The sequence below is a fragment of the Achroia grisella genome, unplaced genomic scaffold (genome assembly GCF_030625045.1).
Source record: "Achroia grisella isolate CSIRO2021 unplaced genomic scaffold, CSIRO_AGI_Agris_v1 utg1295, whole genome shotgun sequence".
Lineage (NCBI taxonomy): Eukaryota > Metazoa > Arthropoda > Insecta > Lepidoptera > Pyralidae > Achroia > Achroia grisella.
Genome location: NW_026712613.1, coordinates 991,430 through 1,052,377, shown reverse-complemented (window position 1 = coordinate 1,052,377; position 60,948 = coordinate 991,430). Strand labels below are relative to the sequence as shown.

The window sequence follows — 60,948 nt, the reverse complement described above, 5'->3', positions numbered from 1 at the left end:
TACAACGGTTGTTTCTTGTCAGTGATATTAGTGACATCGCAAAGGAACACTTACAAAGTATTCCCCGCCGCGTTTAAGATTTGCTATCTCTTTGCATATTTTATTCCAATATATAACCACATTGTACATACTGTGGAAAAAAAATGAATTATTACTGAAATCGTAAAATTGTACTGTCTATTCATATAACAGTTTATTTCTTATGTTTTGTATTCAATCGTGTTATGTTAATAAAGTTTTAAAAAAAATCGGGTTATGCTACTTACTTGGGCAATGAGCCAAAAGAAGAGAAAAAAAGTTGGTCTAAAAAGGACTTGTATCCAGAACCCTAAAATATATTAATAAAAAAAAAATCTTGTTCTTTTGCTCTCTAAATTTTCTTTTTCTCAATTGTCAATAGTTCAATTTTCCATTAATATTATGAAAATATTTTTCTTAAATTTTGTCAATAAATAGTTTATTATGGCTATTATTGAATTAGATATTTGGCGAGGAGAATGGGGTCTCGCCTCCGTTGATTTGGAATGTTTAAAAGTTTTGGTTGGTATTATAATATAACCTCAACTACATAAAACAAAATACGCCGGCAATTATTAATGTTTCCTGGTCTATTCACAGACCTATATGAAATTTATCGGTGTACCAGTTCGAGTTCGGGAAGCTAACAATCCATATTTCACACCAAAAGGAAGACTGCCAGTTATGAGAGATGGACGGAACGTTCTCACAAATTTCGAGGAAGTTGTTGACTATTTGAAGTCCTTGGTAATCATTATATGATAATACATAATATTATAAATCGTTTTAGCTCTTGATTTACTATGTTATCTTATACACCCCAAAGGTAAAAAATCCTATAAAACATCAAAAAATGTATATCAGAACCTAATTAATTTGAGACACTGCTGTGTGTTTTTTTCTACCTCGAAGGAGTTACATGTAGTTAAATACATTGTAACTCATTGCACATGTGATATCTTGCTTTAACAGCAGTGTAGACAGGTGACAATACCTCTGACTACTCTATAAGATGTAACCGTATTGATATGATTGTTATTTTACTATTAAAGAAGATTATATTTATTAATAACAATTATTATATCATGTGTCTGTAATATTGAAATGTTTGAGAAATATCTGTAGTTTTAGATTTTACCTAATGCTCACTTTAGTTAATATTATTGAAATGTGTAATAGTAGTAACAATATAATCTTGTAACCCAAAAGCATGCTGTGGTTGCATAAATATGCAACCACAGCATGCATATCATGCATAAATATGAGAACAGTTAGTATAAGACCATTAGAATTATATAGAAACAACATATTTTTATTGCTGTATCTTATATTGGTCCTTAAAATCTTTAAAATAAATGAATAAATAAAATCCCGTCAAAAGTTACAAATTGGCTGTCCCTTAATAATGTGTACAGTTACTATGAATATTAGACATTAATAAATACTTTCATATAATTTGCGTGCCCGTTAATAAAAATTAGATTAAATTAGTAAATATTGCTCATCAATATTTTTTTTAAGTTACAACTTATCTACTATTCCAATATTTCTAAAATTTATGAAAATATCATCTATGCCAGAAGGAATATAGACAGTTTCAAAAGAGTTAGTGATTGCACTAATAAAAGCTTACTTAACAATAACAAACTGATTTTACCTAAATGTCGTTTGGCTAAAGTTAGTAATTCGTTTTATGGCAATTGCGTAAGGTTTTACAATAAAATACCAGAGTATGTTATAAATCTGCCAGAAAAAAGATTTAAATGTCAAATAAAACAGTTCCTTTGCAAAAAAGCTTACTATAAAATTGAAGAATTTGTTAACGATAATAATATTTTTATAGAAAAACTTTAAATCCATAGCACTGACAATATTATCTGATTACATTAATAATGAGTGCGTAGCGACTTCTATGTTGATTATCGCATGCCTCTTACTTGTTATACTGTAATTATTTATATAAAAAAAAAACATCTATTAAAAAGAGCAACACACAAGTTTCTTGTTCATTCTTCTTGTGATGAATCTGCATTCCGAATGAGTGGTAGAATCAAAATATGACTATTCAAAAGTGCTTGTAATGAGTTTATTTGAATAAAGATTATTTCTATTTCTATTTCTATTTCTATTTCTAAAATAAACACTTTTGTTTCATTAAATTTCACTTTCTGATTGTTTCACTCTTATGTTTGATTAGCATTATAGTACAGATGTGCATTTGAACACAATACAAGCTGCAGAAGCCAGTGCCTTCACACAATACCTCCGAGACAAGTTGTACCCTGCTTACCAGTATGCCTGGTGGGTGGATGAGAAGAACTACAGTGATCTGACACGACCTGCATATGCTAAAGCCTTACGGATCCCCTTCAACTTCTTCTACCCTTCTCGATATCAGAATGCTGCCAAGGAAATGATTGATGCATTATATGGTGAACATACAGATCTACAAGAGATTGAAAAGACTGTAAGTAATATCTGTATGGACAAATTTTACAACTAGTTGTACTTGCGTCTTTGTCTGCGTGGAATTTGACTTTATTTTTCTGAAATAAAAGAATTTTTCTAAAATATAAGTAGCCTAAGTTACTACTTATTTCATCGGCTACCTGCCAGAAAAAGTTCTATCAAAATGGGTCCAGCAATTTCAGATTATATATATATAACAAACAGACAGACAGACAAACAAAAATTTTAAAACATGTTATTTTGGTGTCATTTTCATATGCATGTAGTATCAATATTACAAATAGACTCTCCAATTTTATTTGTATGTATAGATTTATGGGTGTTTTCTATATATATTGTGCATGTATTTACAAAAAAATATGTATCAAAGTATTTATATTAGTTCTGTAGTACTCATAACACTCTGCTTACTTGGGAGTAGATAGCTCGCTGTGAATAGTCCAGGGCTCTTATTATGATTTAATTATCCACATTCTTAGTTTTTTCATCACCATTATAGCACTGTAAATATGTATAAGGGGCGTAGAATTATTGGAAATGAGACTAGATATACTGTTAGCAATGTTAGGCAGATTGCTATGTAAGAATATACTTAGTAAGTAAAAAATATATTATATGGATTCAATCTACAAATCTACTGGAAACAATCTACACTCAATTGTCATACCTATTATTTGCCTAACAAGCTTATACCTAAGAAAGCGTATGTAAGTCATACCATATATATATATATATATGCTGGAGCGTTACGGGATAATAATATGATGTTGCTGGTTGAGACGATGTATATTAAAGACTAGCTGTACCCGCGACTTCGTCCGGGAAAATAGTGACCTTGACCAAATAATGAAAAAATTTTTAATAACCTAACCCAATAAAAGCCAAATCAAAAAGTTTCATCGTTTCATCTTCAAAAATGACAACACTTCCATACATAACCTTTTCAACTCCTTACAACCCTTTTTAATGCGAAAAAGGGTCTAGACTAGCTGTGTACCAAATTTAATTTAAATCGGTTTAGTAGTTTTGGCGTGAAATCGAGACAGATAGACAGACAGAGTTACTTTTCCATTTATAATATTAGTAAGGATGAAAATAGACTGACAATATGTACATAAAAATATTGATCTTATACACTAAATGACAATAGGAAAATGTAAGGTGGGGTGACACAGTTTAGACACGGTAGAGCTTAGTAGATAATATTGGATTTGTCTTACTAGGCTTTATTAAATGCCATTATTATTTTGATGTATTTAGGTAACTGTGTCCCATATGGTTTATTCTTTATTAATTCACCATGATAGATTAACAGACCTTACTTCATCTGATACAAGACCTGTAGTAGAAGATGATATATTATCATTCTACACTGATGCTCTTACACCATTCAATATTCATCCCAAAAAAATACTTTCATGTATTTTTAATTTATTGTCAAATTGTTACCTTTCAGATATACAGTGAAGCGGAAAAGTGCCTTAAAACTCTATCAGACAGACTGGGAGAGAGTGAATACTTCTTTGGGAATCGACCATCATCATTTGATGCAACCGTATTTGCATACTTAGCACCATTAGTTAAAGCACCATTCCCTAATGCCCAACTGTCAAACCAAGTGAAGGGTATAGCCAATTTATCAAGGTTTGTGGCCAGGATTAACCAGAAGAATTTCAGACATGTTACAGATGGTAATTATCTATTTTGTTTCTATAATAGACAGGGGAGACTATTTCATCATTGTCTTTATCCTATTATTAGGCGTTAGTGTATTTCTTACTGCATATGGTATTATGTATGTTGGACTCTTAAGTCCGCATTTAGCCTTTTGTTTGGTTCTTTGTACATGTAGAACCCAACCTACTAGAGTAGCCAAGTTCCTCCCAGCGGTATAGAAGCCTCTGAACAGAAGAACTGATAACTCCATTGTTAGCAATGTGCTATGTCAGGTTGACCTCCACACGGTTCCAATTTTCTTTTACAGAATACAATAGGCAGAACGCAAAAAAACATTCAACAGGGACACAATCAGACAGAGAAGCAGCCAACTTTCCAAATCAAACCCGTAATAAAATACTAGCGGCCTTGTTTGCAGCTATCGCAATGACTGGCTACGCATTTGCCAATGGAATGTTCCAAGTGAGTAACAAATCATATTAATTTGACTATTATTTTAAAACTCTCAATCAAGCAGGCACAACCACATTGTGGAATCACTGTCCAATACAATACAGTACAATTTTCGAAACATTACCGTATTGTTTCGGAAATTGTTTATGATCGGACATTTAAGAAAAGAGCTTATTTAAAACGCTGTAAAGCACTTGCAATTCCCCTGGCATGCCGGGTGCTCATGACGGCGGTAATCGCTTACCATCAGGTAAGCCGCAAGCTCGTTTGTGCTATAAAAAAAGAAGGTTTCCAATTGAACTATTTACCTCAGACCTTTTTGCTATATGAGCACGGATATTTTATTAAATTGCGTTAAAGGACACACAAACAAGTTACAGTAATATAAAGTAAATACACACAACTACACTGATCAGTTAACAATATACAATATAGTTACAAAAGACGTGTGAAAATCTCTTAAAGTCCTATATACAACATAGGATATTTCATGTCAAATATGAAGACTCCCTGTCAGATAAAGTGGCGAAGCTACCTAGGTGCCCCGGGGCCCTCAAGCTCAGGGGGCCCTCGAACCCTTACCAGAAAATCTCAATCGAACTGAACTTTTCAAAATTTTTCTCATTTTCAAAATGAATATGACAACCCTACTTTAATCATGACTCAGTTGAGAGAAATTCGAAAGTTATACGTTCGGTTGGCAGTGTTGTCAATTTGACGGATAGCGATATTTGCGTTTTAATAAAACTGTAATAAAAAATGGGGCCCCACTGTTCAGCAGAATTAATATGAAATTATAATAAAGCTATTCAAGACATGAAAAGCTTTATTATAATTTCATGTTATTGACAACAATCTTCTTTTCTTTCTTTCTTATCTATCTAAAAGAAAAAGAAAGAAATTCACTACGTTTTGGATTTCATACAGCCAAATTCACGAAGGGAACACTTAGAATGTGAATTTGGGAGCCCTGGATTGTGCCTCTATATGATCATTGCTTGTTTTCTCATAGTACAAAAGCGCCTACCAGTACTGTCAAAAACTACTATGTCTTAAATGACATAGGATATTAAACTTAGTCATATTGTTCAATGACGGTCCCGGTGGTTAAGTTGTTTAGCACACTGCCTTACTTCCGATTCTCACGGGTTCGATTTCTCGCACGGTACAAATATTTGTATTCATAAGTATTGTTTGTATCGCTCTGTGTGTTTTCTACATATATTGTGTATATATTTAACAATAAAATGTATCTATGTATTTATATCAGCATCCGCCCCGCTTAGCTTTAAACCAGATAGTGCTGTGTTGTTAAAAATATAATTATGAAGTCATAGTTCATGTCTGTCTTTAAAAGTACAATAGCTTCGTACAAGTATCTAAATATATTAGAATCATCAAAATTTGATAATGTAATACGCCTCAAACTAGCCATCTTGTAATCTTATTCATTCTCAGAACATAACGTTTTGTGTTCAGGAGCTGAAAGATTTCGAACAGTCGCGAGATTACAACGACATGTTTGAGAATGAGGAAGAGGACAATTGACGCTGACGCTGACGTTCGCGCTGACGCTCGCGCTGACGTTCGTGCTGACGCTCGAGCTGACGCCGCTGACTTAGTTGCACCAGTCGAAGCAAAGCTGTTAAACGTTGCATTTGTTTAATCCTAATGATTTGTATAAACAGGCTGCTCATACGTAATTTTAATTGTTTATTTACATTCCGTTTTTGCATTAATACATCATCTGAGACCAGATTTTTCAATGAGTTCCTTTTTAATTCTCTGATATAAAAAATATGCTCTTACTTAAAAATTTATAATACATACATACATACATAAATTATAAGTTCTCTTCAACCAAAAGACAATGACAACTAATGGAATTCTGAACCCTGTTACTGCTCAATGAAGATTTTAATTATCATAATTAATTAATTTTTTATTTTGTACATTAACTCATTTATAAATATATAATAATTCATGGTACTGATTTAATGTAGAAATAACTTGAGTATGTATGATGTAAATGGGAGATATATATTTTTTTATGGATTTATAATATTTAGTTTTATTCTGCTACCATTAGCATGTTGCAATATGGGTGTAGACTTAATGGTAACGCTTCCAGTAGCGGTGGTCAGCTTTCCGCACTAAATATTTGTAGTCTCACACATGCTAATTGAAGCGGAATTAAACAAAATAATATATGTAAATACATTCAAGTAATGATATGAGCTTCGGCAAAATAACACCTACCTACTTCGAAAAACAAATGCATATAAAAAGTCACAAGCTGTGCCATATTATAGAAGGTTAAGGTTATTTATTTGAGAAATCGCAGGATATTTGCTGAGGTAATGGATTGTTAGATTACTCTATCTGGATTAACATTTTTGAATGTTTATTGTCTTAAAGTTCAAGCAATTATAACATCTAGGTAATCTTTAGGTGCAAATTTCGAATAGGCGAGCTATATGCTCTTATATGTTTTTGTATACATGTACAGCATACTTTTTATTATTGAATACATTATGTACAAATCAAAATATCTCATACATCCATTCAATTAATTTAACGTATTCAATATTGTCAGTCACAAATTTTAAATTTTATTATTTCAGATATGTTTATGGGAATTTTTTTAGAATAAAAACTATGATTAAATGTGTCCTAAAATATAGAATTCATTTTGCTATTTATTTATATATTATTAATTATGATTTTTTATATATTCATATTGAAAATACTTAATTTTATTATTTCAAAATATGTTTATGAGGTATTTATTAGTGTCATATTTGTTGGTAATAATTGGTGAACTATAATTAATTGTGGCACAACATATGTTTAATTTTGCAAGTGTAACAGCCTTGCTTTCGACTGATGTATATATTGCAGTTTCATGCGAACTCAGAGGAAAATAATTGGGTCGTAATAATTTAGAGAGGAATTTAGTAGACATTGTGTTCTCGATATTATTAACACTTCTTGGATGAGTGTTAAACTCTTTTTATTTATATTTAATCATTTCCTGGCCTCGTATATACATAAATTAATGATTTATTGTACATAATGTGTCAGTCGATGTCGTGGGTAGGTTTTATCTTTTCAGCCAGTTGCTTTGTAAGATTGGTGCGGTAAAAATAATTTTAATCTCAATAAAACAGTGAAGTTACAGATTACATTATTACACATTAGAAGCATGACATCTTAGTCATCTGGAATGGGAACGCATGAGTGCCATCACATGATAAAGTGAGCCAATAGGAGTTCATTAGCTACCTTTACGCGACACACTGTGACGACCTCGTTGGTCTAGCGGTCTAGCACATCGCTTTACGTCCGATGGTCGCGGGTTCGATTCCTCGCACGGCACAAACATTTGTATTCATGAGTATGATTGTTTGTATCGGTCTGGGTGTTCTCTATGTATAATATGTATGTATTTACGAAAAAAAAACCTATGTACTTGTATCAGTTATCTAGTCTCCGTAACACAAGCTTTAGATAGCATAACGTGGGACTAGATGGCGCTGTGTGAATTGTTGAGATTATTATTATTATTACTTTACGATCTCCGCGCGAGCACGGATCGCGCACGCTTTAGCGCGGGGAAGCCAGCGCGCGCAATCACGAGTGATTGCAATGAACTATTTTTTGTTTTTACTCTATCACGCGTGATTGCGTCTATGTTTCATGTCATTTCACTTTTTTTTTAATTTTATTTTTATACCACAAATTTCCAAATACTCGTGGTAAAATTATAAATTATTAATAACTTAACAATTAATTATCCGCCATTTTGAATCGAATAAAGAACGCGGAAATGTGCAGGCAACATGCGTGCAGTCTTCCTCGTTCTCTTCGTCTATATTCGTCCCTACGCAGGGGCGGATCTATCTAAGGGCTTTTTGGGCTGCTGCCCAGGGCCCCGAGGATACAAAGCGCCCCCAGTCCCCACTGAAACGATATATTTATATATAGAATATAAAATAATATCTAAAATGTTCAATCAACCCATGCAAGTCCGCGTCTATCGAAAGGAAAAGGACATTTCTAGTCCCTTGTTTTTGGTGTTTAATTTTTAGTTGAGTAATATAATTAGGTACGGTAGGTAGGCCCCTAAGTAGATTTAGCCCAGGGCCCCACAATATCACGATCCGCCCCTGTTCCTACGTACGTGTAAAGGCAGCTATTGTATAGGCGACGGTAATCATTTACCATTAGGGGTACCGTCATTTTGTTTTTCCATTCAAATTACATAAAAACGACTGATTTCAACTCAATATTCCTCTGAGCTCGAACATAGATTATAGATATTGTTAAATAATGAATAACTATTACATTGTCATTGTCTATTTATTGTTTCGTTGTATTATTAAATGGTACAACGTCATCGCTCAAAGATAAATGGCGCTTACTATTGTAGTTTAGTTAGTTAGTTTATTGTTGTGAATTTGTGACTTGAAATGCACGTGCCGTGTAGTTCACGTAAACATGGAGAATGGACTCAGGTATACTCTCTTGAAAGTGTCACCACAGAACTTTTTTATCATCGCGTATAAATTTGTTTAAAGATCTAATTAGTAATTTTTGGTGTGCTGTTTAGCGTAACTTGAAATAAGTCAAGAGTAAACTCAACCTGATTTTTAAGTAAATAAATAAAAAATGTTTCTTCATAGTTGGTTATGAAACGCTCAGTCCATCCTCAATGTATATGAGAGAATACTTTTTAAAATGATGCTAGTGAAATATAATGTATTTTTTTTTATTTTATAAGTAAATAAGTCTTAAACGATTAAACATTTTCCCTGACTTTAGTTTCCCCAACTCTTTTTTTAAATAACTTATTCGGAAAGCAGACTCATCACAAAAAGAACGAGCAAGAGACTTGCGTGTTGCTTTTTTAAAATAAAAGTTCTAAGTAATTACACATTAACAAGGATTAGGCATGCGACCTAACCGCTAACCACTCAATTGTTAATGAGGCAGCTATGTGTTTCATATCAGTAGAACATAGCCCTAAAATTATATGTATACATATATACTAGCACCATATTTAAAAGTATAACGAACTTAGGTACAGCATTTGTAGCATTTATGTAATTTTACTATTGTTTTCGAGCATAGTAGTGTTGTAAAAATATTATTTATATTATGTTCCTATTATGCCAAATATACGTGATGTAATAAACATGACATGTGATGTCTCATTGATGAATTGTTTTTAATTACTCCACTTAACAATGGATTCCAATTTGTCTGAAATAGAAATTTTATTTGTATACAGAGTTAGTCATAATGGAGCAAGCAGAAAACCAGCACATTTTCACAAAATTGAATATCTGAGTAAACTGAAATTTGAAAGTAATTTTTATTGTAAACAAGTTCAGTATTTATTTTTAGTTTTATCTTTGTTTCTTGGTGATAGTAGTTCAGTATCATGGACTTATTGGCTTTTGGCAAGTCAAAAGTCAACAAGTGCACCTTTTATGACTAACACTCTGCACTATATAGGTTCGAACGTTCATATAGACTTCCAGTAATGTTATTACCAATTGTTAGTAACGCTGTTACTAATAAATTTCTAAAAGATTATAATTTAAAATATTGCAATTACGCGTTCAACAGTTGAAATAACAAACCCTACAATATAGCTTGCTAATAATGGTTCATAGGCAATCGCAAATCCATCTATTATACACCAGATCCCTTATGATCTCTATCTGTAGATTTTCATCTGTTACAATGGAGAATTGTTAGTAACAGCATTGCAATTGCGTTACATAATTATAGAAATTGGTTTATTAGTATAATACTAATTGATATTTAACTTTAACTTTTACCTTTTATTTAATCATCATCTATGAATTATTCGACAGTTTCAATTACTAGTAGTACAACTCAGTTAATTGTCTATGATGCTTGTGTACATTTAGGAGACCAACCACTGCCCGATATTGCCAACGAATTCTTAAAAAATAGAGTGGTCAGGTCTCTATTTTTTAAGAATTCATTGGCAATATCGGCAGTGGTTGGTCCAAATGTACATAAATATTGAGGGAATTTAGAAAGTGGAATTTAATTTTTAATTTTAACGCATTAGACCTTTATTGCGTTAACTAGATATTTGTTTGTAGATTTGGTTTTATATATGAGAATTTTTGTTTTAATTTATTCAGAGATGCATGAATAAAGTAATGTTATGACACGTTATTGCTTTTATTTATTCTATTAAGTTTTAATCTTGCTCACTTTTGAAATGAGTTTATTTATTCTTTGCAATATTGTTATGACAAAATGTATATAGGCGATAGCTTGTTTTCCTTTATACTTAAAATAACCGTGAATGTATTTGTTTGATATGCTTTTACCAGCTTTATGCCTTAATTTATGAGAAATTTGTATCATTTGATTTAATTATAGTCAGTAGATTTATTTCTCTATCTACTTTGCAAGAGACAATTTTTTACCTTACCTTTGTAGTCACCGGCTGCGCCTTATGTAGATTTTATTAATTAATATTTGAGTGACAATATGAACAAATTCTTCCACAAATGTCAGCATCTCGTCACATGTATCAAGAAGCGAGGTCGAGACGCCACTAAAACGAAATAACTATAACATAACTTGTAAGAAAATTAGTAAAGGTTTTTTGCCCAGACATGGCTAACTACAACCGATTCCGTACCTACTATGGGAAGGGAGATTTTGATACATTTTTACCAAATATGGCTTACACTAATAAATTTATACCTACTATGAGAAAACACAATGAACACCTGGTGTTACAGACATAACTAGTATCTAAAAGTGGAGGACGATTATTAATAATGGGGATTATGGCTAATGATCTCCACGCGGCCCTGTTTGAACCATTATAGTTAATTCTTGGTGAACTAGCCATAATGGGGTAACTGAGTTGATTTTATATTCATAATGTGAATAATCTTCCACTGTGATGCAACATTCCATTATCATCCATTTAGAAAAATATATTTTAGGTTTGTGTTATTTATTCAATTTAAAAGGCATTTAAATTAAATTAATAACCCAAACCCGGCCAATTCCCAGTCTTAACATCGTAATATTTGCAGACAAATTGCTCCTCGTCGCACAGTCTTTAAAAGCAAGAGTGATTTAATTTCAGCGTTGGTCGAAGTGGAGTTGGCGCCATACAATGCTACTAAACAGGTTCCGTATAGCGAAGAAACATTTCAATATTACAAAGAAACTGAATGCTGGAACATCTGCACAGAGTAATTCAGAACAACCGAAGTAGCTATGATGTCTGTATACTTAATGACCATATTATATATCCCGATTTAGGGCAAAAATTGAGGTCATAACGAGCAGAGGAAGGTCGGAAAAGAGATGGATGGACCGTGTGAAAGATGATATGGTAAGAAAGGAAGTAAATAACGAGATGACTGCCAACAGGGATGAATGGAAGAGGAAAACATATTACGCGACCCCAAATAAATTGGATAAGGAAGAAGCAGATGATGATGATATGACGAATAATTGCTAACTGGTAACTACCACGATGGGTTTCGTCCTCCACTAGTATCCCATCGGTACCGTTAGCGCAGACTTTTGCAACATTCTACAAACTACGATAGAAAAAAAACAAAATGGAGACTAATAGAGACCGGAGTATTAGTCAAGGAGAAATAAATATTTTGTGCTAAAACGCGAAAATAAACATATATTTGTAGTAGTTGAATAGAAGCTAGTGAATTATTGTAGACTTTGTACACAATTGTGTGTTCTATATCATCTATTACCAAGCAGCTCAATCTTCTTGTGACGACTCTGCTTTCCGAATGAGTAGTAGGATCTAAAATATATAACTAGTCACAAGTGCTTATATTAAGTTTATTTGAATACACATTATTTGTATTAGATAAGATTGCTTTGTAAGCCATTTTGATTAAAGGATGGAATATACCAGTGGAATTACAGGATACGGAATGTCAATATGTTAGTACTCTGGAACAGAATGGCATAACGGGTACGACAGTCGTCACATGACTACGATAACCATTTACCATTAGATGGGCCGTATGCTTGATTGCCACCATTGTAATATGAAAAAAAAACATGACTTGTGACTGAGGTGCAGTTATGTATATAGGGTTACCAGTTACCATCAGGTGAACCGTTGCAGATAAAAACAGTAAGATATTAACATGTTTAGAAACATATAGGACAAATAAAGAAAAATAAATGCAGATTTATTCCACAATATTTTTTATTTCTTGCTTTTGAACATTGCATTTCACGTTGTCAGGTACCTACTTATTAACAACAGAATTTGGTACATAGAATACTTCAATAATCTCTACACTGGGATAAAATATAATTCTACATATCTATTGCATAGTTTAAGCGCACATAAAACAGAAGTAGCATTTCAAATCGATGGCACAAAAATACCATGGCTATTAGTGTGATATAGACAATAAATACTTATGTTACAAAAGCATAATTTCTGTATGGGATTTATATTAATTTTCTTTACAATATAACATTCGTAAAATTATTAATTACATCAATATAATGTTATGTCCAACTTATATTACAATATACACACTAAGGTCACCTTATTTGACGGTACATTATCTCGTGTAGACTTGTCCTTTATGAAAAACTAAATCTAAGCCTCATACAGTACGTAAGTAAAACTTAAAATAGATTATTTTAAGTTTTCATATAAGTGTTTTCTCTTTCTTACACATTAAGAAAATAGCTTGAAAGAGAAACAAAACGGGGATGAAAGAAAGAGACAATTATATGTTGGAATTTACACTCTACAAAAACTACAATTTATTATATTCACTGGCAAATGTTGCAGTTTTAACTTTATGGGTTTGCTTGAACATTTCAGCTTTAAATAAGTGGCGTATTCGACACGCAAGTCTCTAAATCGTTCTTGTGATGAGTCTACTTTCCGAGTGGAAGAATAAAAGATACTACTACTCAAATATTAAGTTTATGAATTAAGATTATTTCCATAGGCTACGGTAACCGTTTGCCATCATATGCCATTCTCTACCATATAGTAATATAAAAAAATGTAATGCGCTCCTACTGTCTATAAAAAATAAATTGAATGTACATATGGAATTGAGATAGTTCTTCTTGTATTGCCTCAATTCCATCCATTGAGAAATGTGTATAAATAATAAACAACTAACATTAATTTACAAAATATTAAATAAAAATTTAAAAACTTTATACAACATGTTCTTTTTGCTATAATAAAAATATACCTTATAAAATACGTTTCTAAATTGATTGTTCCCTAGTTCGGTAAAATGCTAAGTGCTACGTGATTTGTATACCGAAACAAAAGTACAATAAGTTCTCTAACAAACTGCAACGATGATGTACCGACAAATTAGATAACACCTAATTCTTATTTAACAAGTCAACAATGTTACATTTGCTCATACAGTTTTAATACACTATCGACTAATTACAGCAACTGGTTTGATATAAAATGAATAAATAAAAAATTAAAAGTTATTAAGATTATTCTCATATCGAGTAAGTGTTTATATACTCGATTATAGATATAGGATGCTACCAAATAATTTACATTCTTTTTATTATTGTAATAATATAAATAAGGAACACTATGCCCTACAACAGAGAATACAATTTGATATCACGTTAGGGGCGATTGATTACGTCGCAACAATTTTAGTACCCCCTCCCCCAGTGTCACAGTTGGTCACATGTGAACAGTTAAAATTAGTGTATTAATACTAAAATTGAAATGTAATGTCACAAAATTTAATACCTCTCCTAGGAGGGTGGGACATAAGTTTTATAGAGCGGACGAATATAGAAGAAAATCCGGCGGAAGGACTTATGGAGCGGCTGAAGGACAACTCCTGCTTGACGCATATGACTTTAGTCTGAGGTCACCGTTAAGGCTTCGAACCTCGATTCATGCCGTCGTAATTTCGATCCCTGTTCTGTATTTGATGGGAGATCGATCGGAGGGGGATCGGACAGCTCGTGTACATGCGACTGTTATCACTTTCCAACAGATGGGTCGTTAGTTTGTTTATCATTACAATTATTAAAAAAACCTCAATATATGTATAATTGGTACGTATTACCGTCGTAGAATTGATCATACCAGAAAGTAATGAACCAATTCTTGAAAATTTACTGCATTTTATGAAATCACTATCGAAAAGCCACGGTTATGTCTGCATACTCACAATTTTGTGAGTTTTGCACATGTAGCCAATGTCATTGTGAGATGTATCTTTCAAATAGCGAAAGAATTTCTTAATTCCGTGCACTGGTTTATGCAGTAGCCGGAGATTGCTTTGAAATTAGAACTGAAAAAAAAAATTCCCAACAAGAGGAACTCTTTGAAGGGATTATTTAATTTTCTATAGCCTATATGTTGAAATTTTCCCAGCATACTTCCTTAAATCTTTAAGAACGTATTCTGTAAAATTTTCATCGTAATTGTTCTAGCCGTTCGTCATTATCATCAAATACAACTATTTCACAAAACGGTCGATTACCATATGAAATGATCAATTCTACAATACGTTTTTGTAGCAACATACATTATATAAAAATTGTACCAAAAATTTTTTAAACTTTATACACCTAACCTAAAAGTTCTATGACATTTTTCAAACATATATTTGTAATTTTAATAATACAATTTGAATAATACAATTAGATTTTCAATTATACAATTTAAACGCCAAATTTCTTCATCACACCTACTAATTATAATCACACAATTTTAATAATCATAATTTCCTAATTGCTGTTTATTTCCCGCGAAATAAAGAAATTTAAACAGGGTGGTGGTGGAAAGGGTCCCAAGACCTACTGTTTAAAAAAATATATATGTCTATACACATCTACAATCGCCTTCCAGGTGCAAATCATAAAAAAATACAAATCTGTATATGGTGTGGTATGGCATATAAAACTCAGTATATGTTCAAAGTTTGAACAAACATTTACAGTTTATTTGTCTTCCTGTAACGCTCAAGCAAAAGCATGCTCCATTTCTGAGAAGGCACATATTTGCAAAACATGCGTGGGACCTGGGTGTCCCTTGGAAACCATCTGCTAATTTTTTAAAGTTAAGATACGTAGGTTCATGGGAGTGCAGTATATATCTCACTACATATTAGACATTACTATGTAGCGTAGTTTAGAAGATATATGTTATCTTAAGCTTTCACGATCTTTTATAATTGTACACATTATATCGGGAACTATTATATTATCACATCGGTAAATATCCCGATAACATATGTACAATATGTGTTATTGGGAGCATTTGAACTTCATATCACGGTAAATATCCCGATTATATGTACAATATATGTTATGTTTGGGAGTACTTAAGTGGGAGCGCTTCATTAGGAGGGCTAATTTATTATGGTTACTTATTTAGCTTTGACGGTTTAGTTAGTATGACTACTATAGTAAGTCAGTTCGCCTGACACTCTCCCAGTATATGCTGATAACAAAAGTAAAAAAAATATACCAGGAAAAACATTATCCTTCTCACGAGTAGTAGGGTAAAAAGAAAGGTTTGATATCTACATAACACTGACGTTTAAGACGTTTTAAAAATGCAGAGTTAGACAAAAACTTAAAGACAAATTATAATATAACTTTAGCTGCCTTATTTACAACAACTTAGGCTTAAAAATTAAATATTAGTCTTTGTACATAAGTCATACCATAAATAATAAAATGGTAACAGGGTGAAGTAGGTAGCGAGTTAGATATACGACTTGTTACTAAAATGTAAGTTATAATAAACCTTCTTTTAAATTTCGTCATCATATACAGCAGTTCAATCAATATATTAAAATATTCACCAATATGTATACATATTGTATATAATACACATAAATGTCATATGTTTAAAGTTGATAGGGTTGCCATACCGAAATTATAAATTACAGTATATAATAATAAAAGTCTACGATTGTACTCATAAATAACACGTTTATGATAAAGGCATCGCGGAAACGATTATGTCCGTAGTCAAATAAACACATGTCAGGCTACAGCATGCTTATAGTTTACATTTTTTACAAAAATATAATCTTGACAAACTAAATAGCAACGACGTCCGAACTGAAACTTGATATTGTGTACAATATCAGACAGATGGAGACCTAAGTATTCATAACTCAAGCAAGATGTTATAAATAAGTATACTCACATTCTTTCTAATACTCAAACTTGTATATTCATATATCATATTTTATACATGTATAATAAAAATAAATTTTATGCGCGTCTACTATAATACGATTTCAATTTCAATGGAATGGCCTAATACAAAATAGATAATTTATGTTTTCACGTTTAGTACACATTATTAACCCTTCGAACGTTTTCACATAGATCTGTGCAGCCTCTTCAACCATATTACAGTCTTGTCACAGATCTGTGCCCGCAAAATTCTTTTTAACAAATTTAGTCCTTATTTAAAACGAAGTAGGATTGAAAATCATTTGAAAAAATACAGCTGGCGCGCACATATCGCCTCTTCGTTTTCGATCGCTGCGACAGATGACAGACACTCGAAAGGTTAATATAGTTATTCGGGACTTAACACGAATAATTGTATAGTTAATAAAGGTATTTATTCAGTGACTGCAGTGGTGTTTGCACGTGATCAGGACTCGTGCAACCTACTCGAAACGTAGTTATAAATAAATAAATAACCCTGGACAATCGTACTCATGAATACAAAATGGTTGCACCGTGCGAGGAATCGAACCCGTGATCATCGGAAGTAAAGCGGTGTGCTTAACCGTTTGACCACCAAGACCATCATAAGTACAATGTGTACAATTTTTTATTAATATAATGTACAGGTACGGCTTGTTTACGATTTTATTGCATACGTTTCATATGACAACATTATATTATCATTCCATGTATGTCATTTCATATGTAAACATAATTCGCGTTAAATCCCAATAAACTATATTAATAATAATACAATATACTTTTCTATACAATAAAATCACGTTCATTATTATAAGGCGTCAATACTGTCAATCATTTACGATTGGCAATTGAAATTTCTTTACCAATTAAAATATACTATTTGCATACATAAAAATATAGTTTAAAAATTCGTTTCGCGCATCAATACCCTTGATTTATATATAACTACATATTGGTGTTGTTAAATATTAATTTTTTTTATAAAAAATTCCTACTTTGTTCTAGAGTATATATTTAGAGGTGTATCAAATATATATTTGATACACCTCTTATTTTACACGTAAGTCTGGTAACACTGAGTCGTGGAAACGGTATTAAGAAAACCGCATCTGACTAACTTTCGTTATATACATCTCAGTGTGTATCATAGCTAACGGTTTACAATGCAAATAAAGGGCATGGTGATTTATTATCCACATATTTATATACACAATTACATAGTTACTCTTAAAGAGTACAGCCAAGTGAGAAACCAGATAGAATTCCTGTGATACTGAACGAATGATACTAGAGTATAAATAAGTAATAGAGTAGAAAAATATTAAATGTTTACTTCCAAAGTAAAATCACTTCTTCGAACCATTCTAATGCTGTTGACGGTAGCTGGCCTTTATAGCATTGTCGTACAAAAATGATGCCAAATGCAGAAGGTACTCTAAAACCGTGGAATGACTTATGGAGCGGCTGAAGGCTAACTCCTGTCTGATGGATACGACTTTAATCTAAGTTCTAGAGAGTGCCCGGTGCCCTTAGAGTCTATGGGCACCGGGGCACCGCTAGGGATTTATCCAACAACTAAAATACACCAATATCATTGTCACCAGTAAAGTAACAAAGTAATGTTGATTTATAATAAAAAAATGTTTAAAAATATTGCACTAACGGACATAAAATCTGAATTTAATTGTAATGAAAGCTTAATAAAATAAAAAAAAAAACAAGTTGTTAGCAATCCATCATGAAATATTATACATATTATGCCCAACATATGACATTTCGTACCAATAATGTCGACTATAAATATCTTGTTATAATTGTGTTCAGTGATTGGAATGACGTCATAAACTGACGCCATGACACCGCTGTTCGAAATTTGAAATACAAATTTTGCTATTAAACTTATTTCAAGCTATTATTTTTGGCAATAAGAGACCCGTAAGTACAATATAGCTTCAAAATAAACCACCTTGCCGATTATTGCATCTGCTTCCCAAACTCCACCAAATATTAGAACACGAAACTCGTATTAATTAATACAAACATATAAACATATTATATATTAATAGAATATACATTACTTACTTTACACGTGGAATTTCTGGGATTTTCAACATATACAGCGTCCATTGTTGAAATTGACTATATCGAGAAATCACCACTACATATGATAAGTTAACATTATGTATGTACGTAGGGTCGGAATTTTGCATTTTCCGTGCAGGTGCTGTTGTTAGTCGGGCGCGTTGAGTAGCGACTGTGAGTCGAGTAGTTGGCTGGCGTCGATGAGACTAACCTGTAAATAAAGTTTTTTAAATATTGTAATGTGTTTGAAAACATTATGAACATTAAAAGTTACTACTATTATAATGTAAAGGGTTTAGCATTCCCTACCTTTAAAATATTAATAACTAGCTGTACACGCGACTTTGTCCGCGAGGAATTTAACTTTATTTTTCTACAATAAAATTAGCCAAGTTACTCCTTATTACATCAGCTACCTGCCAAAAAAATCTCGTCAAAATCGGTCCAGCCATTTCAGAGATTAGCCGGAACAAACAGACAAAATTAAAAAAAAAATTATATGGTGTATGTACCGTATTTATATTCATATGCATGTAGTAAAAAACGGTTATTTCAATATTACAAACAGACACTCCAATTTTATTTATATGTATGTATATATGAGAGGAGGGGCGTATTCCTTGGGTTACGGTGTGGATAAATTAGCAGAGGAATTGGTAAAGAAGGAATCGATTTTCTTTACAGTATTTCTTACGATATTTATATAGAATATTTATTTCGAAATATTCTTTATCTGATGTACAATTGTGTCATTTTTGAGTCTAGAAATATCGTCGACGTACATACAATCGTAACGTATACAAATCCTCGATTCAGATCGGGTGACATCGTTCTGTGTAATCAGGGAACATATTAGACATTCTACTTTTGAGAGGCACCTTGGTTTTGAATAACGACCGAAATGCAAATTTATATACATAGACCCAGAGTTCTCTTTACGTTACATACTTGCATAGCGTCGAGCGTGCCGGTGACGGCCTCGTTCTGGAACTGGCTGAACGGGAAGAACCTCGAGACTGGCGGTCGCGTCTGTTCCACTTCAGTGCCGTTGGATTGCCGGTTGCTCAAGATCGATAGAGACGACAGTCTGTCGCTCAGGCGCTTTATCTGAAGGAGATAATGTACTTGTTACCAGTTTTATATCTGAGTCTTTTTTATGTTATTATTTATGCATTTAAATCGATTGTCTAGTACCCATAACACAAGCTCTGCTTACCTTGGTACTATACAATTCATCAGGAGTTATTTATTTACTTATTTAGTCCAGGTGTGAGTTGCAATACTGACCTGGTCCCTGAGGCCGTAGTGCATCATGTGGTGCTGCACGGGCCCCGTGTTCATACTATCTAGCGGCTGCAGCCAGCGCTCGTAGCACTGCGCCCACAGCTCCACACGGCCCACCGACACTGCTGGATGCAGCCGCTGCAGCGGTGGCCGCTCCTTGCCTGACTGCTTGGCCGATATCGAGGACATAGCTGCACGGGATATAACGTTTAGTACATGTACTAACGGACTCCTTTACGTTGCGTCCCCAAATGTGTATATACTGTTTTATATACAAATAGCTGTGCTCGCGGTTTTGCCTGCGTTATATTTCCATATATAAATTTCAATTAAAAATATAGCCTGTGTGTTATTCTGATGCATAAGCTAAAATACTGTAAAGTTTCATCAAAATCCGGTCAGTAGTTTTTGCGTGAAAGAGTAACAAACATCCATACTGAGAATCTTTCGTGTTATAATATTATTAAGATTATGCAACTTTAAAAATATGTTCAAAAACGTTAGTTATTTATTAATAACTAACGTTTTTGAACATATTTTTAAACTATTGTTTAAACGCGAAATTTTGTGAGATGGATGGATGTTTGTTCACAAGTTCATTCTTCTTGTGATGAATCTGCGTTCTGAATGAGCGGTAGAATCAGAATATGACTATTCAAAAGTAATGAGTTTATTTGAATAAACATTATTTCTATTTCTATTTAAACTTAAAGAGATAAAATCTACAGTTTTATAGAGAACATAAACATCGAAGAAAGTATGTTAAAGTTGATATTTTATGATTTTTTTAATACCCGAGCGAACCCGGGTCGTGCCGTTAGTAGTTAATACTTACATATCCGTTGTTTGGGTACGGGCATGTAGTTACATAGTCCATACAAGGGATTGTAGAACAAGGATTTGTCCTGATCGGAAAACTGCTCGCTCCAGTCCCACAATGGTCGTTGTATGTAATTCTGATAAACAATATTATTGTACGTAAAATATTCTGACTACATATAGTAATTTTTGTAGCTGTGACGTGGTCGAGTGGAATGAGTATGCTCACTAACATGTCCAGACATGTGGCGGCGTGGTGGGCCGGGTCATTAGGCTCCCTAAAATATGGTCGAGCGCAGTGATGGCTGGCTCATCCGTCATACTCATGAACGAGTGCTGCTTGTAGGGATTGGTCTACTCTTATCACTACGACTGATTTAATCTTTTTGCATATTTATATTTGACCCAAAATATTTGTGCTGGTTGGTAGTTTGTATTCACACGTTTCGACTTGTAAATGTAAACTTACAAGGATTATTTAAAAGAGCAACACACAAGTTTCTTGTTCGTTCTTCTTGTGATGAGACAGCTTTCCGAACGAGTGGTAGATAAAAAACAAATTGTTATGACTATAACGAATAAATTGAATAAATAAATTGTTATATATAATGATTTTCTATTCTATTCTATAAATAGCATTTAATTTTTGACGACCTCGGTGATCTAACGGTCTAGCACACCGCTTTACGTCCGATGGTCGTGGGTTCGATTCCTCGCACGGCACAAAATTTGTATTCATGAATATGATTGTTTGTATCGGTTTGGGCGTTTTAGGCCTGTGACTTATACAAGAGGAGCGTCTGGTCCGCAGTGAAGTACCGCCTCGCTCTATTGAGCACACCAAGCTTTTTGACCTTTTCTTCGAGGTGACTACGGAACTCAATTGTGCTAGATATGTTGATACCGAGAATCTCAATACTCTTAGAGATGGTAATGGGCGTGTTCTGGAATTGCGGAGCCACAGCATAAGGTGTTGTCTTAGCGGTGAACGCGCAGGCTTGTGTCTTGGTAGGGTGAATTGAACTAAGTTCAGTCACCCCCAATCGGAGACTCTGGTGTCTACTTTGTACTTTATCTTTACTGAAATTAGACAATGTACCTTGAAAATGTTAGGGGCCCTATCCCTGGGACAGTTGTAGAGAAAGGTGTCGAAGGCGTGATTGTGCGCGCAGTCCCACAACGTGGTGAGGTAGGTCTCGGTGAACTCGAAGCTGGAGGGAAACTGCTGTACCAGTTGCCACACGCAGTCCAGGAACAGCAGGAACACGGGCGCGGTCTGCGCCTCAGCCTTCCCCGGGCCCATGCCCGACTCCAGCAGTTCATTCGACACCGGCGGCGGGAGACCAAATCTGGACAATGAAAATGACACTTGAGGTCACTAAGAATAAGATTTATTTTGTTTTGATATTTAGATATTTGTCAGTTTTATGTGACGTCATGAAATTTTAAACCCACACCTCTCGTCACACTATGTCGACCTCCTCCTCCCCTTGTCACACTATATCGATGCCCTACTCCCTTTGTTACACTTTGTCATAGCTCCACCCACGGTCTTAATATATATATTGCTCCTAATAGTGATATATATTGTATGGTAATACCTATCACAGAAGGGGTGACCAAGAGCGATCCACTCTTTTTGTATGAGCGACTGGAAGCCAGATATGGTGCGGTAGTGAGGGTCCACAAGCAGCTGAGTCAGGGAGGACACCACAGCGCAGTAATCCACACCTTCACCTGCAAACACGATAATTAATACACCAGAATCCATACTCATAATATATATACATTATACATACATAGGAAATTAGTACAGTGAGTCGGTAGGACTTTATTATAGTGAGTGGGTAAGACATTACTACAGTGAGTCAGTAGGACATTAGTCCAGTGGGTGAGCAGGACATTAGTATAGTGGGTGGGTAGGACATAAGTACAATGAGTCGGTAGGACTTTATTATAGTGAGTGGGTAAGACATTACTACAGTGAGTCGGTAGAACATTAGTATAGTGGGTGGGTAGGACATTAGTACAATGAGTTGGTAGGACTTTATTACAGTGAGTCGGTAGGACATTAGTACAGTGGGTGGGTAGGACATTAGTCCAGTGCGTGGGCAGGACATTAGTGCAGTGGGTGGGTAGGACATTAGTCCAGTGCGTGGGCAGGACATTAGTACTGTGGGTGGGCTGGACATTAGTACAGTGGGTGGGCTGGACATTAGTACAGTGGGTGGGTAGGACAGTAGTACAGTGGGTCGGTTGTCATTAGGACAGCGGTTCGTTAGGACACTAATACAGTGGGTCGGTAGGAGATTAGTACCTTCGATTAGGACGACAGTGACGTTGTTTGCTAGATTTTTGGCCGCGTCGTCCGCGAACGCTAAGCAGTACGCCACGTACCGCAACCAGCGGCTCGAGTCCAAGATCAAGTAATACTTTGAGTCTTGTTCCTGTTAACAGAAGACTATAATAAAAAATATACCTTCAATACTATTATACCAGATGGGGTAGACACAGATATTATAAACTGTAGACGTGGCTGGTGAACGCAATACTTGATAATACAGTCTCGGTTATTTAGCGGATTAGAAGACCACTTTATTTGCATTGGTAGTGGATTCGATATCCACACAAATACAACCATTTCAATGTATTGTATTCATGAGTATATGTACGGACTGTATGGCCAACTAGTCGTAAGCTGTTGTAGTTTATTCATGTAGTAATAAGAAAAAAGACTAGGTAAACGGAGAAAAATATATATTAATATAGACTACTGACATAACAGAAAAGAATGAAAGTGACAAACAAGAATCTACAAAATGAACTATAAATTTTAAATACAAAATTACAAAATAAAACATTTCTTCATTAGCCAGTTACAACATAAGAGAAGCAGAACAAGTATTATGGGTGTTAGCAGTATGATTAGGGGCTGTATTTATATGCCAGATAAGTTGTTTAATGTAATAAAAGAAATTTTCCGACATATATAATTGTGTAGAACGGTATATAAAAATTAGGGATCAGAAGTACAACAGTAAATTAGTAATTCTGCAGAAGAAGACATTATGCAGTTAGTTTTTTCCCGCGCAAACGCAATGCGCCACAGATGCACAAATGTTGCACGGTGCGTAGATGCAGTAGGATAACTAGCGCGTCATGGCAGTATGCGCGATGTTAATACTATGAGTATTAACAATGGGTACTAGGCAACTGATATTAATACTTAAATATAGTTTACCAGACCAATAGAAACAACAGCATCAACTCATGAATACAAATGTTTGTATTGAGCATAGAAGTAAACCAGTGATCATCGGAAAAATGACGGTGTGCTAAACCACTAGTCCGACACCACCAAGGCCGTCAGTTTCATAAAAAAAAAACAAGTTCTCACCCAAAAGTTCCTAATCGTTGTGGGCGTGCAGAGGTCAGTCAGTTTCTTGAATGATGACTGCAGCGTGGATATGGACGGTAGGATATTGGTTCCCGGGCTATTAGATATAGAATTTCGGCAGAGGTCTATAATTTTGAGTGACGTCAGGTATGGATGACTCTTCCGAACCTGTAATATTAAAAAAAGAATGAAATGTCGTATAAAACATATTCTTTATAAAAAAAAGCTGCCTTATTGTAATTTTAAATGTGTTCTTTAATATACTATTTATGTAGTAAACTAAGTATACCAGGATTCATATTATATAAATCTATTAAGGAGTTACATAATATCTCTTTGAATTAGCCTATGTGTTATTCTGATGTATAAGCTATATTACTGTAAAGTTTCATCAAAATCCGTTCAGTAGTTTTTGCATGAAAGAGTAACAAACATCCATCCATACTAACAAACCTCATTTATAATATTAATAAGATTCTATATAACATACCAGTTCTAGTACGACGCCCTCAATTTTCGAAGCTTGCTCAGTTTGCAGCGGCTCCCCGCTCCGGAGCAAAGCTGCACCCTCCGGCCTGCCCCACACCCAAATCGGAATCCTTCCATTTCTGTAGTGCCTCGCGTACTCCAACACCTTGCAGTCCAGCAGTGACATTGGTATTATCAACGTGGGCGGTCCAGATAACATGAACGCATCGTGACCATCGTTAATGAGCGTTATCCTCCAGTGGGGACACTCAGACCGCTCCAGTTCCTTCTTCCAGTCTATCGTTCTGTCGAACATGTTCAAGTCTGTGGGCAGGGTCCGGTAGTATGGCTCTTTGTATTCATACGCGAATAGTAAATGGTGTCGTTTGGGAAACGCGTGGTGTAAGAGCGTGAGCGCGACCTTCCGCCCGTTGCCGATTAAGGAGTCCGCGAAGCTGAAGACAAATACTTTCATGTTCTGAAAAAGAGTAAATTATGAGGAAATTATTAGGACTTTTGGTCGCCCCGTGGTCGGAATCACTTTTGTAAGACTATAGACAAATACTAGAAAAGACAAACAGTATTAATCATGGTAGGCTGTGTAATATTTTTTTTATTAATCTCAACCAAGTCCAAACGTTGATTGATGCAAAAAATTCCTTATCCATACATATAAATAATATTGGAGTGTCTGTTTGTAATATTGAAATAATTTTTTACTACATACATGTGAATATATACACGGTACATATACCAAAATAACATTTTTTATAATTTTTGTCTGTCTGTTTGTTCCGGCTAATCTCTGAAATGGCTAGACCGACTTTGACGGGAGTTTTATTGGCAGCTAGCTGATGTAATAAGGATTAATTAAGGCTACTTTTATTTTAGAAATATAAAGTTAAATTCTATGCGGATGAAGTCGCGGGAACAGCTAGTCATCCAATAAAAGAAACACCCGATACACTATATTTAGAATGTTTCTAAGATTTGTAACATGAAAAATATCTAAATTAAAAACAATGCATTCAGGTTTTCTATGTGTCTATCTCACGTTTACGTTCAATGATTGATAAGGAGACGTCTATCTGATAACTTCTTGTTTGAATAGGATTTTTACAGTAGCGAAAAATGTCATGTTTACTGAAATTAACCACTGTGATTGTGTGTAGAATTTTGTGAGATAAGTATACATATAAATATTAATAAATAAAAAAATATAAATATTATAGAAAATGCTCAAGATGCACTAATTTTGTATTTTAAAGTTATTTATTATATATACATATGTATTGCACTTTAAAATACATAATTGAAATAAATATTAGAATATTATATACTTTTTAAATTTGACACAGTCATTATTTATACGTACAATTACTAAAAATCACGGGATCTTACCACGTATTTTTATGAATATTTCAATAATCTTTAATACTCAATTTACTGAGTTTCAATTACTATTGCAATATAGAAGGCGTGTGAAGGTAGACGCACATGTCTGCCCATAAAAAAGATTATATATACTGAGCGGAGTCCTGTTTAGCAAATACTTGTTAGTTATATCGGGTTTAATTATTGTTTTACTGCATAGGAGTGGCGGTGTGTGTATGTGTTCATTCATGTATACATACTGCAAAATTAATTTAATGTATGTATGCTAATGTTGATTTTTTTGCTAAATAAATGTATATTATTATTATTATATACCATCTACCCGCCGCTCTTCACTTCTCGTGAAACGTCACTCGTGAAATGCCGAAATATCGGGAACTCAATAAAAATAAAACGCAGTAAGAACCCGTGATTTTTGTTATTAGAAACATTGGTAGCAAAGAAGGCCGTATCTCTAAGACACAGGAAGTGGTATGTGGATCAAAGAAGTGCAGATAAAAAATGTAAGATAAGACGAAAGTAAAATAAATAATTAAAACCATAATTAAACTACAAAAGATAACCACATTCACTCTTACCTTGCATATAACCTGCAGCCCCTTAACTTTCTGTGGCATATCTCCGTAGGGTAGGAGACGGCGGCGGCGCACTAGGTCTCCCTCGGTCATCCATAGGGCTCCGATCCCGGTCAGAGGCACGTCGTACGGACCCAACAAGTAGTTCCGTTGCCCGCATTCCTGGAACATGTCATTATGACATATGATCATCCTGATCATCATTACAAAATGTACAAAAATAATGATAATATGAATATTCTTTTCTATTCTTTTTCTAATAATATTATTCTTGTTTCTTGTTATTAATAATAATGAATAGATTTTGATGAAACTTTACAGTAATATAGCTTATGCATCAGAATAAATAATAGGCTATATTTTATATCGAAATTTAACGCGAGTGAAACCGCGGGTACATATATAAAAATATATAATATATATAAATATAATATTTTAAACTAAAGTGGTAAAACTATAAATACCGAACACTGTCTACGCCTCACTCACATTTTCCTGAAACTGTTAGTGTAATAAGCAATTAATATTTAAATAAGAAAATTGTTTTGTAATTATACATAATCCATTATACAGACGACCTCGGTGGACTAGCGGTTTGAATTCCTCGCTCGGTACAAACATTTGTATTGTACAATATGTAGAAAATTTACAAAAAATGTATTTAAGTATTTAAAATCAGTTGTCTAGTACCCATAACGCAAGCTCTGCATTGTTTGGAACTAGATGGCGCTGTGTGAATTGTCCTGAGATATGATTATTATTACTTATACGCTACAAACCACGGTAAAACCTACTTTAATAGCATTGATAAGGACTAGCTGTACACGCGACTTCGTCCGCGTGGAATTTAACTATATTTATGCCAAAAAACGTCCCGTCAAAATCGGTCCAGCCATTTCAGAGATTAGCCGGATAAAATAGATAGACAGACAAAAATTAAAAAAAAATGTTATTTTGGTGTATGTACTGTATTTATATTCATATGCATGTAGTAAAAACGGTTATTTCCATATTACAAACAGACATTTCCTATTTTATATATATGTTAGATGTATAGATTACTGAAAAACTACTGGTGTTATGGGTACTAGAAAACTGTTATAAATACACACATACATTTATTATACACATAGTATACATTAAAATCACTAAGACCGATACAAACAATCATACTCATGAATACAAAATGTTTCTACCGTGCTTCCTCACAATATCGAACCCACAACCATCGATAAAAAGCCGGCGTGCTAAACCGCCTATTCAAAAGAAAATTGACTGAATAAATAACCAATTACTAGAAAAAAACATCAAAATCTGTATAAATAAATAAAATTGGGGAATATATCGAACCGTTCGCTAGAAACTGTTATCTTTTTCTATATAACTTGGATGTCAAACAAGCTTATCATCCGCTCCCATGAATTTAGTGGAAAATGTAGCTTATATATGACTTGAACGGTGTGGCATTATATTAAAAACTACTGGCCGGCCCCGGGTTTGTACGGGTGCTCAATACATTGTTATTATCTACTAACTATGCCCGCGACTTCGTCCGCTTGAAATAAGGATCTTTAATGACATTATATAATTTAAAAAAAAGAAAGAAAAATATTTCATTGTTCCAGCTTCAAAACAACGATAATACAGCTTCTAGCTCCAGCTTGGAAGAAAAGGAAGCAGTACTTATTACTTATTACTGGTACCTTTAATGGCATTTTTAATTATTTAGGCTAATTATAAACAACGAATGAAAAAAATTTCATCATTCCAGCTTGAAAAATGAGAACAATACAGCTTCTGGTTAGCTCTAGCTTGGAAGAAAAGGAAACAGTACTCATTACTGGAATAGGGACCATTGACGACATTTTTAATTATTTAGGCTTATTATAAAAAGTGAAAGAATGTAGTTTCATCGTTCCAGCTTTAAAAATGTCGATAATACAGCTTCTAGCTAGGTCTAGCTTGGAAGAAAAGGAAGCAGTACTCGTTACTGGAATAGGGACCTTTGATGGCATTTTTAATTATTTAGGCTTATTATAAAAATACAAAGAAAAAGTTTCATCGTTCCAGCTTTAAAAATGTCAGTAATACAGCTTCTAGCTAGCTCTAGTTTGGAAGAAAAGGAAATAGTACTCATTACTAGAATAGGGACCTTTGATGGCATTTTTAATTATTTAGGCTTAAAACGACGATAATACAACTTCTGGCTAGGTTTAGCTTGGAAGAAAAGAAAGCAGTACTCATTACAAGATTAGATCTACAAGCGAGGCTTTTTTTGTACTACGATGGTGGCAAACAAGCATACAGCACATCTGATGGTAAATGGCTACCGTAGCGTAGCCTATGGAGGCATTTGAGTACAAATATACATAAATAAATTATAATACAATCACATATCTGTTTATATTAGTTATTATACTTTACCGGTGCTTTTAAGTTTAACTGTGACTCAAGAAACGATATTTCTAGCATTGAATAGTTGTAATACATCATTTGTTTGTTATTTTCCTTACTTCCAAAGCATGTGAATATTACATCACTTTACCACAAGTCCCTATCATTTTAAAAACTATCTGGAAAACTGCTTAAAACTATTTATGAGGTTCTAGGATACATCTAAACACTATAATAATAACCCTCGACAAATTATAATTTTTTAGATAAAAAAAACTTGACATTCAGAAGCGGCTAAAATGTCCTACATGAAAAAATGATATTTGATTTTGATTTCATGTATGTAGAAAGCACCCAGTCAAATACAAACAATCACACTCATGAATACAATACTATAGATCCTGCCAGGTTTCTTGAAAAACCCATGCCATAGTCTCTCGAGAAACTCTTGGCAGGTACTTCGCATTACACTCTAGGGGTACACGGGAGGTAGCACCTCTGAAATTGCACAGTTAGAAAATTTTGTTGACTCGATTCTGTTATTTTTATTAGTACTTTGAAGGAAGGGGATTGTTAGTAAAGTGGACAAATAACAACATTCCTAGCAACGTTCAATGTCAGGTTGACCCAGGTTGTCGCAAATCCCCCTGGAAATCATCGTGATAAATTCCTGGAAAATCTGCCACTATGGGCTAACTGACCTGACCTCATGTTCATCTTATCATCCTCCACTGGTGCGTCGCCAGCGTAAACCGTTTGCGCAGGCGCGCACCATTTCATTATTATTTACAAAAAAAATAGAACTTTAAACTAAGGGGATTGTTAGATGTGGACAAATGACCCCATTGCTAGCAAAGTACTATGTCAGGTTGTTCCTGGAAATCATTATAATAAATTCCTAGCGAATTTGCCACTACGGGACAACTGACCTGACCTCGTGCCCCAGCAGCTAAACCATTAGCGCAGGCAGCACCATTCCATTATCATCATCTGCTTCTACCTTATCCCATTTATTTGGAGTCGGCGTAATATGTCTGCATGATTCCATTATCATCCGTAAAAACATAGTACTTACATCGTATTGCATGGGCTCGTATGGCACGAAAGACAGTTTGTAATTGGTGATGAAGAGGGAACCACTCCGCTGAATGCAGCTGAGCGGTGTCAGCATCAGCACACTATGAGCCGCGTTCACAACTAGTTCACCTGCAACAATAATAACACACCTTTACGACTGTAATCAAATGAAATAAAATCATGTAGATCTTTTATCAAAATATCTTTATTTACATAGGTCTACTAGCTGTTCCCGCGACTTCGTCAAGACAGATAGACAGATGGTAATGGTAAAAAATGACATTTTGGAATATGTAGGTACCGTATTTATATTGATATGCAAGTAGTAAAAAACTGTTCTTTCAATATTACAAACAGACACTCCAATTTTATTTACATGTACACCCGTGCGAAACCGGGGCGGGTAGGTAGTATTAGTATAAATTTCACGGCCGCGGTTGCTCATTGTGCAAGATCTGATCTCCACGCATTGAGATATTCATAAAAAGTTGAAACAGTTTCTGCTCCGGCGCATACTCAAGGCTGGAGAAACTTCAAACTCGAACAATGGAGTTTTATAATTTGCTGCATTCACAATCGACCCATGTGACCCATAGAGGAAATTAGCGCTGACAACACATTCACAAGCAGAAATTATCTTATAAACTTAATTTAAGCACTTTTGAATAGTCAACATTTTTTTTAAATCTACCGCTTATTCGGAAAGCTGTCTCATCACAAGAAGAATAAGCGAGAAACTTGTGTGTTGCTCTTTTAAACAATACAAGGATTGTTTAAAAGAGCAACACAGTTTACATTTTACAAGTCGAAACGTGTGAATACAAACTACCAACCAACACTAGTTTATTTAGGCTCAAATATAAAAACACAATAATATAACAACTTTAGAATAATCATTATATCTAGTCAAGCCGTAAGTTCTGTTATAAAAACCATCCTAACATTTTCATGTTATGACGGTTTTTGTAACAGAATATATAGTATATGTAGTATAATTTATACATTATACATATAAATAAAATTGGAGTGTCTGTTTGTAATATTGAAATAACAGTTTTTTACTACATGCATATGAATATATATACGGTACATATACCAAAATAACATTTTTTATAATTTTTGTCTGTCTGTCTGTTTGTTCCGGCTAATCTCTGAAATGGCTGGACCGATTTTGACGGGACTTTTATTGGCAGGTAGCTAATATAATAAGGAGTAACTTAGGCTACTTTAATTTTAGAAAAATAACTAAGTGGCGGGTACAGCTAGTAGTATATATAATTAGTCATTTTGCATTCCCAAAATACCAGTTACTCTGTTGATGTGGGGGCTCTCCCACCGATTGTTACATGTACGTATTACATGACGCACGCGTACCATGTGTTTTTGTATACAATATTCTCAATATTTCGGCTTTCGAGAGAATGTGGTTATAAAATTGATATGCATACTAGCTGACCCGACACCCGTTGTTTTGCCAAATAAATTTCAGTACTAATATTGCTATTAAAAAAATAGGCGTTGGCGATAGAAGGGTGGAAATTTTTAGTATTTTTAATGCCACATTATAAAAAATAAAATGTTAAAAAAACATTAGGTGGACAACCCTTAGCACTTATGGTTATGAAAAATAGATAGTAGCCGATTCTCAGGCCTACTGAATATTATAATTTCATAAAAATGGGTCATCCGTTTCGGAGGAGTATGGTAGCCAAAATTGTAATACAAGAATTTTATATAATATATAAGATATTTCAATATTGGAACAATTTCGATCGAATGTGGTTATAAAATGTGCACTTGTCTTGTAACTATTTCAGTTGTATGTATTTGTCGTTAGCCGACCAAAGTCGTCACATTTTCCCCTTTTTCGAAAAAAAAAATTAATTGCAGCTCCGCTCCTATTGATCGTAGCGTGATATTATATAGCCTAAGACACTCACAAATAACGTGGCTTTCAATCGGTAAAACAATATTGAATCAGTTCTGTAGTTCCAGGGATTCCCTGTACGACCTCAACTTTATAACATTGTTTACATCGACTGGAATTATTTATGTTGGAAATACCTATACTACTATCTACAACATTAAACTAATGCGTAATGCATACCTCTTATAGTTTTCCTGGAAGAACGCTTGCTTTTTCTCAATCGGATGCTCTTATTAAGAACAGAAACCCGTCAAGTGTGAATCGGACTCGCACAATTAATAAAAATCCAAATTAAATAAAGATTCCGAATAATTATAAGTTTGACTAGCTGTTCCCGCGACTTCGTCCGCGTAGAATTAAACTTTTTTTTTTCTAAAATAAAAGTAGCCTAGGTTACGCCTTAGTACATCAGCTACCTGCTAAAAAAAGTCTTGTCAAAATCGGCCCAGCCATTTCAGAGATTAGCCGGAACAAACAGAGAGACAAAAATTGTAAAAAATGTTATTTTGGTGTATGTACCGTATTTATATTCATATGCATGTAGTAAAAAACAGTTATTTCAATTTTACAACCAGACTCCAATTTTATTTATATGTGTATAGATAATATAGCCATTACACCCTGTGCTAGTTTTCATTAAGGTTCAGTCCAGTGAAGTCCATTCAGGATCATCATCATTATCGAGTATTACGAACAAATAATTAAAGTAAATTTTATTTTAATTATTCGATATTAAAGAACAATTTGATGGCAAAATAGAACAATATTTTATTATTTAATGTATTTTTATATTATTTTGTTTAATTCCGCGACCATTACCATGTGTGATACTAGAAATATTCAGTGCGGAAACCTGACCACCGCTACTGGAAGCGTTACGGCCTTATCTATTGGTGATCAAACTCCGACCGTTATTGGATCTACGCCCATATTGCGACACGTATTTCGCCTCTGAACGAGGCATCATCAGGCAATGAATTGAAATCGAATATCTATATTCATGTAGGTCTATTACTATTAGGCACATTGATGAAGAAAAAATATAATCCATCACATTTAAAATAAGTATTGTTGCTAAATAACAGTTTGTATGTAACGTGCTGCTATATATGTAATCCACTGAATATCTCCATCAATTACAGACTCTAATGATATGTCAAATCTACCGTCATTCCGACCTGATGGTAGATTTGACATATCATAAGAGAGAGAGAGAGATATACATATATAGCAGTAAATATAATTTACTTTCGTTCCGATCACAGCTGCACGTTACATACAAACTGTTATTTAGCAACAATACTTATTTTGAATGTGATGGATTATATTTTTTCTTCATCAATGTGCCATATCATAAGATGTGTGACATATCATAAGAGTCTGTAATAGACCTACATGAATAAAGATATTTTGAATTTGAATTTGATATAGCTTGGAAGACTAGTGTTGACTGTACGGCGACTAGACTACGACTCAACAAAACTAAACTTAATGCAATGAAACAAAATAATATAAATCAACAAAATAATTTTGGTATGCCATTAAATTGTTATTATATATCATACTAGCTACTCGCCCGGGTGTACATATATTATACATATAAACCTTCCTCTTGAATCACTCTATTTAAAAAAAACCGCTTAAGAATCCGTTGCGTAGTTTTAAAGATTTAAGCATACATCGGGACGGACAAACAGAGACAGCGACTTTGTTTTATATTATGTAATGATAATAATAATGAATTATAAAATAAAATTTACTAAAATTATTAGAAATCCGCAATGAATTGGACTTCCGCAAAATAATAATGTAGAAAAAATATTTTTTACATGTTTTTATTTAGGCCCACAATTAATTGAACAAACGGACCGACAAGATTAATGAAGGTTTCGGTACACTTTTTGTATTTAAAATAAGAATAAAGCCATAAAAAAAAGACTGTCAACAGATTGGTATGAAAGTATTCATTGTTAATGATTATAAGTAACCTTACAACATAATACAAAGTAGGTTATCTGCTTATCGCCTGAACTTGGTATTAAAGAGCCCGTTTGAAGGGCAAAACAAATGTTTATTTGTGAAGAAATTGTTGATTTTTTTACAAAGGGGCCGTTTATAAACTAGATAACATAAATTTTAGTAATTTATACTCTGTCTCATGTCACTGTTGGTCACACTTTAATAGCAAAATTTCGTGTTGTAATTCTAAAATTTTAATGTGACGAAAAATCTAAAACCTCACCTACTATGGTGGATAGTGTCCATAAATTCCATGATAATTTTACATGAAATTCCTGTCCACTCCGATCGATGCCCCGTCAAATTCAAAAAGCAATAGAAATTACGACGGCCTGAGCCAAGGTTCGAACCTCTAGCGGTGCTCTCAGACTAATGTCGTATCCGTCAAAATTGGTCTTCAGCCGCTCCATAAGTCCTTCCGCGGATTTGGAGTGTCATCTGCACCGTCCCTTATCGTTTGATGAAGATGTAAAAGGCCAGCAGCGGCCAACAGCGTTAGAACAGTTCGAAAAAAGTCAAACCCCTTGATGTGTACCTTTTTTTAGTTCAGCTTATCATCCTACCCCTCCTTAACTCCCCATAATATGGCGGGAAGGTTTGTTAGTAATGTGGCAACAGATGGTACATTGCTAGCAATGTACCATGTCAGGTTGACCTCCACGCGGTTCTCTCTGGAAACCATCATGATAAATTCTTGGTGAATATGTCACGATGGACTAACTGACCTGGCCCCATGTTCATCATATCATCCTCCACTGGTGCCCCGCCAGCGTAAACCGTTAGCGCAGGCAGGTACACCATTCCATTATCATCCATAAAAAAACTCCCCATAATGTCTATCATAATGTATGGGTGACACAAAAGTCGTCTGTATTTTTGTAAGTCACCTGTGTAAGCTGTATTGTGGCTTGAAGTGTGAGCTTAGCTCATGCTCAGTTAGTTAGTATATAATTTTGAACTTTATTCGTAAATACAGTAAAGTATTGACTTAAACAAAATATTAGAGATTACGAGTACAGTTACAATTAGGTTTATTGCTAAAAGCAATCTTTTCAAGGAAAACCATAGGAAGAATTTATTTTAAATATCGCACATGGTGTATGTAATAAGCAAACAGGACTAAAGTAAATAGTAACTAACATATAATGATGAAGGAAAAGGATTTATATACGAATGAATTATAGCTATGAAACTTATACACTCTTATCACACGAGATTATCACTCCATTTTCCATAAAAAATCCAAATACAAGGTTCAAAAATACTGCGATTACCACAACGAAGTACTAGGCTACCATAAATGGGGATACAGTTAAGCATACGTAATGAATATATTATTGTTTATTTTGCATTATTGGTCGACTCTATACTGTAAGATAGTTTATATTCATAGTATGTATATACACCATTTCCTTGTGTAGTTATGAGTATATCGAATCTTCCATCTTTAAACTACATATTGTAAAATTGGCCTTGCACACTCTGAGAAGACATTAAAAAGAAATTTAAAAATAATTTATTCATGTATGATATTTTAGTCGCTGTCAAGTCAAGTTTATTCTATAAAATTATTTCAGTACCGTCCAGTTCGGACCATAGGAACAATTGAGAAGAACTGGTAAAAATAAAATATTGAAATTTTTGTCAGACTTTTTTCTCTGTAAATCACGATTTTCTTAGATATAAATCAATAACATTATATCTATAGAAACATTTTATTTATAAAAATTACTTCGATATCTTAGATTAGATAATGAATCCATCAAACGATCTAAATTAACAATCTAAGCGCAGAACCCAATCCTATTCAAATGATTGCTTATACACATATGGCTGATTAACCGACTTCCAAAAGAAGAATATCCTAATTTTATTTAGTACTTTTTTATAGGCGAATGTATAGTTACTTTGATGGTTTTCCTTTTATTAGGAAGCTGTTGCTTCTCATATGGTCGCAGTTAATTTAATCAAGGCTTTACCAGTAATTTTTGGGTAATCCTTAATAACAACATAGTCGGAAAGGGTATTATACTAAGCCGCAAGGATATGTACATTTCGACACCAATTTATACTAAGCTAACTCGAATTTTCAGTAACTATTTACTACTTATATATTTCTTTACATTTTTTTTGTTATATATAAAAAACACCATAGAAAATAGACGAGGAAAAATGTTAGGACACTTGATACGGCACGATGATTTCATGAAAATTATTATTGAGGGGAAAATAGAAGACCAAGGCATAGCTACATCAAACAAATTGAGGACAAAATGGGAGTCGTGTCGTATCAAGAATTAAAGAGCATGATGGAAGATCGCGGAAAGTGGCAAGAGCTCCACCGACAAGAGCGTAGCTCTTAAATTATGAATGAATGAAAAAACACCATTTTAAGCAGTTAGCTTAGTATAAGTTGCTAGCAAATCGACTGCTTTAAGCAAGTAAATAATGTAGATGTAATAAAGCTTACCATTTAATAACTTTGGCTTCACTTCTTGTTTAGATCCATTCTTTTCCCCGTTGTTCTGGAAATAAAGAGCAATATATAAATTTTAGTACAATTATTTAATTTTAATGCCCAAAAATATAATCTGTAGAATAATAGAATAGAAGGATTTATCACGACGGTTTCCAGGGGGAACCGCGTGGAGGTGAACCTGACATGGTATATTGCTAGCAAAGGAGTTATCAGTCCACATTACTAACAGTCCTTTTTCCTCGGGACAATTGACACAGCGTCATCTAGTCCCAAGCTAAGCAAAGCTCGTGTTACGGGTAAAAGACTACTGATATAAATACACAGATCCTTTTTTTTAATACATAGAAAACACCCAAATCGAAACAAAAAATCATACTCATGAATACAAATGTTTGTACTGTGCGAGGAATCGAACGCACGACCATCGGAAGTTAGGAGGCATGTACCATCACTGCTGAACAATTCAGACATAAAACACGTAAAGTTGTTTGGCCGTTACGTAAGGAAAATATTGCTTATGATATTAATGTATATTTTGAATTTCTTGCATATAAACATTTCGTCTTTCCTTCCTTATTTAATGTTAACTGCTTTTAGCAAATTTTGGAATGTTTTCAAATATTTGTTAGCAAATTTTGTATGATGATGGAATGATGATTTATGTTTTTAGTTAAGTACTAGCTTTTGTCCGCGGCTTCGCTCGTGTTAATTTATCCCCTTAGAGGTGGAATTTATCAAAATCATTTCTTAGGGGATGCCTACGTCATAGTAGCCCGATTGATTTATTTGAAAAAATGTTAGATTATTCTTTCACAAGTAAGTATAAGACCACAAATATCCAGTGTGGTGGTCTAACCATCATCACAATAAACATAATTATGGTGATGGAAGATGGTGGCACTCAAGCAATCCGCCCATCTAATGGAGCTACAGCTTGTGTTATGGGTATCAGATAACTGATACTGATATGGACATTTTTTTTTCATAAATACATATTATAGTTACATAGAAAACAATACAAACAATCATACCCATGATTGTTTGTATTGTTTTCTACAATACAAATGTTTATGTAGAATACAATGTATGAGTAGAACCTGTGACCATTAGAAATAAGGTGGTGTGCAAAACTGCTAGACCACAGAGGCAGACAAAGTAATAAGTAGTCATTATGTAATTATTTAGGTTCCTGTGGTGGATGCGGTGAGGAAAACAGTTTCCTTAATAGAGATGACCTAATGTTGTTAGTTTGGCAAATTAACAAGTTGTTTATGTGTCATCCCATCATCACTCATGTTATACCTATTAATAAACAACAATTTCATTCATTACTTAACTTGTTACATTTAAATTATTGCATATAGTTCATTGTTGTTGTTGTCTCATTATTCTACAACATATAAGTACCAATACAAGTACTGTAGGAACAAATTATAATACTGGAGAGTAGGAAAAAAAATTGATGTTCATAAGCAGCTAAAATATTCTACATGAATATTTTTTTTGTTCCTGGTATATCCAAGATTAATATGTCCAACATTATTAAATAATTTTTTATTTTATTTTACTTACCAATATTGTTATAAAAATAGGAGTTGATAGTAAGGGTGTGAAAATTTAGGGCTGTATGTATTTTTAATGCCAAATATTAAAATAAAATTTTTGTGCTAATCAAAACATTCACAATATTTTTGGGTGGAAGCAGTTATTTCAATAGAATTAGATTTCATATAGGTACATGTTCTATTTTGTATATTCATATTCTAGATCTAGAGAGATTCAGACTCTAATCATACCAATTTTGATATAATATAAGCAACATAGTAGATTCAAATTTTAGAATTACTTACTATCTAGAATCTAGTATATAAGTGGAAGTTTTGAAGAACTTCATTAGTTTGTAGAAAAACATTGTTGCAGTTATGAGATGAGTATATATAACAAAAAATGCTATATTATACAATATATGGGGATTTAGTCTCTTTTTTTTTATTTTTATATCATGGAATCATTCTTCTATACTATAAACAGATTTGTTGACTATATAAAATCCCTTGAGAGGTTCTCCATTAAGAATCCAGCGTCCCAGCTTATGCCAGGTTGTTGAAGTTTGCTATTTTAGGTCTCATAAGATATACCATCTGCCCTGATAAAAACCATTGCTCCTAAGAATTTCCTTGAATTCTTGTCCCTGACGGGTCTAGGTAGCGAGCTCTAAAAAAGGGTGAATAGATCTATGTAGGTTCCAGTACTACAGGTCTTAACACATGATAATAGCCCAAAACGCTAAATACAATATTTTATTTTTTGGCAAAAAAATATAGACTGTTCAACTGACACTGATTATATATATATTTTATAATATAATATTATTATATGGATATGGATGATGATTTTTTTTTCAAATCTATATCTTGCAATCCATTCACCAAGCCTTTATCAGATTTGTTGTGGGACTCTGTTGACAGGAGAGAACTGCATCTCCAGTATGGAGACTGTCTCATATTACATTTTTTTTTACTAATCTCCTGATGATGACAAAATGGTAAACCCAACTGTGTTAATGGCATATATAAGTACATACACTGGCAAGGCACCAGGGGAGAACAGTAGGACAAGTATGAAGTCAGGCAAGGAATCATCAGGAATTAACTGCAATGTTTTCCAGGGGACTATGTGGAGGCTGATTTGACAAGCTCCTAGTATACTAGTTCACATTACAACAACCTCCTCCCCTGTGCCCATTATAATCCCTATTCTCGTCTAACTCTATATTTACCAACATGATCCTTAATCTATTTCTTATAATATTAATGACTATTAAAAGGAAAGTTTGTGGAAATACATGAAAGGATATTTGCAAAAACTACTGGACTGATTTGTATAAGATTTGGTATGCCTAGACATTATATTTTAGATTAAAAACACTTATGATACTTTTTACCAATGTAATACATAACAGCAGATACCGTTAGTTACGTTTAGACATACATTTCTTACTAGAAATTGAAACTGTTAACATACCACGGCCGTATTGATGTAACTCGTGAAGTTGGTTTGCGCCTTTTTCTCATTCATTGTTATCAAAAAACTTTCAATACGCACTGACCCACTTTAATCTATTTATAAAAATAACTTTTACTAATACGTATTATTAATATTCTAAATTCATTAAAGCGGCAGTAATTTTTTAATTAAATTAAAAAGAATCCGCATGATTCGTGTTTATATCACACAAATTTGATAACACCACACCAGTCACAAAACTTTCCAAGTGTCTGTCAGATCATTCCATATGGATGTTCCCATTTATTTTATAGTGATCGTTAAATAAAACATAATTAATAGCAAAAATAGGACAAACTAATTATATTTTCAATAAGATAAACATAAATTTTAATAAAATCCATGAAAGAAGTCTATAGTATGCAATGGGCAACAAATAAAATGACAGCACTATTTTGTGTTACTAGTCTAAAAAAAGAAATTCTATAAGTACTCTGTGAACATTGTAAATATATTATATTTGAAGCAAAAAGTTATCTTCACGTCTATGGTGCGAATAAAATGTGATGATATAATAACCCCATTGATATATATACTATGGCAACCCCGAAATAAAAAAAAAGTAAAACTGTGCATGTGTGCATGTCTCAAAAAAATGGCGATTGATAAATTTTTGTTCAGAGTTTGAAAGCACATTCTTCAGGAATTAGTTAATTCATTCGTAATTTAATTGTTGGCTTATAACTGTGAATAAGGCATCGGAATGGCTGATGCCATAGTAGAGCGAAGACCTGTTGCTAGGTTCTTTTGCCACAGGTGTAACATTGAATTTGAAGATGTTTTGCAGGTAAAAATCAATATTTTTAAAATAAATTTCAATAGAACAATGGTTTAAAGACCTGTGTAATGTAGAACATCTTGCGCATACTGTAGTTATATTGAAACAAAAAATAATGCAATAATTTTAAAGATTTAACTGCCTATTTAGCATACCATAACTGGATGACTAAATTAGGTGGAATTACGTTCGTTTGGCAGCCGGGTTTTGATCGTTTTGTTTTGTCATAATCAACTCATTGTTGCTTTTAATCTGTTTGGTTTAATATTGTTATTACAAGGATGTGAATGTGATTAGTTATTTTTGTATTGGCTCGCTATAATGATGGTAATCATGTAAACATTACGTCGTAAACACGCTGGGGACCACAGCACTAATCTAAATGTATACATGTGTATTTTTAGTAATTATGTTCAGTAAAACTAATTGGACTCTATCTGTAGTATAAGTTTTTAGGTAAACTCACAAAAGATACATTATTTCATAACTCTTATTTAGTTTTAAATATAAATTACACACTTAATGTGATTAATAATGATGTGATTAGTAATAATGATTTACAATGACTATATGAAATCTCTGAAGTTTTCTAATGTTAATAGTAATGGTAGAGTTCACTGTGCCATGGTAAACAAAATAAACAAATACATGAAATGAGCATGCAATAGCATGTGCAAGTCCCGGAAACTGCTCTGAGTTACCGTCTCTGCCACACGAAGGACATGTTGCCTCCATGGTGAATTGATAACATGATAAGAAATTTGTCTCATGGAATGGTGCACTTGGCTGCTCTGTTAGAGCAGGATGCATAGGCTGAGCATGAAAGAGTCAGTTAACACACGGATTGGACCACATTGATTTCCAGGGGTATTGTATAGAGGTCTACAAGTTTACTGACAATCCCTTCAATCCTTAGTATAGTAACATGCAGCTTTCATGATTGTAATTTCAATTTCTGCACTATTGAAAATTTATTACAAGGTTTTATTTTATAACTTTTTCGTTGTACTGGCATGGTTGTCTATGATGAATTGATTGAAATGAAAATAGATGTATACTGCATCAGATATGTTTTAAATTGTAGTACTTTTTTAAATTCTCAATTTTTAAACTTTCAGGATTACACCTGTCCATACTGTGCAAGTGGTTTCATTGAGCAATTGGAGAATGATACAGAGGGGGGCCTTTCCGTTGATGATTTTAGTGATGCCGACATGAGTAATATTGAAGACATGAGCAACATTGATGACATGAGTAATCTGGATGACTCAGATGACTTACATCAGGTATTAAAATAATATTAAATTTTTTTTATAGGTGATAATGGAGTGGTGTACCCACTGTATATGTTGCCTGTGCACCAGTGGATGGTAGAAGAATAGGAGAAGTATGAGATCAGGTCAGTTAAGTCATTGTGGCAAATTCAATGGGAATTTACCACAATGATTTCCAGGGGAGCATGAAGGTCTATCTATCGTGTTCCATTGCTAGCAATGGGGACACTAATCCCCATAAACAATCCCCTTTCCACCAATAAGTTATAACAATTTATTTAAAAAAATTTGCTGTTCATAAGCGGCTAAAATGTCTTACATGAATGAATGAATTCGTAAATAAATAATATTGAATTTTGAATTTGAATAACATTCTGTTAAGAGTGAGGCCACTGTGCTCAGCAGTTTGGCACACACTATATTCCAATGGTTGCAGCTTCGATTTCTCATAGATATTAATGATAATGCATAATAGTGTTTGTATTAATCAGCATGATTGTTTAATCTATTATGTATTTACAAAAAGAATTAGTGTTTTTATCAGTTGATTAATACCCATAATACAAGCTCTGCTTGGTTTGCCTCGGGACTAGATGGCGCTGTATGAATTATATGTAATGTGGATGTTAAAAAAGTATTAGAAACCATAAGCTATGAAGATGATTTAAAACTTATAGAGGTATGTTTATGTGCAACTTGTCCTATTAACAATTTACAACAATATTAATTTATTTATTAGGAAAACTATTTTTTTTTTATTTAATACTTCTTTATTTAAGTATAACAAAATCAATACAAATAGATATACATCTAAGAGTACACAAAACATATTTTTTAGCGTTACACAGACAATAAGTCTTTTTAAACATATAACAGTACGAAAATGATATATACAAAAAAAATCAAAATGTGGCAGTCAATAATTAACTCTTTAAAAATATTTATGTACGGTTTGATAGATATTACCTACATAATACAACAAATAGGAAAACTATTAATTTTTCAAAATAATAATATAATATTCGTCCTTTGTCTCCTAAACACTGTGATCAATGGTGTAGAGAGATTACTTGCTAAAAATAATTCTATATAATCTAAAACTACTGTACATTACTGTTACTCAACCAGTTGGTTGTGTATTTAATATTTTAACTCTATTGAATTAGAGCTAGTTAGTAGTTTGTATACATACATTTTAACTTAACAATGTAAAGTTACAACTAAATTATTTAAAAGAGCAACACACAACAAAAAAAACGGTTATTTCAATATTACAAACAGATACTCCAATTTTATTTCTATGTATAGTTATAAATTTAATAACAAAAGTTCCAATAGACAACCTCCATAGGTTAATATAGCAAAAATAAATAAAAAAATAAAACAGGAGGTTGTGTATCCTGTCTGCTGCAAAATTTATTAGAAAATTGAGTATGATAATGCAATTCGTGATCATGATTAGTCATGATTTTTAAATTATGAAATGACGCGACGATTTCGCACCTTCTAGAATGTACTTATTGGTAGGTACGTTATCTTATATATAAATTTCTCGTGTCATAATGTTAGTTACCATACTCCTCCCAAACGGCTTGATCGATTTTTATGAAATTTAATATGCATATTCAGTAGGTCTGAGAATCCGCTACTATCTATTTTTCTTACCTTAGTGGTAAGGGATCCATCCATCCCTAACATATTTTTTTTATTTTATCGACATAATGTTTTATTTTTATTTTATTATTATTTAGGATTGAAAAATACATACACCCCTAAATTTTCACCCTTCTGCATGAACCCCATATTTTTAATAGCGATTTTAATTTATATGAAAAAAAATAACGTTTGCTGGGTCTTTGTATATCTTGCTAGTATCTTTGTATATTTTTTATTTGTAAATCGGTTGGAATAATACAAACACCATACTTTATGTGAATCTTACCATATAATGTAATGTATGTTGGACTCAATTTTCCGCAATCAACCTTTCATCTGGGCCGTTATGCGACCAATGCTTACCATAATATATTAGTGAAAACTGCACACAAATCGGTTAATCGTGTTTGAGATTCTCCGCGCATAAACAAACATACGAAAATTCTAGCAATCCTTGTTTTGTGTACTGCGTAGAAAAGTTCCTCATACACAGTATGTTTCCATGTTTATCATTACGTAGTATAAAATAAAGTCGCTGTCGCTGTCTGTCCCTATGTATGCTTAAAACTACACAACGGTTTATGAAGCGGTTTTTTAAAAATAGATTTCGATAGAGTGTTTCTAGTGATACGCCGATACGATTCTAGATCGAGTGATTCTAGTGGAAGGTTTATATATATAATACTTGTACACCCGAGCGAAGGCGGGGCGAGTAGCTAGTTATTATTATAAATGTATTAAATATCTTTTTTTAATGTCGTTCTCGCACATAATGTTACTATATAAATAAATAATTTAATATTTCCTTATAAGAAATGGCGACATTTGTTTGAATGTTATCTGTTATCAGTCTCGTGAGAAATATTTGTCGTTATCAATTTATTACGCTCGTTGTTTTTATAGACGCAAAATTTGATAACGGATACACTACAGTAAAATCACAATTCATCAATATATTTAAACGTTAATGCTATGTTTACATTCAGCCGCTTCCCCTGCCACTCGCGCTGCCGGAAATATTGCCGGGCGACAACTGAGCGAGAGGTCTAATGTAAACACACGCTGCCACTCCTCCAAGAATTTTTGTTAGACATGGATAAATTAAAAAAATATATAATAATATTTTTATAATTCTATTACATATACTTTATTATGGGACGGTCCTGTGGTCTTGCGGTTTAGCACATCGCTTTATTTCCGATTTTCGCAGGTTTAATTCCTCCTATGAATTTATGTATTCGAGTATAATTTGGCTGGGTATTTTCTATGTATGTTATGTATGTATTAAAACAATGAGTGTGTATTATCATCATCATTACATAGTATAAAGTCGCTGTTTCTGTTTGTGCGTATGTATCCTTAAATCTTTAAAACTACGCAACGGATTTTGAAGCGGTTTTTTTTAATAGATAGAGTCATTCAAGAGGAAGGAGTATAAATATAATACATGTACACCCGTGCGAAGCCGGGGCAAGTAGCTAGTTACTAATATATAGAAAATTTCATAATTAGAGATTAATATAGGCTCTTAATAGAAAAGAAAAATAGATAAAAAATGCATTAAAAAAATTAAAACTAATCAATTCTAAAACATTCTATTTTGTTAACAGGTAACAAGTCCAATGTCTCATTAATGTAACAGTTTCTATGTTATCAATATATTTTTATGACACTTTAATATTATGTAAATTCTATATAATATTGCGCAATACAGTGATACTAACTAATATATGTCTATTTCTCACCCGTACCTGCACGGGTACCGTTTATTTCTGTAGTAATTAGTCTAGTTTTGTTATGTGGCCTTACTTCTAATGGCTGTATGGTGGTCCTTTGGCTATTTAGGAAAAAAAAATTTAAATGAAAAAGTCAGAATGAGGGATGCGATGAATGAGTCTGGAAGCGGCCGCTGCTCTTTTAATTTAACCGTCTTTTAAAAATAAATTATATTTAGATATATATATTATATAACACAAGCCTAGTAATACGGCGAATTTGTTGGTTTTTCAAAATTTTCTGTCATTAGGTTGTTTTTTTTTTCGTGGCGATCAGTCGCAAGACACATAAGCTGAGTGCTTCTTGATTCGTAGACGAAGAGGTCAGTACCTCTACCGCCTTTCAAGATTACATTACCTCCTCTTCAGTCTCTTGATCATGTGAGAAGGCTCCACGCTAATGGATTAGGATCGATAGAGCGTCGGTCTGTATATTTCCCTCAGAAAATTAATAAATATTTTTTTTACCAATAATTATGTAATTTCATACTATAATTTTTTTATTTTACTTCGCGTGGAATTTAACTTTATTTTTATAAAATAATAGAATTTTCAAAAATAAAAGCAGGCTAAGTTACTCCTTATTATATCAGCTACCTGCCGAAAAAGTCCCGTCTAAATCGGTTCAGCCATTTCAAATATAAGCTGGAACAAACAGACCGACAGACAGACAGACAAAAATTATAACAAAATTTTGGTATATGTACCATATATATATTCATATGCATGTAGTAAAAAACGGTTATTTCAATATTACAAACAGACACTCCGATTTTATTTATATGTATAGATGTATAGATTAAATAAAGGGATAGCGCAGGTTTTGAGTATCATTATGGAGTCGTAGAAAATTAATCAATAATTTATCAGTATGAAATTAAATTGTTTGTATTAATTGTTAATAAAATTGTGTTACAGAGCGCACCTCCAATGTTGAACGACCTCGCCTTTCTCATGTCGGGCGGACGGATGCGGTAAGTTTTTTTATGTTTACGCTCAAGTGTCGTATCACATATTATTTAAAAATAAATCTGATTTTGTTTGTTGTCCGGTTTACTGAAATAAATTGGTGTACATTATAGTATACCAACATACATACATTATAGTCTCCCTTTTTTTTTGTCCATTCTTGTGACGTCACGATGTTTAATTCGACGAGAGTGGATAAAGACAGATACAAGTAAAAAAGATCAGGGAAGGAATATATCATTACAAGATAAATGAGTAATAAATATAACAATGATCATTATAATGTATAATGAGTAAACAAAAATCTTGGCATAGTATAAAGCAGGGATGTTATGGATATGAAATATCGGATACGGATACGGATGGGGATATGAAATTATTACGCATTATCCGTTAGATTCGGATAATTTCGGTTACGGATATTATTTTTTTAAGGAATTTCAAAAGTAAAATACAAATAGCTAATAAAATGGTTACATAACGTGTCTCAATTAGGCTCCGCCACTATCCGATATCATCCGCAGCTTTTATTTCGGATTCGGTTACGGTTACGGATATTTTATTATATCTCATATCCGATAGTTTCGGTTAAGGTTACGGAGTATATAGGAAAGGCACCGCAGCTGTCTGTTTACTTATACCTTTTAAATTACAACGGATCTGTTTAAGTGTGTTTTATTCAAAACTGCATTAAGAATGATTCAAGAGGAAGGCTTAGATCTTAGATACATGCATGCATATGCTTGTTATTTATATATGTTTGTTCATATATATAATATGTAAAGAAATAATTAATGAAATATATGTGATATTATTTTTATTAGAGAAATAAAAACATTACATTATTATGTGCATTCTCATGTTGCGATCTATATTCATGCCAATTTTTTTGCATGAATAAGCCAGCCGGTTAGTCAAGTTTTAAGTGTTAGCCAAGAAACAGATACGCATGCTTTCATTTTTTTTATAATATCCTGATCGTGTGCAGGGGTCCAGGACGGCGCGAGACGCTGATGGAGCAGCTGGTGTGGATGATAGGCGGAGCCCGCGGGGGCACGGGCGCGGTCGCCGCCGCCGCGCCCTTCGTGCTCGTGGGCGCTCCGGGGGACTACGTCTTCGGCGGAGAGGGTATGGCAACTTCAATTCGTTTAAGGCAGCTAGCCTTTACACATACGCTCAAGGAATCTAAATATATATATAACTCAAAGTGACTGACTGATATAGTGATCTATCAACGCACAGCCCAAACCACTGGACGGATCGGGCTGATATTTGGCATGCAGGTAGATGTTATGACGTAGGCATCCTCTAAGAAAGGATTTTGATAATTTCCACCCCTAAGGGGATAAAATAGGGGATGAATGTTTGTATGAAACTTTCTCAATTTTGAACCGTTCGGGCTGAGACTTTGCATGCATAATGCTACTATGACGTAGGCATCCCCTAAGAAAGGATATTGATAAATTCCACCCCTAAGGGGATAAATTAACGCGAGCGAAGCCGCGGGTAAAAGCTAGTGTTGTATAGAGGCGACGTTTACTTACTTCACGTAAGATTACATCAGCTTGTTCATATTTCTCTTCTCTTGCCTGACGGATACGATTTTAGTCTGAGGGCACTCCTAGCGGTTCGAACTGCGGTAGTAATTTCATCCCTGTTTGATTTGGGCGGAGGATTCTTTGTTTCCTTAGAATTCCTTGAGAGTGTGGTATGAATTGTATTTCATCTTTCAGGTCTGGATGCAGTAGTGACACAGTTACTAGGTCAGCTGGAGAACTCGGGGCCTCCGCCGCTGCCGCGTGAACAGATCGCCGCGTTGCCCACACAGGCCATCACTGAAGAGCAAGTCGCAGCCAGTACCGCCTGCTCTGTCTGCTGGGAGAATTTCCAATTAGGTTAGACCCCAAGAATTGTAGAAAAGTTCCAAAAGTCCTAACTGTAGATGTGTTTTTATGATGTACTTTATTTCCTAAGTTTCTGAGACCCCAGTATTCATTAGTTTAATCTGTTTAAATTACTATTTTCTTTATTTGCTAAATTGGAGCAAAAAAAAGGTTGTGCTGTATGGTTGTATGTTCATATGAAAAGAGAAGTATCAGTTGATAGGATTCAGAAGTGGCTGTACTTAGAATGTAGCCTAACTTAGGTACATTGTTGGAGCACTAAGAATGTTGCAAGTATGAAAGTTGTGTACTAAATTTACTAGGTATTAGTTTCTAAGGGCGACCACGTCCAGTTAAATTAAATAAGGCATTGCAATTCAATCACTTCATGTGCTTCATGTGCTTGGTCAATTCGTGCTACATTAAAATTAATATTCTTATTATAGAAAATTCATTCTTATTCCAACACCATAATGTTCATATTCTGCTGCGACCAGCGAGTCCTGACCGTAACATTTCCCATATGTTTCAGAGGAGACGGTGTCGCGGCTGGAGTGCGGGCACGTGTTCCACGCGTTGTGCATCACGCCGTGGCTGCAGCTGCACGCGACGTGCCCCATCTGCCGCCGCTCGCTGCTGCCGGCGGAGCCCCCGCCGCCCGCGCAGCCACCGGCGCAGCCCGACCCGCGGCCCGCAGCGCAGCCCGGGCCCCGGCCCGCGCCCCACTCCGGCCCGCAGACGGGCCCGCACTCTGCGCCGCCCGCCGCGCCTGCCACCACGGCTGCGCCCGCGCCCGCTCCCTTGATGTCCGTACCCGGTAAGTCGAACTACAATGAAGCGGAGGTATCTGATGAGTGAGAGGTATTGAGGATTTTATGAGGAAAATATGAAGATTGTAGAAAATGCGACTAATACGGCAGCGATGGAATGTTACAAAAAGGATATGATTGTTATAATAATATGATCATTAACCATGTACTATGTAAATTGTTTAAGTAATAGTGGATTATTTTATTTGTTTTGGTTGGATGTTCATATAATATTTCTGACAGTATGTAATGTTAAAGGCTAATGTTACAGCCTTTTACATCGTTTGGAGGTCCAGAAAATCTAATTCACAAAGTATCATATGTATTCAGGGCCGGTTTATCCATAGGAAACTGCAGTTTACTAGGGGCCTAAAGGCCCCGAGCACTGAGAAATAACAACAAAAATAATAGGCTATATTGTATAAGATGCCGGTTCTCTTGCTTACTTTGAATACATTAACCGTATTATATATATTTTTTTAATTGGAATGTCCATGTGAAATGGTTTACATCGTTTGGAAGTTCTAGACGGTACTCGTGAATTGTCCAGGGTCATAATAATGATTTACTGGTGCAGTGTTGGCGCCGATCCGGACGGTGGTGGTCCGGCGGCTGGCGGGCCCGCGCTGGGAGGAGTCGTCGGGGTCGTCGTCGGCGTCGTCAGCGTCGCCGCCGTCGTCGGTGACGGCGGTCACGGCCGTCACCGCCGTCACGGCCGTCACGGCCGCCGGCCTGTGGGGCCCGCCGCGCTCCGACTCCACCACCACCACCAACTCCAGCGCCTCCCTCAACTCCAACGCCGACAGAGACCGCCACTACAACATGGATATCGACTACGACTAATCACCATCCGTCCGTGCGCAGACCGAGATGACAGTCCAGAGGGAACACTGCCCGCGACGTTATATTAGTATACGAGTGACGCTTATATATAAATGTGCTAGATAACGAGTGTAGCGATTTTTATTGTGTATTTTGTTAAGTGACAAGAAGCGATTATAAATACGAGCTATATTGAATATTTTGGTTGTCTCGGACGGTTTTGGTTTCAGAGGAGCTTCCTCCCGTGTATACTTAAATTGTGGAATGAACTACCTAAAGATTTTTCTAGAGACTACATGCATGGTGTTTTTTACTAAAGGTAAATTAAGGTTTTTAAGGATCGACAACGCGCACGTGATACCTCTGGCATTACAGGCGTATATAGGCTATGGTAACTGTTTACCATCAGAATAGCCGTATCCCTGTTTGCCACCATCATGGTTTAAAAATATATCAAGGGGTTATTTATTAATGACATAGAATTCTTAATGACATGCTATGGATATAGAAAATGGAATCACACTTGGTTCAAATATCAATAATATTTAACTTGAAAGAGTTACAAAAAAAATGATTTGTTCGAATGTTGACAATCGCTTGTCAGTGAGCGTGGTTCTGGGAGCAAATGTGAATGAGTGTATTTATTTGCTTTGAGCAGTTTGTCGTCTTTAATTTTGTTGTATGTCGTGTTCCCTCTTGACTTTTATCTTGGTCTGGGCCCGCGCCGTTCTCGGCGAGACAATGCTCGTGTGTGGCTGTGCAGTGCTCGTGTCTATGATGTGTGCTCGTTAGCTCGCGTGCTCGTGTGCTCGAGTGTTCTGTCCATCGGGAAGCACACTAATGGACACTGTAGTAACATATGTTATTTTTGTATGTACGGTAATTTTTTTCCCTCTCGTCTTTAAATAATGTAATTAAATACAAACATTGTACGAGTGTTGATATGTATAAAATATATTATATAGTTAACATAAACAAACTTCTTTAGATATTATCATCATACAAACGAACTGGCGAAGTTGTGTGCCTTTAATTTGTACTGTTATATTAGCTACATTGCATCAATTAATGATGCTCCATATAATAATATAATGCTGAACTAGTATGATATTGGAACTATTCAGTTTACTGAGGGGCCATCCGTAAATTATGACACTGATTTCGACACTCGGCCTTGTCACACTTGAAACCTCCTAGTGTGACATAAGATTTTGCAAAACAAAGCAATTTAAACCTTGTACATATATACAGATAGAGCTGAAAATATTTTGAATAATGCGTCAATCAAGAAAATTTCGCATACTTGTAGATATATTTTGAAATGTGACATGAAAGTTACGACACGTACCCCTTGTCACACTATGTCACACTTCGACCCCCTCCCTACCCCCTGAACATGTGACGTAATTTCTAGATGGCCCCCTAATTCTTCCATTCTATTGTACAGTGATAGTTTTGTAGACTTCATTTTTACCTCGTAAAGGGAGATATTAGGGGAGGTAGTTTTGTAAATTTTGTAAATATAATCATAGGCGTTTCTGTTATTTTATTTTATGATAACACGCTGTACAATGTATTTGGGGGTTGATCCGACAATGTTTAAAGGTAAATTGTACGATTCATTGTATTAATATTATATGTACATATTGGAATATATAGAATTATTACAAAAATAAAAGATATTATCAACACATGAAATATAGCATTTTTTTAGTAAAAATTATGTATTTTAGTATTCATAAATAATATATTTAAAATTAGGAAGCATTCTGTTTATTTTTCTTAATTTTTTTTTGCCGTCAAATTTTTTTGATCGTTATCCCTAACGTCCACTTCAACTTGCTATTTCTTTTGTGGCTTCTCAAGGGTATCTTATTTAATATTTATTTATGTTTTCTGCTTATAGTCTTTTACTAAATTTTATATATTTATATTACACTTGATTCCATCAGAAAATGACTGAAAACTACAAAAGTACAAAGGGACAATACTAAAAGGATACTAGGGAAACAAAAAACATTGATGTTAATATGTTTTAAAAAACACTACCTTTATGTTGATTAGAATGTATGCACTAATATTATTGACGGCCCAACATTTCTTGCTATTTTTGCAAATATAGCAAAAATAGCCCATTCTGGGCCTTCAATCTGTTATAGTAGATGACAGCCAGTCATTTTTCTATTTATTCAGTCTACATCAGTAGCTATTTTTCTAGATTAAAACTTCTATATTCTCAGTATGCCGTCAATATATGTACTAGTTACATACTACAATTATGATAATGTTCATATATTAAAAAAAATCATCACATAATATACCCTTAAGTCACCTTTGTTCTGTAAGTTTTTCAACTTAAGTAGACTTATCTAATTAACTTAATAAATTTTACAAATGTAAATACTCGTAAGTAACCGTAAGTTATCGTAATTTTTGCATACATATTTATTGTAAGTTGGATAAGTCATACTTATGTATCTAAAACTTGCTCAAGAAATTTATAAAGGCGATTTGACGTCTTGTTCGACTATGCTAGTAGTTTAGTGGAGTAGAGAGTGATTTAGTAGTATTGTAGTACCGAGTACTAATCTACTCGACAATTTTTTATGTCTATCTCATATACTAGTTTAGCCTAAACAAGATCTTAAAATTTGTGGGATCAATCCACGGATATGTTGTACATTTTCGATAAATACTTAGTAAAGTTAGTGACTTTTTAATGCCCTGTGAAATAAAATTACAATAATACGTTTAGTATAATTTTCACAATATGTCATTTAACAATGACGGTGTATGACACACTATGAAAATGGTAATAAAATTTGTAATATCGTTTGTATATGGAGACGCGGTTTAAAAGTCTATTAAGGCATCATAACTATTATTGTAATTGATTATTGCATGCACTTATCAATGGATTTGTTCAAAACATTGCAATTGTTTCGTTGAATTTCATTAATCGTCGAATGCAGCGAATATGTATTATGTATATTAGAAATGTCTGTTCGGAGACACACAGACGGAAAGTGTATAAAACAAATGTGAGACAGTCTACAAAGTGGTATAAAAATTTTAGATGTGCTTTTGTAAATATAATTAGAAATTATTTAAAAATATATATATAGTTTATTATTTTTTTACGAATATTGAAGGCTTAAATTTGGTTCGTGAACAATGTACGTGCATTGTTACTAAGTACGGTTATGAGGTTGCATTTCTTTTATTAACATATACTTACTAATGAACTTTTCCCTTTTGCGTGCCATGAAATCGAATTCATAATAAACAGGGCAAGATCGATTATGCCAGCCCTAGGCCCCTTCTAGGTAATTTCCTAAAATACATTTTCTACCACCAATAATATAATTATATATATAATTACGCTATACTTACTATATTATAAACATGTATCTTGTCAAGCATAGACCTATTAATACTTTGTTTTTATAAATGTTGATAGCGTTCTTATGAGAAATCAATTAAAATTGGATTTATGTCTGTGTTTCTAAAAAGGTACTTGCACATTACATATAACAACATTTCTAACAAATGGTTTGTACATTAGGGGCCCTAATGTACAAACCATTTGTTAGAAATGTTGTTGTTTGCAAAGCCTTAAAAATGAATGTATAACAAAAAAAAATAGTTCATGACATTCCAATTATAAAAAAATAATAATAACACAGGTAATGTGTTTTAAATACAACACATTTTTCCAATACTCGGATGCCGAGTATTGTAAAAAAAAAACAATAAAAATAATATTGTATCGTATAAAGTGACGGTTCTCTTGTTGTATTTAAAACACATTACCACACCGGTAATGTGTTTTAAATACAATTATTATATTTTTATAATTGGAATGTCATGAACTATATTTTTTTGTTATACACGATTACTATACTGTCCTATGGATAAACCGGCCCTGAATAGATATGGTATAGTATTTTATGAATTCGATTTTCTGGACCTTCAAACGATGAAAAAGGCTAATGTTACTTACATACAGTATAAAATATTACACGAACATCCAAACAAAACAAATATAGTAGTCCACTATTACTTAGATCATTTACATAGTACATGATTAAGACTGGTATACAGGTTTATTTGTTAAGGATATAAAACAGAAAGTCAGTTTTAGTCATAATATTATGCCTGAACAATGCACACAGCGCCATCTAGTCCCAAGCTAAGTAGAGCTTGTTTTAACGATACTAGATAACTGATAGAAGTACTTAATTACTTTTTTTTTTGTATATACATGCATAAGATAGAATGTATTATATATCAATGCGAACATTCACATCTCTTATACATGAATAAAAATGTTTGCATCGTGCAAGGAATCGAACCTGCGACAATCGTAAGGCGGTGTGCGATACCGCTAGAGCATCGACGCCATCAGTACTCAGAAAACTAAACCACTTTCAGTAAGAAGTAAAGTTAGAAAGAATAATTTTACATATACTATACATCAATTAATTATTTCTTAAATTTGATGCGGTTATTATTACACGTAAAATAGGAAAAATCATGGGATATTACTTATTATTATTGTTTTATTTATATTTTTATAAAAAAGTATTGTGTGTATGTGACGATATTGTGAGTGTAGATAGTAGCAAGAAACGAAGACGTGTGAAGGTAGACGAATATGTCTGCCCATAAATTTGAATTACCATCTACCAGCTGCTCTTCAGTTTACCCGAGATCATTGCGTTTGAAACACTGCTGAAATATCGGGAACTCAATAAAAATAAAACGTGATAAGATCTTGAAATTTCACTAATTTTACTTACCAATTTAGTCTAAGTTGAAAATATATATTCTGATTATAATTTTGTTTCTTGGTGAAAGTGGAGCAGTTTTTTTAAGGACTTGGACAAATCAGGAATGCAACAAAAATATTTTACGATCCTACAATATACTGAGAAAATGATAAACTTGCAAAAACAAACTACATATTTAATTTAATTACCCAACAATTGTTAATTAATTGATATTATACTATGTTAGTATATATATAGAAAATTATTTTATTGTGTCCATACAAGTCTTGGGATTTTTGCATTATTTAAAAAACTTGTGGCCTATAAAATCAACGACAGCTAAACCCCATACTCATAAAGTTATAATGACTCAGAACAATTCACACAGCGCCATTTAGTCCTAAATTCTAAATTAGCACAGGCTATGGTAGTAAACGACTGGTAAGATTTTTAATTTTTTTACAATTTTAGCGGAGCTGCGAAGAAAAACGGATGGATAATGGAGAATTGTGACGCAGACAAATTTGAGCGGATCAAGTAATAAATAATATCATAGTAAATATCCCGCTAAATCAAATCAATATTAATTAATTAATTCTTATTTTGGATTAATATTTTTTCCCTACCGTCCTGTTGAGTATTCAAAAGAAATGGGAAGAAACTCAACTGATTCTAGTTCTGTAGGTCTAGAGTCTAGGGTCTATGTCTTAGAAGAATATCCTGTGCATGAACTTTTAGTGTCATACACCTTTGTCATTCAAGTAACATAAAAATCGTTTGGTGTGTAGTATAGTAATAGGCTTAGCTCAATAAATATGATTTACCAGATGTTCTGAATTCAGCTAATATAATATGTACAACAGACTGTCAATTTTTTTTTGTGAAGATATGTATAATACTTATATAAATGCATACTAAGATACGTAAACCGGTACAAACATAAAAAAAAATAGTCTCCGTAGTTTCATGAATATGTGAGCGTCGTAGATTTTATAGGCCACTTACACCCCTTATTATTTAAAAAATATCTCTTAAATATATAACCTATATTAACTATTACAGTATTTTGTCACTTTCTTTCTAATAAAGCATATAGCGCACAAGAAAGGGACAAAATAGTTGAATATTTAAAATAGGTTAATTAGACACTTATGTAAATGTGAGAGTAGACCTATCAATCACATAATAAAAAATTTTAGATGAATATGATGATGAATTAGTCTGTGTGAATGAGTTGTAAATTATTTTGTTCAGCTATCAATAGGTTATACAAATGTTTGAATTTGTTTTGTGATGTTTGTTTGCTCAAGTGTACAAAACAAAAGCAAAAATTGCGATTGATAATAAAGTAACTATATATATAAATATATATATACAATTTTTGTTTTATATTTTCTACTTATCCTTTCAGGTTTTTTTTAGAGGATTATAGTGGAATGCTGCACCCACCTGCGCTAACGGTTTACGCTGGTGGGGCACCAGTGGATGATGATAAGATGAACATGAGGTCAGATCAGTTAGCCCAACGTGACAAATTCACCAAGAATTTATCACGATGGTTTTCAGGGGGAACCGCGTGGAGGTCGACCTACCGTACATTGTTAGTAATGGGATTATCAGAATACATTACTAACAAATCCCCTTGCTATCCTTTCAGGTTGTCTATAAATAATGGTAAGCAGAGAGACAGAGCAAATATAGGTACTGAAGGAAAGTGGTAACCGTCGCTTATAAGGGGGAAAGGAGATTTTTAGAAATACAAACTAATTACTCCATCGCTAACAATGTATCAAGTCAGGTTGACCTCCACGTGGTTCCTCCTGGAAATATCGTGATAAATTCTTGGTGAATTTGTCACGATGGCTAACAGACCTGACCTTATGCGCATTTTATCATCATTCACTGATACCCCGCAGGTATAAACCGTTAGAGCAGGCGGGTGCACCATTCTATAATCCTCCATAATACTGAAGACAATGGCTGTATGGGCTGAGTTCTTTTGCCTTTCCCTAAGAAGGGAAAAACTGAACCAAAAAAAATCAACCATAAAATAAAAATACGCGATATGATTCTAGGAGTTATCTTCATCCCGCGAGTTAGAATTTTTTGCTTTCTAACAGGATGTCTGCGAATCCTTTCCCTTACTGCTTTGAATGCCATTTTCGTACGAACACTGCGTGGATGGCCAGATCTTTTTCTATCACAAACACGTTTCATACTATCAATCAATAGCCTGGTACACAAACATTAGACTAATACCAAAAGGATGGAGAGTTTAAAAAATTGTATTGGGCGTCATATCTACTTTGTGTAATGCGATCACTTCGATTGGGTTCTCTTTATCACCATTCCATTTTAGTATCACAGAAATGTGATAACCGATTGTCTCGAAAATGGGAAAATTCATAAACGAATGACAGATTCCAAATTCAAATGTTATATTTTGTTTATTTTTAATTGTAAGAGTATTTATGGCCAGGCTATGTAAGTATACGACGTATCTATGTATATGAACAGCACTACAGACATCAGTAAGATGTCATGCGTTTTATGTTACGTTGTCACGCTTCACCCTTTAACAGCTTTCATAGCAATCTCTTTGACGTTATAGAAAACACTAGGAATTATATTAAAGTACCTAGTTCTAAAGTATTTACAACACCCGTGACATCGTGTTCACTATATTCAGATCTGCAGTAGTTTGTAAGTTTTTAATTACAAACAGATTGGAATAACAGAAAATTATATATTTTATTGTGTGCATTAAAGTTAAATAAATAAAAAAAATAACAGAAAATTTTACCACAGTAGGTACTTTATTCAAAATTGTGCCCAAATCGGTTAAGTCGTTTCTGAGATTAACGTGCACAGACAAACATACAAAATATCTAACAATCACTCTTGTTACAAAAATCGCCCGTATTAGTTTTATTTATTTATTTCATATTAGTTTTTTTTCGCTTATCCTTCATGTACAGACAATTTTATTATATGTACAGATTGATAGTGAAAATACCAGGTAATCATAACTCTAAAGGATATGTTGGAACAGGTAGAGGTAATAAATTAGGCGGCAGATGCACGGACACGTGCGGCGTGTTGATCGGCCGCAGGACATGGCGTATGTCGGGTGGGCCTTCGTAATCAGTTATTTGTACACGAATAATGTTATGTAAACGCATGTGACCGACGTGTGACGCTCACAGTGCGACAAATGGAATATTCTTAAGTAGCCACTTGGATAAATAGGGGCAAGCATGTGTGACAAGCGACTCGACCCGGCTTCGCATGCGTGCGAATCCGTGTTCGATTATTCGCATGACACAAACAGACGCATGAGACACATGAATTCAATTTCATGAGTATAATATAATATAATAATCACAGGACAATTCACACAGCGCCATCTAGACCCAAGTTAAGCTAGCTAAAGCTTGTGTTATGGGTACTAGATAACTGATACATATACATAGTTTTTATTTTGTAAATACATACATATTATACATAGAAAACACCCAGACCGATACAAACAATCATACTCATGAATGTTTGGGCCCTGCGAGGAATCGAAGCCGCGACCATCGGTCGTAAAGCAGTGTGCTAGACCGCTAGACTACCGAGGTCGTCAAATAGTCGAGTATGATTGCTAATATAGGTCTGCGTGTTATCTATGTATAGAAAAAATGTCTAGTACCCATAACAAAACATTTGCTTAGCCTGGGCTAGATGGCGCTGTGAGAATTATCCAGAGATATCATATTATTATAATTATTATTACAAAACCTTACGTGTATCTGTCTGTTTGTTATTTTATAACGATTGAAAGGGGAAAGAGTTCCTAATTAATTAATTTTGAAATGACGTTTTTGTTTCACGAGGACGATATGGGCTCAAAAAATAATCTTTTAGAAGTGAAATCAGGAATGTAAGTTTGTGCATCCGAAGTCTCGGGTAAGAGCAAGTATACTACATTTTTTTTCATTTTATTCAGGGTTTTAAGCTATTGTCAGATGTTAAGGCCTGTAACACTGCGACCTACATAGATCTATCGTGCTCGCCCTTTTTCAAAGTTTGCTACTACTAGGCCCGTCAGGGACAAGAATTGAAGGATATTCTTAGGAGCGATGTTATTTATCTCCTCAGGATATAGTGTATACTTTCCAAAGGAGATATTTCGTTTATGCATGAGAGGGCTATAACCATATAGGATGTGTAGTGGCGTTTTGTCTTCTGCTAGGCAAAATCTGCAAATTGTTGTTAAGCTATCTTCTAATGCTATGTTTTTATTCTATTTGCAGTATCCAGTGAGGGCCCTACTCATGATTATACTACAAAACCGTATGATATGTACTGGGCAGGCATAAGTAAACAGAGGTACAATTTTATTATATTTAGTACCCACATTAGAGGCGATATTTTTGCTTTGACTGCAACAATACATATTTTTACACAAGTAACTTTGTTAACATTGCATTATAAACTAAATAGACGATTTAAAAATCGAGATACTACGTGGCCTCTCCCACACCTGGTCCCAAACCTTTCAATCTCAAGACAACAGCTGCCTCATCCTTATTATCCTAGAAACGCCTCGAGTCCTTTCTCAAGATCCGGCTGCCAGTGTACGGACAACAAAGGCTTTTAATAAAACGTCAGCTGTCCCAACAGCTTGCGCCATAAAAAATAGGCCAATAACATCGATGGCGAAAAAAAACTCAAAGAAATGTTAAAGATGGCGGCAGGTGCGCCGTCAGCTGCGCGCGCGCACCTTTGTAATAATTGCGGTGCGCTCGCGCCACTTTTATTTTGTTTACGTCGCAGCCAGCCGCTGGCCCTCAGGTCAAAGACTTAGCATTTACGATATGTGAATGTATGCCTAACGTGACCATACGGCTCGCTCCGGGCGGGATAGTCCCACTTTCAGGCTGTCCCGTTGTCCACGGACAAAGCGAAAATGTACCTACCACTTTTGCAAACAGATACACCATTCCGTATCAATATTAGATTAACTGTGCCCGCAGTTTCACTCGCGGAAATTCATAGCTTACTTATTTATAGTGTTATTCTGATGTATTGCGTTAAAGAGTAACAAACATCTAACCATACATCCATCTAACGATCCATACTCACAAACTTTCGTGTTTATACTATTAGTAAGATTCGAAAGTGTCTATTTTGATGTGAGTAATTTACATCACAAAGGCTTAACTATATTTTGCAACTTAATTTTGCATCTCCTAGTACCCCACAAACGGACGGAAGTTCTTAAATTGTTAACAGTGAATTGTTGTAATTTATGTTTTCTTATAACACACAATATGTACATTAACGATATCCCTGTGATATACAATCAGGACAATTATACTTCTGTACAATAAAGATAGTAAGAAAAAATGGACGATGCCCAAAGCCCATGAATATGTCGCCAACCATTCAATTATCAACAAAAGCCTTTACAATCTATACGACTTGATACAATAGTTCCATCATCAAGTTATACGTACTTATATTATGAGTCACTCGAATGATTTTGATATAATTAATTTGATAGCATAAAAAACATGAATAGATTTCGTTTTATTATTTATCATAATGAAACAGTAATGAAACGTTCATTAACTGTTTTAATTGAAATTCAAAAATTCATTGGGACTAGGAACTATTCTAGTAAACGAATAAGTCTATATATTCTAATAACAAATGAACGGTACCCAACGCCCATAAATATGTCGCCAACCTTTCAATTATCAACAGGCCTTACAATCTATAAAACTTTTATTTTTATTAAATTTATTTGTTTCTCTAATGTTTTTATTATCACATTTTCCTTTTTTTTTATTATAAATGTATTATGTAGTACTTCAGCCGCGATTTAATACGGGCAAAGTTTTAATTGCATAATGTGTTCCTCTGGAGGGGATGCAAAATTATCGAAATAAATACATATATATTATATTATAGTATAGTTATATACATACGTAATTGTAATACAATGGTCCGTCAATCAGTGAAACAGAGGTATCTAATGTGTCTGATGAGTGAGAGGTTCTGAGGGTTTTAATAAGGAAAATACGGAGATAAAATAAAATGCGACTAATATAACAGGGACATATAAAATAGAATGTAACAATAAAGAATATGTCAAAAAAATATAATTATACAATTCAAAAATAGTATAAGAACCTATCAAGGAGTTCGCTACAATCAGGTTATACATACTATACTATATATTATGAGTCACTCGAATGATTTTGATATAATTAATTTTATAGCATAAAAATTAATACAGTCGTTAATAAATGTGGCTAGATTACATTTTTATTACAATTTTATCATCATCATCATAATCATTTAAAATC

General features: G+C 33.9%; 3 protein-coding genes across 4 annotated transcripts; 2 read left to right on the top strand and 1 right to left on the bottom strand.

Annotated features, from left to right (window-relative positions):
• The first annotated feature begins 316 nt into the window (after nt 1-316).
• Nucleotides 317-12,145, top strand: LOC131855023 (metaxin-1). Of its 2 annotated transcripts, none has more exons than XM_059206231.1 (6): nt 317-540; nt 619-765; nt 2,216-2,485; nt 3,944-4,178; nt 4,472-4,626; nt 11,771-12,145. In XM_059206231.1, exons 1-6 carry the CDS (start codon nt 463-465, stop codon nt 11,900-11,902), a joined length of 1,017 nt encoding a protein of 338 aa, XP_059062214.1. In that variant the 5' UTR covers nt 317-462; the 3' UTR covers nt 11,903-12,145. The 2 variants fall into 2 exon arrangements, with proteins under 2 accessions (XP_059062214.1, XP_059062215.1); XM_059206232.1 differs by lacking the exon at nt 11,771-12,145 and adding an exon at nt 6,097-6,447 and having other exon boundaries at nt 320-540.
• A 6,805-nt stretch (nt 12,146-18,950) lies between these two features.
• LOC131855035 (myotubularin-related protein 10-B) lies at nt 18,951-40,130 on the bottom strand. The gene is made up of 13 exons (XM_059206247.1): nt 39,810-40,130; nt 36,777-36,831; nt 30,359-30,489; nt 26,893-27,051; nt 24,942-25,397; nt 24,452-24,619; nt 23,372-23,501; nt 22,656-22,791; nt 22,154-22,403; nt 21,071-21,191; nt 20,239-20,426; nt 19,900-20,058; nt 18,951-19,162 (listed from the first exon to the last, which is right to left on the bottom strand). Exons 1-13 carry the CDS (start codon nt 39,861-39,863, stop codon nt 19,100-19,102), a joined length of 2,070 nt encoding a protein of 689 aa, XP_059062230.1. The 5' UTR covers nt 39,864-40,130; the 3' UTR covers nt 18,951-19,099.
• A 296-nt stretch (nt 40,131-40,426) lies between these two features.
• Nucleotides 40,427-51,685, top strand: LOC131855034 (E3 ubiquitin-protein ligase RNF115-like). Its single transcript, XM_059206246.1, has 7 exons — nt 40,427-40,638; nt 41,748-41,915; nt 46,253-46,308; nt 47,292-47,431; nt 48,037-48,198; nt 48,719-48,912; nt 49,593-51,685. The coding sequence occupies exons 1-7, from the start codon at nt 40,555-40,557 to the stop codon at nt 49,836-49,838; spliced, it is 1,050 nt and encodes a 349-aa protein (XP_059062229.1). The 5' UTR covers nt 40,427-40,554; the 3' UTR covers nt 49,839-51,685.
• The last annotated feature ends 9,263 nt before the right edge of the window (nt 51,686-60,948 follow it).

Excerpts from the sequence above, each read along its gene's own strand:
- LOC131855023 (XM_059206231.1), top strand. The coding sequence starts at position 463 with ATGGCTATTATTGAATTAGATATTTGGCGAGGAGAATGGGGTCTCGCC. Across the intron at positions 541-618 it reads TGGAATGTTTAAAAGTTTTG|ACCTATATGAAATTTATCGG; the intron begins GTTGGTATTATA and ends GTCTATTCACAG. Across the intron at positions 4,627-11,770 it reads TTGCCAATGGAATGTTCCAA|CGTTGGTCGAAGTGGAGTTG; the intron begins GTGAGTAACAAA and ends ATTTAATTTCAG.
- LOC131855035 (XM_059206247.1), bottom strand. The coding sequence starts at position 39,863 with ATGAATGAGAAAAAGGCGCAAACCAACTTCACGAGTTACATCAATACG. Across the intron at positions 25,398-26,892 it reads GGCTGCAGGTTATATGCAAG|AACATGAAAGTATTTGTCTT; the intron begins GTAAGAGTGAAT and ends ACTCTTTTTCAG. Across the intron at positions 20,427-21,070 it reads CGTACCCAAACAACGGATAT|CTATGTCCTCGATATCGGCC; the intron begins GTAAGTATTAAC and ends TATCCCGTGCAG.
- LOC131855034 (XM_059206246.1), top strand. The coding sequence starts at position 40,555 with ATGGCTGATGCCATAGTAGAGCGAAGACCTGTTGCTAGGTTCTTTTGC. Across the intron at positions 46,309-47,291 it reads ATGTCGGGCGGACGGATGCG|GGGTCCAGGACGGCGCGAGA; the intron begins GTAAGTTTTTTT and ends GATCGTGTGCAG. Across the intron at positions 48,913-49,592 it reads GGCCCCGGCCCGCGCCCCAC|GTGGTGGTCCGGCGGCTGGC; the intron begins TCCGGCCCGCAG and ends CCGATCCGGACG.